Source organism: Nuphar pumila, chromosome 14 (assembly GCF_984573655.1).
Source record: "Nuphar pumila chromosome 14, dmNupPumi1.hap1.1, whole genome shotgun sequence".
NCBI lineage: Eukaryota > Viridiplantae > Streptophyta > Magnoliopsida > Nymphaeales > Nymphaeaceae > Nuphar > Nuphar pumila.
The window spans coordinates 31,623,291-31,695,379 of NC_143262.1; the positions used below are offsets into that span (position 1 = coordinate 31,623,291).

At 40.5% G+C, this 72,089-nt stretch overlaps 1 protein-coding gene across 2 annotated transcripts; it reads right to left on the reverse strand.

Moving 5' to 3' along the window:
* Positions 1–308: 308 nt before the first annotated feature.
* Positions 309–60,614, reverse strand: LOC149816729 (binding partner of ACD11 1-like). Of its 2 annotated transcripts, none has more exons than XM_089987787.1 (5): positions 60,529–60,614; positions 52,773–52,943; positions 52,549–52,624; positions 52,204–52,314; positions 309–888 (listed from the first exon to the last, which is right to left on the reverse strand). In XM_089987787.1, the coding sequence occupies exons 2-5, from the start codon at positions 52,886–52,888 to the stop codon at positions 460–462; spliced, it is 732 nt and encodes a 243-aa protein (XP_089843913.1). In that variant the 5' UTR covers positions 52,889–52,943; positions 60,529–60,614; the 3' UTR covers positions 309–459. The 2 variants fall into 2 exon arrangements, with proteins under 2 accessions (XP_089843913.1, XP_089843911.1); XM_089987785.1 differs by lacking the exon at positions 60,529–60,614 and adding an exon at positions 53,661–53,756.
* Positions 60,615–72,089: the final 11,475 nt, after the last annotated feature.

Consider the following 72,089-nt stretch of genomic DNA (forward strand, 5'->3'; position numbering starts at 1 on the left):
ATGTATAATGCAGACTTTCAATGATATAGATAAACTAAATTATCAATGATCCAACTCTCTCCCTCTGAGGGTAAAGAACTAAACCATCTGCAAATGTGTTTATTGAAGGAAAAAGAAAACACGCAAGACGGTTCAGAGAGCACACTAATATATTGATACTAACATATGCTAGGACACGGGAAGAACAAATCCAGTTAAGGGTCTATACAGATTAGTCACGCCATCAACCTCACTCATTTTCTGGAAAAAAAAAGAAAAGAAAACAACCAAAAGTTAACTAAATAAAACAACCAAAAGTTAACTAAATATTTTTGGAAATTCTCATATTATTATCATTTATTATTATTATAACAAGTGGCCTTGGTCAGTACTCAGTAGGCTCAAGCAGTGAGGAGCCAACTCAGTTTGCTCATGCACGATACAATAAATACATAAAAACCTTTAGGAAGTTTCTGTGGCTCACTTTTTACTGCCATGACTTCCAATATCAGCCACAACGTTAGAAGCCCGAGCAAGAGCATCAGACACCCAAAGAGCACCAGCTGAGAAATAGCTACTGTTAACAACAGCATTAGTGGCAGCTGCCACACCTCTTCCTGTAGCTCCCACTGCTGCTCTGGTAGCTCCAGAAACATGGTACCTCTCATCCACGGACTTGAATGCATCCATTCCTGCATTGATTCTGTCGGTGAGTCCAATTCTCTTGCTCAATTCTGAAACTTTGGCAGTTGCCGTAGCTGAGACTTGATGAGATTCATCGAAAGCCTTTGCCTTGCTCAGTGCATCTTTGCCTAGAACATATCCTTTAGATAACATGGTTTTAACTACTTCTTGTGCCATTGTAACAGCTTCTCGTGGAGTGGTTGTGAAGTAGTTCTCTTGTGCAGCCTACCCAGGTAAGGGAAAAATTAAGAAATGGTACATCTATACTTCCAGATAGAACATTGAATGCATGAAGAATCAATACTATATCAGACAAATTACTTATTCACAAAACCCATGTGGGCCTAATAGAAGCATAGTAACATCAGTTCATTTAGGCATTTACATGCAGCAACTTAACTTCACAAACTTTGTTCACTTTCGCACTTGTGAAAGTCAGCCGACAAGCAGCTGGCTGCTGAATGGACCACAGTTTATAGATCTTATTTGCTTCACCTGATCGTATTTTAATTTAAAGTTCTCTCTTAATAACTTCATGATTTTTTTATGCAACTTCCTGCTCATAACTCACAAGAAATAAGCCTTGTAACAAACTAGACAAGGAACATACAACATAATATGATCTGACCATTTTTTACTGCAAGCTTTCATGCATACACTTTCCACCCTACACAGATCTGAACAGACACTGTTACAATCAGTTTCAAGTCGCACACTCAGATGGTTAGATTGGTGATCCGAGCTTGAAAAGAAACTATTTGGAATAAAAGAGGCAATGCCAACTTTTGATGGTTTTTATTACAAAGATTACTCTTGCATTTCTCTGTTTATTAACAGAAGCTAAAAGGGTTCCATGGTGAACAATTAAACACTGTCAAACTTTGCCAGTAATTTTGATTGAGCCTTTCCACTCTGTTTATTAATTTTGATTGCATTTCTCTGTTTATTAACAAACGCTTGCTTGAGCCTTTCCACTGAATAGTAATTTTGATTTGATATTAGGAGAAGACCACATGCCATGCTATTGAAGTTTCTTTAACCACCAAATCCACCATTTCTTCCTCAACCACATCCAGTGAAACAGTTATCCACCACCCGTTCCTGATTGATGCAGCAGGGCAGGACCCGATTGGGCCCATCGTGCCACTCGATCCACCACACAGGGCAGATGAAGGACCCCGTGAATATGACTCACTTGCAAGGACGGAGCCACGACGCAGGGAGGTACCCCTGCGCACCTACGTCAGGCGTGGTGGAGCTCGCACGCCCCAGAACCAGCTGCAAAGAGATACTGACCCGGGTCGTGGGTCGGATCCAAATCTGGACCCACGACCCAGTCCAGCAAACAGTCTTTAAGAAGCACTGTCTAGGGTTGCGTGAAGGCAGAGAATATTGAAACTCCAACCGTCTTCTATCTTCTGCAGTTTTCCTGTTTTTTCTTTCTGCCTATTGTCTTCTTTTTTTTCATTCTTTAATTGTCATTGAATTCCCTTCTGTTATTGAAATCTTTGCTGAGTTTAATAAAAAGGTCAGCCACTGTTTCACGGTGGCCATTGTTTCACGCCTTCTCCAATACAGCTGCATCAAAGTGGTATCAGAGCCGCACCCTTTCTTCACCAGCGAGATAGCTCTTGAAGCAGGGACCGATCCAGTACGCAGCGAGGAACGTGAGGAGGCTCGCAGCGAGGAACGTGAGGAGGCTCGCAGCGAAGATCAGATGCTGCGTGTGATGGATGTACTTACAAAAATCCAAGAAAATATGCTGCGGATGAGCAGGGATGTTGCCAGTCTATCAAAGAGAATGGATGGTTTCGATGAACGACTGGTGGCCCTTGAAGCATCCGGGCCACAACCCCTAGTCGCAGGCGCAGATCGGGTGGATGGCGTAGCGACAGGCGTGAACCCTGTTCAGTCTTCAATCCGTCTGTCGACCCAACTCCAGCACAGTAATGCTCCTTCGCTCCTAACGGCACCAATGCAGACTCCCAATCCGGGTACTTGCCAGCAACACCAGGGAGCCCCGATGAGCAGCAACCCCCTGGTAACAGTCCCACCGTCCAAACCGCGCCTCCCTGTGTTGGGTTCGCAGGTAGGACCGACCCTGCAGGACCCCAGCCGTGTGCAGGAGACACCTGCTGGGCCCGGCGAGTGGTCGCGCGTGCCTGGGGCTATGCTGCAGGTCGACCCAAGCCTGCAGGGTCCCAGCTTTGCGCTGGGCCCACCTACAGGTCCAGACTCGTGGCAGGGTACCACGCACGATGCGCAGCACTTGAACCTGGGTCGACAGGGCCCCAGCGTCACGCTGGGCCCAATTATAGACCCAGGTTCGTATGTCCGAATCAGGGGAGAGCCATCGCTCCCTCTCGATCCCGCACGGAGAGGCTCCGAGATGGTACCTCTACGAGCGGGAGCGGGCCAGACCCATTTGGAGGGACCTGACATCAGAGGGTCCAACTCGGTTTTTGTTCCAGCAGGGCATAGGCCCGTTTCGTTGGGACCAACCCTTGGGTCCCAGGGAGCGGGTTTGGGGCTAGGCCACCCGTACCCAACCTACCTAGTTGGTTCAGGTGCGCGGGCAACCCCGCACCAAAACCAACCCAATAATTTTGACCTACAAAGTAGATCTCATGCCGACCCTAGCCCATATCGGACCCGGACGGAGCTCCAGTTTGGATTTGAGCCGGGTCAAAACCAGACCCATAATCTCTTGGATCGGGGATCGAGTTCAGACCAAGCCTATTATCCCCAAAACTCGAACCTCGATCCTTCCCATCCATATCTGGGTCCGACGAGTAGTGTAGGAGTGAGCCCGAACCACATCCCATCGGGCGAGTCAACCCATCCATATACCCATCAAGCCCCATACCCATACCCATACCCAAACCCAAACCAACTTGTTTACCCAAACTTGACCCAAAACCCAATACAGTATCCGTCCCAACTCCATACTCCTAACCCACCACCATATCATACCAATTCTACCCGTCCGGAACCAGAACCTCAACCGAACCCTCCCCCGAACCTTGGACTTCCCGTCATTCCAATACCACAATACCGGCCGCAGATGGTGCCCGCCCATGGGCAAACCCGACCGAGGCAATGTCAGCAGGAACCGGCGCGCCCCGACCGCCGACCCCCCATCGGGAGAGGTCGACAGCACCAGCATCCCGGCGAACAATACCGCCATACGGGCAATGAAGCAGCATGGGACGACGACCTTTTCTGGAATGAGCATCCTGCAGGAATAGTGGAGCCGCGACAACAGAGACCACCAGACCACTCCTCCACCTATGGCGTGAAATTGGATCTTCCGGAGTTTGCGGGACGATTCGACGCGGAGCAGTTTTTCGACTGGTCTTATGCAGTGCAGTTCTTCTTCGATTATCACACAGTTGTTGAACATCGCCGTGTCTCGTTAGCTTCTACACGATTGAGAGGCCTAGCACAGACATGGTGGGTGGAGCTACAACGATCAAGGGAGCGGCAGGGATTAGAGCGCGTACAGTCGTGGGAGGAAATGCAAAGACTGATGCAGTCAAAGTTCGTGCCTTCGGATCACGCTGAGCGAGCCTACAAGGAATACCTGACCTTGCGCCAAGGTTCCCGAACTGTAGCCGAGTACACCGCGGAGTTCCATCGTCTTTCCCTGCGTGTGCAGATCGAGGAAACGTCTCGTCAGCAGGTCACGAGGTACATTTCGGGTCTCCGCCCTGCTATCTCTGATGATTTTAGTTGTGTCACAGTCGAAACATTAGATCAAGCCAGCAGTTATGCCATGAACATCGAGGAAAAGCTGAAGCGGAGGCAGGAATATCGGACAACTCGTAATGAGGCCTCCAGCCGACCCAAGCCCAGTTTCCCAACCAGGGGAGCAAGCTCCCCTAGTGATTCAAAACCTATGACAGACCTTAGCAAACCTGACCAGTCAGGTCCAGCTTTCCACACCCGGTCCAAAGCCAAACCTACTGAGTCGATCCTTCGTTGTTTTAGGTGTCAAGAGTTAGGACATGTCGCGTCCAAGTGTCCGACCATGAGCAAGAACACCCATCTGGTTGAAGGGATTGTCGAGTCTGCAAGTGAGAGTGACAGTGATGACAATTCATTAGTTGAGGTTGAGGATGAGAGGGGAGTTATAGAGTTCGACGGCAACGTCGAAAGTTTGTTGTTCATCCGTCATGTGTTGACCACACCCCGAGAATCGGCTCCATCCAAATGGCTAAGGAATAACATTTTTAGGACCCGGTGCAACTGTGAGGGTCACGCTTGTGATGTCATCATTGACACCGGAGCATGTGAGAACATGGTGTCTGAGAGTGTGGTGTCTACCTTGAAACTCAACACCGAAAAGTTGTCCCAACCCTATAAGATGGCCTGGTTCAAGAAAGGAAATGAGGTTCTCATCACTCAGCGTTGCCTAGTCCGGTTTTCCATGGGGGAACACTACCACGATGAGGTGTGGTGTGATGTGGCCCCTATGCATGCGTGTCACATTCTTTTGGGACGTCCCTGGCAGTTTGATCGTCAGACCACTCACGATGGCCGTAAGAACACTTACTCTTTTATCTTTAATGGCCATAAGATCGTCCTTCTACCTATCCGGGAGACAGGTTTCCCCACAGTGGACAAACCTGAGCGAGTCCCCCGACTCGCAGGTCTCTCGTACCGGCTTTTCCTGGACCACTGCCAGGAAGATGGCTATTGTTATGCCCTGGTGGCTAAGCCAGTGATGAGTTTGTCTGTGTCCATTCCCGCGGACGTTGCCCCTCTTCTCGAGGAATTCCGCGACGTTATGCCGGATGACCTCCCTGATGGATTACCTTCAACAAGGGTGGTTCAACATTCCATTGATTTTGTGCCCGGGTCGAGTCTACCCAACCTTCCCGCTTATCGCATGAACCCCTCCGAGCACACTGAGTTGTTAAGACAGGTTCAGGACTTATTGAAAAAAGGTTTTATTCGTGAGAGCGTTAGTCCTTGTGCCGTGCCTGCCTTACTCACTCCTAAGAAAGATGGGTCCATGCGCATGTGTGTCGATAGCCGTGCGATCAATCGCATCACAGTCAAATACCGTTTTCCCATTCCTCGTTTAGATGATATGTTTGATATGTTATCCGGTGCCTCCATTTTCTCTAAAATTGATTTAAAAAGCGGATATCATCAGATTCGTATACGCGAAGGAGACGAGTGGAAAACGGCATTTAAGACACGTGATGGATTGTACGAGTGGTTAGTCATGCCGTTTGGGTTGTCTAATGCCCCCAGTACCTTCATGAACATGATGACCCAAGTCTTGCGTCCGTGTCTTGGGAAGTTTGTTGTCGTCTACTTTGACGACATCCTGGTCTATAGTTCTTCATTGTCTGATCATTTGAGTCACCTGCGTCAAGTCTTAGATATTTTGAGAAAGGAAAAATTGTATGCCAATGCCAAGAAGTGTAAGTTTATGACATCCAGTGTCGTGTTCTTAGGGTTTATTGTGTCTTCCGATGGCGTCAAGGCAGACCCTGCTAAAGTCCGAGCGATTGTCGATTGGCCTACCCCAAAGACTATAGGAGAAATCCGTAGTTTCCACGAGTTAGCCACCTTTTACCAACGTTTCGTGCGAAATTTTAGTACCCTTATGGCCCCCATCACGGAGTGCCTAAAAGGTACTAGCTTTCATTGGACACCAGCGGCTAGCAAAGCCTTTACGATCATCAAGGACAAAATGACCAGTGCTCCTGTCTTAGCCCTCCCAGATTTTAGTGCAGTCTTTGAGGTTGAATGTGATGCCTCTAAAGTGGGGATTGGCGCCGTCTTGAGTCAGAATCGTAGGCCTGTCGCCTTCTTTAGCGAGAAGCTGACTCAGGCCAGGTGCCAATACTCTACTTATGATGTCGAGTTCTATGTCGTTGTACAAGCCCTTCGTTATTGGAGGCATTATCTCATTTATAAGGAATTTGTCTTGTACACGGACCATGAGGCATTGAAGTACCTGAACAGTCAGAAAAAGTTGAGTGCTCGTCATGCCAAGTGGGTCAGCTTCTTGCAGGAGTACACCTTTTCGCTTCGGCATCAATCGGGTACCCTGAACAAGGTGGCTGACGCTCTTAGTAGGAAGAACAACCTTCTGATGACTATGTCGGTGCAGGTCATTGGCTTTGAGCAATGCAAAGAGTTGTACCCTACGGACCCTGATTTTCACAAACTCTGGGAAGGGTGCACCTCTTCAGATCGCAACCTCGACCCCCGTTTTTGTATTCATAATGGTTACCTCTTCCGTGGTAACCAATTATGTGTACCCAATTTCTCCCTTAGACTTCAGTTGATTTCTGAATTACATGAAGGAGGGTTAGCAGGGCATTTCGGGCATGATAAGACGTTCGCTCTATTAGATGAACGATACTTTTGGCCCAAAATGCGAAAAGATGTTGTCAAGTTTATCCAAGGCTGTCATGTGTGTCAAGTGTCCAAGGGTCATCGTCAGAATAGTGGTCTGTACACCCCGTTACCCATTCCTGAACGACCGTGGGAGCATGTATCCATGGATTTTATCGTGGGCCTTCCCCGCACACCACGTCGTTTTGATTCCATTTTAGTAGTTGTTGACCGGTTCTCCAAAATGGCTATCTTTGTTCCGTGCAAGCGCACCACCGATGCCTCTTTAGTCGCCTCATATTAATTCAAGGATGTTGCCCGTTTCCACGGTCTACCTCATACAATCACTTCCGATCGCGACACGCGTTTTATGAGCCACTTTTGGAAATCGTTATGGGCCCTGTTGAAAACTAAGCTTCAGTTCAGTAGTGCATATCATCCCCAGACTGATGGCCAAACCGAAGTCGTGAACCGCACCTTAGGAAATTTGTTACGGAGTCTAGTGGGCGAAAATGTCAAAACTTGGGATCTCGTATTGCCCCAAGCCGAGTTCGCCTATAACAACTCCATTAACCGTTCTACTGGTAAATCTCCGTTCCAAGTAGTGTATGGTCGGTCTCCCACCCATGTCGTTGACCTAGCCCCTGTATCAGATCTCTCAGCTCCAGCTCTGGATGCCTTTGATGTCGTTGAGTATATGTGTGACGTTCACAGACAAGTTCGGGCCAAACTTGTTGAAAGTTATGAGACCTACAAAGCTTTCGTAGATCAGAGTCGTCGTGATGTCCAGTTTGAGGTCGGTCAACTCGTCTGGGTGTATCTGCGTCCAGAGCGTTTTCCTGTAGGCACCTATAGCAAATTAAGTCCTAAGAAGTATGGCCCTTTTAGGATCCTTCAACGATTGGGTTCGAATGCATACCTCCTTGAGCTGCCCGATGATTGGCATATTTCCCCTATTTTCAACGTGGCTGATCTATATGCTTACTGTGGCAACAACAAGTCGACAGAGCCGACTTCTTCCCAACTAGGGGAGAATGATGCAGGGCAGGACCCGATTGGGCCCATCGTGCCACTCGATCCACCACACAGGGCAGATGAAGGACCCCGTGAATATGACTCACTTGCAGGGACGGAGCCATGACGCAGGGAGGTACCCCTGCGCACCTACGTCAGGCGTGGTGGAGCTCGCACGCCCCAGAACCAGCTGCAAAGAGATACTGACCCGGGTCGTGGGTCGGATACAAATCTGGACCCACGACCCGGTCCAGCAAACAGTCTTTAAGAAGCACTGTCTAGGGTTGCGTGAAGGCAGAGAATATTGAAACTCCAGCCGTCTTCTATCTTCTGCAGTTTTCCTGTTTTTTCTTTCTGCCTATTGTCTTCTTTTTTTTATTCTTTAATTGTCATTGAATTCCCTTCTGTTATTAAAATCTTTGCTAAGTTTAATAAAGAGGTCAGACACTGTTTCACGGTGGCCATTGTTTCATGCCTTCTCCAATACAGCTGATCTTCCCTCAAAATTGGAATTACCAGTGTTGTTTGTAAAACGGACATTGTTGTAATGAAACAAACAGAAGAACAAGAACAATGCGCTTAAGCACAAATACAAGTACACTAATGGACAATACAAAAATCAAAGTCAATACACAAGCACCAAAGAGCATACAAGGGATACAAGAGAGCTAAACAAGAGAATATAAAAAATATAAGTATCATTGACTTCATAAAATGCTTAGAAAGCATTAGCATTTACAAAGGGAAAAGCCCCTATTTATAATAAAAAAAGAGAGAGAAGAGGGCAGCCCAACTAGTTGTTGGGCTAGCCCTCAACGGTCATAAATATGACTGTTGGGAATAGTGGTCTGTACACCCCGTTACCCATTCCTGAACGACCGTGGGAGCATGTATCCATGGATTTTATCGTGGGCCTTCCCCGCACACCACGTCGTTTTGATTCCATTTTAGTAGTTGTTGACCGGTTCTCCAAAATGGCTATCTTTGTTCCGTGCAAGCGCACCACCGATGCCTCTTTAGTCGCCTCATATTATTTCAAGGATGTTGCCCGTTTCCACGGTCTACCTCATACAATCACTTCCGATCGCGACACGCGTTTTATGAGCCACTTTTGGAAATCGTTACGGGCCCTGTTGAAAACTAAGCTTCAGTTCAGTAGTGCATATCATCCCTAGACTGATGGCCAAACCGAAGTCGTGAACCGCACCTTAGGAAATTTGTTACGGAGTCTAGTGGGCGAAAATGTCAAAACTTGGGATCTCGTATTGCCCCAAGCCGAGTTCGCCTATAACAACTCCATTAACCGTTCTACTGGTGAATCTCCGTTCCAAGTAGTGTATGGTCGGTCTCCCACCCATGTCGTTGACCTAGCCCATGTATCAGATCTCTCAGCTCCAGCTCCGGATGCCTTTGATGCCGTTGAGTATATGCGTGACGTTCACAGACAAGTTCGGGCCAAACTTGTTGAAAGTTATGAGACCTACAAAGCTTTCGTAGATCAAAGTCGTCGTGATGTCTAGTTCGAGGTCGGTCAACTCGTCTGGGTGTATCTGCGTCCAGAGCGTTTTCATGTAGGCACCTATAGCAAATTAAGTCCTAACAAGTATGGCCCTTTTAGGATCCTTCAGCGATTGGGTTCGTATGCTTACCTCCTTGAGCTGCCCGATGATTGGCATATTTCCCCTATTTTCAACGTGGCTGATCTATATGCTTACTGTGGCAACAACAAGTCGACAGAGCCGACTTCTTCCCAACTAGGGGAGAATGATGCAGGGCAGGACCCGATTGGGCCCATCGTGCCACTCGATCCACCACACAGGGCAGATGAAGGACCCCGTGAATATGACTCACTTGCAGGGACGGAGCCATGACGCAGGGAGGTACCCCTGCGCACCTACGTCAGGCGTGGTGGAGCTCGCACGCCCCAGAACCAACTGCAAAGAGATACTGACCCGGGTCGTGGGTCGGATCCAAATCTGGACCCACGACCCGGTCCAACAAACAGTCTTTAAGAAGCACTGCCTAGGGTTGCGTGAAGGCAGAGAATATTGAAACTCCAGCCGTCTTCTATCTTCTGCAGTTTTCCTGTTTTTTCTTTCTGCCTATTGTCTTCTTTTTTTTATTCTTTAATTGTCATTGAATTCCCTTCTGTTATTAAAATCTTTGCTGAGTTTAATAAAGAGGTCAGACACTGTTTCACGGTGGCCATTGTTTCATGCCTTCTCCAATACAGCTGCATCACTGATCTTCCCTCAAAATTGGAATTACCAGTGTTGTTTGTAAAACGGACATTGTTGTAATGAAACAAACAGAAGAACAAGAACAATGCGCTTAAGCACAAATACAAGTACACTAATGGACAATACAAAAATCAAAGTCAATACACAAGCACCAAAGAGCATACAAGGGATACAAGAGAGCTAAACAAGAGAATATAAAAAATATAAGTATCATTGACTTCATAAAATGCTTAGAAAGCATTAGCATTTACAAAGGGAAAAGCCCCTATTTATAATAAAAAAAGAGAGAGAAGTGGGCAGCCCAACTAGTTGTTGGGCTAGCCCTCAACGGTCATAAATATGACTGTTGGGAATAGTGGTCTGTACACCCCGTTACCCATTCCTGAACGACCGTGGGAGCATGTATCCATGGATTTTATCGTGGGCCTTCCCCGCACACCACGTCGTTTTGATTCCATTTTAGTAGTTGTTGACCGGTTCTCCAAAATGGCTATCTTTGTTCCGTGCAAGCGCACCACCGATGCCTCTTTAGTCGCCTCATATTATTTCAAGGATGTTGCCCGTTTCCACGGTCTACCTCATACAATCACTTCCGATCGCGACACGCGTTTTATGAGCCACTTTTGGAAATCGTTACGGGCCCTGTTGAAAACTAAGCTTCAGTTCAGTAGTGCATATCATCCCCAGACTGATGGCCAAACCGAAGTCGTGAACCGCACCTTAGGAAATTTGTTACGGAGTCTAGTGGGCGAAAATGTCAAAACTTGGGATCTCGTATTGCCCCAAGCCGAGTTCGCCTATAACAACTCCATTAACCGTTCTACTGGTAAATCTCCGTTCCAAGTAGTGTATGGTCGGTCTCCCACCCATGTCGTTGACCTAGCCCCTGTATCAGATCTCTCAGCTCCAGCTCCGGATGCCTTTGATGCCGTTGAGTATATGCGTGACGTTCACAGACAAGTTCGGGCCAAACTTGTTGAAAGTTATGAGACCTAAAAAGCTTTCGTAGATCAAAGTCGTCGTGATGTCTAGTTCGAGGTCGGTCAACTCGTCTGGGTGTATCTGCGTCCAGAGCGTTTTCATGTAGGCACCTATAGCAAATTAAGTCCTAACAAGTATGGCCCTTTTAGGATCCTTCAGCGATTGGGTTCGTATGCTTACCTCCTTGAGCTGCCCGATGATTGGCATATTTCCCCTATTTTCAACGTGGCTGATCTATATGCTTACTGTGACAACAACAAGTCGACAGAGCCGACTTCTTCCCAACTAGGGGAGAATGATGCAGGGCAGGACCCGATTGGGCCCATCGTGCCACTCGATCCACCACACAGGGCAGATGAAGGACCCCGTGAATATGACTCACTTGCAGGGACGGAGCCATGACGCAGGGAGGTACCCCTGCGCACCTACGTCAGGCGTGGTGGAGCTCGCACGCCCCAGAACCAGCTGCAAAGAGATACTGACCCGGGTCGTGGGTCGGATCCAAATCTGGACCCACGACCCGGTCCAGCAAACAGTCTTTAAGAAGCACTGTCTAGGGTTGCGTGAAGGCGGAGAATATTGAAACTCCAGCCGTCTTCTATCTTCTGCAGTTTTCCTGTTTTTTCTTTCTGCCTATTGTCTTCTTTTTTTTATTCTTTAATTGTCATTGAATTCCCTTCTGTTATTAAAATCTTTGCTGAGTTTAATAAAGAGGTCAGACAGTGTTTCACGGTGGCCATTGTGTCACGCCTTCTCCAATACAGCTGCATCACTGATCTTCCCTCAAAATTGGAATTACCAGTGTTGTTTGTAAAACGGACATTGTTGTAATGAAACAAACAGAAGAACAAGAACAATGCGCTTAAGCACAAATACAAGTACACTAATGGACAATACAAAAATCAAAGTCAATACACAAGCACCAAAGAGCATACAAGGGATACAAGAGAGCTAAACAAGAGAATATAAAAAATATAAGTATCATTGACTTCATAAAATGCTTAGAAAGCATTAGAATTTACAAAGGGAAAAGCCCCTATTTATAATAAAAAAAGAGAGAGAAGTGGGCAGCCCAACTAGTTGTTGGGCTAGCCCTCAACGGTCATAAATATGACTGTTGGGAATAGTGGTCTGTACACCCCGTTACCCATTCCTGAACGACCGTGGGAGCATGTATCCATGGATTTTATCGTGGGCCTTCCCCGCACACCACGTCGTTTTGATTCCATTTTAGTAGTTGTTGACCGGTTCTCCAAAATGGCTATCTTTGTTCCGTGCAAGCGCACCACCGATGCCTCTTTAGTCGCCTCATATTATTTCAAGGATGTTGCCCGTTTCCACGGTCTACCTCATACAATCACTTCCGATCGCGACACGCGTTTTATGAGCCACTTTTGGAAATCGTTATGGGCCCTGTTGAAAACTAAGCTTCAGTTCAGTAGTGCATATCATCCCCAGACTGATGGCCAAACCGAAGTCGTGAACCGCACCTTAGGAAATTTGTTACGGAGTCTAGTGGGCGAAAATGTCAAAACTTGGGATCTCGTATTGCCCCAAGCCGAGTTCGCCTATAACAACTCCATTAACCGTTCTACTGGTAAATCTCTGTTCCAAGTAGTGTATGGTCGGTCTCCCACCCATGTCGTTGACCTAGCCCCTGTATCAGATCTCTCAGCTCCAGCTCCGGATGCCTTTGATGCCGTTGAGTATATGTGTGACGTTCACAGACAAGTTCGGGCCAAACTTGTTGAAAGTTATGAGACCTACAAAGCTTTCGTAGATCAAAGTCGTCGTGATGTCTAGTTCGAGGTCGGTCAACTCGTCTGGGTGTATCTGCGTCCAGAGCGTTTTCATGTAGGCACCTATAGCAAATTAAGTCCTAACAAGTATGGCCCTTTTAGGATCCTTCAGCGATTGGGTTCGTATGCTTACCTCCTTGAGCTGCCCGATGATTGGCATATTTCCCCTATTTTCAACGTGGCTGATCTATATGCTTACTGTGGCAACAACAAGTCGACAGAGCTGACTTCTTCCCAACTAGGAGAGAATGATGCAGGGCAGGACCCGATTGGGCCCATCGTGCCACTCGATCCACCACACAGGGCAGATGAAGGACCCCGTGAATATGACTCACTTGCAGGGACGGAGCCATGACGCAGGGAGGTACTCCTGCGCACCTACGTCAGGCGTGGTGGAGCTCGCACGCCCCAGAACCAGCTGCAAAGAGATATTGACCCGGGTCGTGGGTCGGATCCAAATCTGGACCCACGACCCGGTCCAGCAAACAGTCTTTAAGAAGCACTGTCTAGGGTTGCGTGAAGGCAGAGAATATTGAAACTCCAGCCGTCTTCTATCTTCTGCAGTTTTCCTGTTTTTTCTTTCTGCCTATTGTCTTCTTTTTTTTATTCTTTAATTGTCATTGAATTCCCTTCTGTTATTGAAATCTTTGCTGAGTTTAATAAAGAGGTCAGCCATTGTTTCACGGTGGCCATTATTTCACGCCTTCTCCAATACAGCTGCATCACTGATCTTCCCTCAAAATTGGAATTACCAGTGTTGTTTGTAAAACGGACATTGTTGTAATGAAACAAACAGAAGAACAAGAACAATGCGCTTAAGCACAAATACAAGTACACTAATGGACAATACAAAAATCAAAGTCAATACACAAGCACCAAAGAGCATACAAGGGATACAAGAGAGCTAAACAAGAGAATATAAAAAATATAAGTATCATTGACTTCATAAAATGCTTAGAAAGCATTAGCATTTACAAAGGGAAAAGCCCCTATTTATAATAAAAAAAGAGAGAGAAGAGGGCAGCCCAACTAGTTGTTGGGCTAGCCCTCAACGGTCATAAATATGACTGTTGGGAATAGTGGTCTGTACACCCCGTTACCCATTCCTGAACGACCGTGGGAGCATGTATCCATGGATTTTATCGTGGGCCTTCCCCGCACACCACGTCGTTTTGATTCCATTTTAGTAGTTGTTGACCGGTTCTCCAAAATGGCTATCTTTGTTCCGTGCAAGCGCACCACCGATGCCTCTTTAGTCGCCTCATATTATTTCAAGGATGTTGCCCGTTTCCACGGTCTACCTCATACAATCACTTCCGATCGCGACACGCGTTTTATGAGCCACTTTTGGAAATCGTTATGGGCCATGTTGAAAACTAAGCTTCAGTTCAGTAGTGCATATCATCCCCAGACTGATGGCCAAACCGAAGTCGTGAACCGCACCTTAGGAAATTTGTTACGGAGTCTAGTGGGCGAAAATGTCAAAACTTGGGATCTCGTATTGCCCCAAGCCGAGTTCGCCTATAACAACTCCATTAACCGTTCTACTGGTAAATCTCCGTTCCAAGTAGTGTATGGTCGGTCTCCCACCCATGTCGTTGACCTAGCCCCTGTATCAGATCTCTCAGCTCCAGCTCTGGATGCCTTTGATGCCGTTGAGTATATGCGTGACGTTCACAGACAAGTTCGGGCCAAACTTGTTGAAAGTTATGAGACCTACAAAGCTTTCGTAGATCAAAGTCGTCGTGATGTCTAGTTCGAGGTCGGTCAACTCGTCTGGGTGTATCTGCGTCCAGAGCGTTTTCATGTAGGCACCTATAGCAAATTAAGTCCTAACAAGTATGGCCCTTTTAGGATCCTTCAGCGATTGGGTTCGTATGCTTACCTCCTTGAGTTGCCCGATGATTGGCATATTTCCCCTATTTTCAACGTGGCTGATCTATATGCTTACTGTGGCAACAACAAGTCGACAGAGCCGACTTCTTCCCAACTAGGGGAGAATGATGCAGGGCAGGACCCGATTGGGCCCATCGTGCCACTCGATCCACCACACAGGGCAGATGAAGGACCCCGTGAATATGACTCACTTGCAGGGACGGAGCCATGACGCAGGGAGGTACCCCTGCGCACCTACGTCAGGCGTGGTGGAGCTCGCACGCCCCAGAACCAGCTGCAAAGAGATACTGACCCGGGTCGTGGGTCGGATCCAAATCTGGACCCACGACCCGGTCCAGCAAACAGTCTTTAAGAAGCACTGTCTAGGGTTGCGTGAAGGCAGAGAATATTGAAACTCCAGCCGTCTTCTATCTTCTGCAGTTTTCCTGTTTTTTCTTTCTGCCTATTGTCTTCTTTTTTTTATTCTTTAATTGTCATTGAATTCCCTTCTGTTATTAAAATCTTTGCTGAGTTTAATAAAGAGGTCAGCCACTGTTTCACGGTGGCCATTGTTTCACGCCTTCTCCAATACAGCTGCATCACTGATCTTCCCTCAAAATTGGAATTACCAGTGTTGTTTGTAAAACGGACATTGTTGTAATGAAACAAACAGAAGAACAAGAACAATGCGCTTAAGCACAAATACAAGTACACTAATGGACAATACAAAAATCAAAGTCAATACACAAGCACCAAAGAGCATACAAGGGATACAAGAGAGCTAAACAAGAGAATATAAAAAATATAAGTATCATTGACTTCATAAAATGCTTAGAAAGCATTAGCATTTACAAAGGGAAAAGCCCCTATTTCTAATAAAAAAAGAGAGAGAAGAGGGCAGCCCAACTAGTTGTTGGGCTAGCCCTCAACGGTCATAAATATGACTGTTGGGAATAGTGGTCTGTACACCCCGTTACCCATTCCTGAACGACCGTGGGAGCATGTATCCATGGATTTTATCGTGGGCCTTCCCCGCACACCACGTCGTTTTGATTTCATTTTAGTAGTTGTTGACCGGTTCTCCAAAATGGCTATCTTTGTTCCGTGCAAGCGCACCACCGATGCCTCTTTAGTCGCCTCATATTATTTCAAGGATGTTGCCCGTTTCCACGGTCTACCTCATACAATCACTTCTGATCGCGACACTCGTTTTATGAGCCACTTTTGGAAATCGTTATGGGCCCTCTTGAAAACTAAGCTTCAGTTCAGTAGTGCATATCATCCCCAGACTGATGGCCAAACCGAAGTCGTGAACCGCACCTTAGGAAATTTGTTACGGAGTCTAGTGGGCGAAAATGTCAAAACTTGGGATCTCGTATTGCCCCAAGCCGAGTTCGCCTATAACAACTCCATTAACCGTTCTACTGGTAAATTTCCGTTCCAAGTAGTGTATGGTCGGTCTCCCACCCATGTCGTTGACCTAGCCCCTGTATCAGATCTCTCAGCTCCAGCTCCGGATGCCTTTGATGTCGTTGAGTATATGCGTGACGTTCACAAACAAGTTCGGGCCAAACTTGTTGAAAGTTATGAGACCTACAAAGCTTTCGTAGATCAGAGTCGTCGTGATGTCCAGTTCGAGGTCGGTCAACTCGTCTGGGTGTATCTGCGACCAGAGCGTTTTCCTGTAGGCACCTATAGCAAATTAAGTCCTAACAAGTATGGCCCTTTTAGGATCCTTCAGCGATTGGGTTCGAATGCTTACCTCCTTGAGCTGCCCGATGATTGGCATATTTCCCCTATTTTCAACGTGGCTGATCTATATGCTTACTGTGGCAACAACAAGTCGACAGAGCCGACTTCTTCCCAACTAGGGGAGAATGATGCAGGGCAGGACCCGATTGGGCCCATCGTGCCACTCGATCCACCACACAGGGCAGATGAAGGACCCCGTGAATATGACTCACTTGCAGGGACGGAGCCATGACGCAGGGAGGTACCCCTGCGCACCTACGTCAGGCGTGGTGGAGCTCGCACGCCCCAGAACCAGCTGCAAAGAGATACTGACCCAGGTCGTGGGTCGGATCCAAATCTGGACCCACGACCCGGTCCAGCAAACAGTCTTTAAGAAGCACTGTCTAGGGTTGCGTGAAGGCAGAGAATATTGAAACTCCAGCCGTCTTCTATCTTCTGCAGTTTTCCTGTTTTTTCTTTCTGCCTATTGTCTTCTTTTTTTTATTCTTTAATTGTCATTGAATTCCCTTCTGTTATTGAAATCTTTGCTGAGTTTAATAAAGAGGTCAGCCATTGTTTCACGGTGGCCATTGTTTCACGCCTTCTCCAATACAGCTGCATCACTGATCTTCCCTCAAAATTGGAATTACCAGTGTTGTTTGTAAAACGGACATTGTTGTAATGAAACAAACAGAAGAACAAGAACAATGCGCTTAAGCACAAATACAAGTACACTAATGGACAATACAAAAATCAAAGTCAATACACAAGCACCAAAGAGCATACAAGGGATACAAGAGAGCTAAACAAGAGAATATAAAAAATATAAGTATCATTGACTTCATAAAATGCTTAGAAAGCATTAGCATTTACAAAGGGAAAAGCCCCTATTTATAATAAAAAAAGAGAGAGAAGAGGGCAGCCCAACTAGTTGTTGGGCTAGCCCTCAACGGTCATAAATATGACTGTTGGGAGCATCCCAATGACTAGTTGGGCTGCCCCAACAGCCATATTTAATTTAAAAAATACAAAAAAACAAAAAATATATATAAAAAATATAAAACAGTCCCTACTAGGCTGACTCTATTACAATAGTGAAAAGACCAAAAAGCCCTTGATGGGTATTACCTATTACATTATGTTAATACACACATATTTTAACACCCCTTCTCAAACTTACAGTGCAATCACCGAAAGTTTGTTAAGGAGAAAAATAAACCAATGTGCAGGAAGAGCCTTTGTGAATAAATCTGCAAGTTAATACTCTGATGTAACATACAACAACTCGATAGTTTCTCTTAGATATTTGTCACGTACAAAATGACAATCTATCTAAATGTGTTTTGTTGGCTCATGAAAGGTATGGTTGCTCTCAATATAAATTGCACTCTTATTATCACAATATATCTTCGCTGATTTGGAAATGACTACTCCCATGTCTTTGAGAAGATTCCTTAGCCACAAAAGTTTCATTGTTGTCGCAGCCATCAAACGATATTCAGCTTCAGTGGATGACAATGATATTTTATGTTACTTCTTACATCTCTACGAAATTAGATAACCTCCTAAATTACACAAAAATCAATTGTTGAGATTCTATCATTGGGATTTTCTCCCAAATCAACATCATTAGAGGATGAGAATAAGAAAATCCCTATAGTGATCGAATTTTTAATGTATCTGACAATCCTCAACACTGCACTCATATGTACAATTGTTGGGGCATGTTGAAATTGATTGACTACATAAACTACATGAGCTATATCAGGTCTCGTGATGGATAAGTGATGGATCCGATTAACTGTTGATATAGTGTAGGATCTTCAAGTAAAGTTCCAGCTTCGAGTCTCAATTTTGAATTAAGAACCTTAGGAGTTTCCACCTTTTCACTTGAAATTTCAGACTTGGCACAAATATCAGCAACGAGTTTTATTTGTTATAGAACATACCCTTTGGGAGAGTAGGCCACTTCAATACCTAGAAAGTACCTCAAGAATCCCAGATCAGACATATATTTTTTCTTAAATATTTTTTATTTCAATAATTCCTTTTTTGTCATTTCCAGTAATTATCATATCTATGTATAGTAAAAGTATAACAACGTCAATATTTTTATTCTTGACAAAAAAAGTAATATCAATATAACAAGAACGAAAGCCCAAACTAATCATAAAAGTGTTAAATCTGTCATGCCAAGCCTTAGGGGCTTGTTTAAGACCATATAAGGTCTTTCTAAGTTTTAAAATCTTTCATTTTTCAATATCAAATCCTGACGGAGGATCCATGTATACTTCTTCAGAAAATTCTTCATTGAGGAGAGCATTTTTGATATCCAATTGATAAATAGGTCAATTTTGGATGAACGCAATAGCTATTAAGGTTTTAACATTAGTCATCCTAGTTACGAGTGCAAAGGCCTCCCTCATACTCCTGGGCGTATCCTTTCGCAACTAACCTAGCCTTCTATCTTTTTAAGGTTTCATCACATTTAGTTTTAACCAAGGTTGACAGACTAGGAAGCGGGAAACGATACGGGAAGCAAAAGCAAAAAGCGATGCATTTTAAAATGTATAGGAAGCGGGAAGCGAGGAATAAAAAAATATATAAGAATTGAATGAGAATCAAAATGAAACACAAATAAAAACTAAAATAAAAGAGACTAATATTAAATTTCATGATTTTTTAGTGTAAAAATTACATTTTTAGCAAAATCTAAAAATGATGACTACCAATTTAGAGAAAGCACATGGAAGTGAGTGAGAAGAGTTTGAGAAAACACAAAAAAACATGAAAAGTTAAGAGAACATATAAGAAGAATAGATGAAGTGTGTGAAAAACATAGGAGCAGCATGGGGGAATCGAGGTTCTCATCAAGTTTTGGAAGCAACGAGTATCGTGCTTTCAAAACGAGTTTCCGGGAAGCGAGCTTCCCACCTATTGAAGAAGCTTCCGGTAACTCTGGTTTTAACCTTAAATACCCATCTACATCCTATGAATTTCTTTCCTAAAGGTAGGTTTACTATTTCCCAAGTGTGAGCCTTTTGAAGGGTTTCTAATTTTATATTCATGGCTTCAATCTAATTTTTGGCTCCATATTGAAGTAGAGAAGTAAAAGAGAGATAAGGTGGTCAAGAACACGTCTACCACAATCTTCACGAGCACACGATCCCATGATCACCACGAACAAGTTGCTCCAAGGTTCCTCAGCAATGATACCATGTAATGAAACAAGCAAAAGTACAAGAACAATATGCTTAAGCACAAATACAAGTCCACCGAGGGACAATACAAAAATCAAAGTCAATACACAAGCACCAAAGTGCCTAAAAGGGCTACAAGAGAATACAAAAAATATGTGTATTATTGACTGCATTAACATTTACAAAGGGAAAAGCTCCTATTTATAACAAAAAACGAGAGAGAAGGGGGAAGCCCAACTAGTTGTTGGGCTAGCCCCCAATGGACATTATGATCATTGGTAGCAACCCAACAACTATTTAGGCTGCCCTAACAGCCATATTTGATTTAAAAAATATATAAAATAAAAATAAGATATAAAAAATATAAAACAGCCCCTACTAGGCTGACCCTATTACAACAGTGAAAAGACCAAAAAGGCCCTGATGGGCATTACCTATTACATTATGTTAATAAATATATATATGAATATATATATATATATATACTTTAACAATTGTGACCAACACTTTTATTAGAACTAGAACTAGAATTGGGTGCTTTTCTCAAGAAACAATGATTCTTGGTGTAACATGGGGTGTGACTCGATAATAGTAGAATAACGTGGTTTTGCATACATTGAAGTAACAAACGATTTATATGCATGCAATGCGTAACTCTCTAAGTTATAGATTGTTCGATGATGGCGAGTTGATCACATAAACCTCTAATCTTGGCAAGGTGCTCTAAAATAGATTGATTCTCTTTCTTGCAATCTAAGAGTTGTTTCCTTAAGTGCATGACATTTGATTCATAGTTGGTAAACTAGTGACTTGGATTCAGATTGCCTAACCGAGTTAGCGGGTCGACTCAGTAACTCAGACTAGTTAGGACCATGCATTTTCTAGTGTTAAGATATGGATAAAATCAAACTTCATACTGTATAATCATTAAATTTAACACATGATATTGTAAGGAAATGAGAGCCTCCAACGATGTTCACCAAATCACCAAGTGGACACACAAAAGAGCCACAAGAAGGTCCACCAAAACACCAAAGTGAACACATAAAGAGAACCACAAATAGGCTCACTCACAAAACCCACTAAAGGGGCCCACAAAGAATGCTCACAAATGTAAAAAATAATATTTTATTGATGTAGAATTCATGCACGAAGCATTACACAAGAGAGGGATTTCACCTCTATATATACACAAAAATGGGGAGCTCCAAAAGAGTCGTTGGAGAGGTCCAACGATCTCCCAACGACTATTTTTTTACTAGTCAACAAGTGTCGACTGGTTCAACAAGAACAAAAATGTTTAAAATAAACTAACCAAGTTAGGTATGTATATAAATACATATATGTATACATATGTATATGTATATATATATACATAATACTTATGTATTTACACTGTATATATATATATATATTAACACTTCCCCTCAAACTTATGGTTGGATAACCGAAAGTTTGCCTAAGAGAAAGTCAAATCTAAGAGCAACGAGAGGTTTGATAAAGAAATTTGTCAACTGATATTCTGATATAACATAAGGAAGATCGATAGTGCCATGTAGATTCTTCTTTCGTACATAGTGACAATTCATCTCAATATGCTTGGTGCGTTCGTGAAAGGTCCTGTTACTAGCAATGTAGATAGAACTTTTGTTGTCACAACAGAGCCTTGAAGCTCCTTCAATCTGGACGCCTATACCATCCAACAATCTTCTTAACCAGACCACCTCCATAGTGGTTGTAGTTATGGATCGGTATTCTCCTTCAGTAGAAGAGAGATACCTTTTGCTATATCTTACACTGCCATGAAATCAACGATTCACCTAAAAATACACAAAAACCTGTAGTTGAGTGTCGGTTATTAGGATCACTGTTAAAATATATATAATCATGTATATATATATATCACATCATACCCGATAAAAGGTGCTTCTGTAATTCTGCCCAATAGGGGTATTTTAGTCTTTTTACTTTTATTTTATTTTCCTTTTTCTTTTTCTTTTTTCTATTTTTCTTTTTCTTTTTCTTGATTGTAAATGCATTAAATGCATTGCATTGAGGGGCCCAACGAGTCCTTGTTGGGCCTCCCAATGCCCTCTCTCTCTCACTCTTTTCTCACTCACTCACTCCTTTGCTTATAAATAGAGGGGTAATCCCCTATGTAACTTATGGCTTTTTAAGCCTTCATTCAATAAAGATTCTTATATTTTTTATGTGTTGTCTTTTTTGAAGGCTTATTGTGTTGTCCCTTAGTGGACTATTTATATATTCCCCATTGTGGGTTTGTGTTTGTCCATTATTGGACTGTGTGAATGAATTAAGCATTCTTATTATACCTTTTCAGATACTTTCTACCAATCACCTCCCTAATCAGCATCAGTATAAGCAGTTCAATCTAATGATAGAAGTCTTTATGCAGACAAAAAAAGTCCTCAAAAAATAGAAGTCTTAATATATCTAATAATACGCAAAACTGTTGCCGTATGAACAGAAGTAAGAACATGTTGAAATTGGCTTGTGTGAACAACATGCTATATCAGGTCTCGTAATTGAAAGATAAGAAAGTAGCCTGATAAGTTGTCTATACAACATCAGATTTTTCAATGGTTCTCCATCATCAATTCTCATCTTAGTATTTACAACTTTGAGAGTGTCAGCCTTCTTATCACCTGAGATTACAGGTCTGACAACAAATATCTAGAGCAAATTTAGATTAAGTCAATAGATAACCTCTAGAAGAATAGGCTACTTCAATTCCAAGAAAATATTTAAAAAAATCCAAATCAGTCATTTCAAAATATTTTTTGAGAAGGTTTTTAATGTGTTCAACTCTCTTTTTGTCCCCTCCAGTGATAATCATGTCGTCCATATAGAAGAGAAGAATAATCATACCTACATCAGAAACCTTAACAAACAAAGTTGTGTCAATCAAACAAGAATGAAATCTAATATCAAGCATAACTTGACTAAACCTGTCATACCATGCCTTTGGTGGTTGATTAAGACTATAAATTTTATCCAAACGAAGAGCTTTTCCTTTAAGAATAATTATACCAGATGGTGCTTCCATATAAACTTTTTAAGCTAAATTCCCATTAAGAAATGCATTCTTAACGCCCATTTAATATATTGACAATCTTCTCACGGAGGCTAGGGCTACTAAGGTCTTAACTGTGACCATCCTAGCAACTGGGGCAAATGTTTCTTCATAATTTATTTCATACTCTTGGGAATATCCCTTGGCAACTAATCTAGCTTTGTATTTTTCAAGAGTTCCATCACTATTGGTTTAGGTAGTTAGTTTGCAATAAGCAATGTTTTTGTTGTTTCTATAATATCCTATGCTTTCTTTCAGCTAAACCATTTTGTTGTGGAGTGTAAGAGCAATATTTTTGATGTGTAATACCATTTAAATCTAGATAGTCTTTAAGTTCTTTTGATAAAAAAAATTCCCCTGAATCAGTACGAAAGATAGAGATATCATTTTTTAATTTATTTTTAACCAAATTGTGAAACATTTGAAAATATAAGAAAACTTCATATTTGTGTTTAAGAAAATAGATCCAAGTATGTCTAGTAAAGTCATCAACAAAAATTACATAATCCACAAATTCAATCTTAGATATAACAGGTGTTGGGCCTCAAACATCCGAATGTATTAACTCAAGCGATCGAGAAAAAATAAAGGTTCTTTATTGAAATGGTAATCTCTTCATTTTGCCAAGAATACAATCTTCACATGTAAAGTTTTTAAAATTACAAAAGTTTTTCATCTTTAAAAAATATTGAATTTTAGATACATTAGGATGGGCAAGCCTTTTATGCCATAAATCCAAATCTAATTTTTGAACATTACAACAAAAAGTATTCTTGGGTATTTTCAAAAAATCTATATAGTATAAGCCTCCTTCTCTATAGCCTTCCTCAATCAGCTTCCCTGACTGGTGATCCTGCACCCGACAACCATTGGAGAAGAAGGAAAAATTACATCCATGGACAAATAATTGAGAATCAAACAAAAGATTTAAATTTAATTTAGGAATATCTAATTTTAGATTTTTTTTGAATTTTGAGAAATATTTTCAAAAAATTTTATTCCTTTTATCTCAAGAGATGTCTCATCAACAGTAAACACATTTGAACCGTTTGAGTTACGACATTTAAATAACATATCACTATTTGGTGTCATATGAAATGAGGCACCTGAGTCAAGAAGTTAAAGAGATTTACCGGGATTAGAGAAGCAAAAAGAAGAAACTGTAGGTCCAGTTGATAAGGATGATCCTTTGAGTAGAGGTTGAAGAGCCTCCACTAGTTGTGTCAAGGACATATTTTCAATAGATGAGTCTTGAGCAGTTTTTATATCACTTGACTCTTGTGGAGGACCAACCAAGGCAACCTTCTTCCCATAAGGCCTTTTCAATTTAGGACAATAGGTTTTGACATGTCTCGGTTCATGACAATAATAACAAATAACTTTTTTCTTCTCATACTTATTATCTTGTTTTCTATAATGCTCATTGTTTGGCCTTCCATAATGTGGTGGTTTGTAGGTACAAACATAGTTTTTCGGTCTAGATACTAGATACGACTAGAACCGAGTCATTATCACTTTTAGAAATCATATTTTTAAGTCTATTTTTCTCTACACTTAATTCCTCTATAGCGTCTTTAATTGAGGAAACTTTTGCTTGATGAAAAAGAATGAATTTGGTGGATTCAAATTCTGACCTCAATCTATTGATGAATTGGTAAAAATGCTCGGTATCTATTTGATTTTGACGGAGTTCTATATCTTCGGGACAACGTCATTTTGGTTCAAGAAGAGTCAACTCTTCCCAAAGCTTAGATAATTCATTATAGTATTCTCCAATACTCTTGTTCTCTTGAGTCATATTCTCGATTTTGTCTTGCAAATTGCACACATGTGCAATATCTTTAAGAGTACATTCTCTTGAAATAATCTCATGCCTTATTTGCATGTTCAAATTTAGCAAGACTAAAGCACTTTTTAATATCAACACCACTAATAAGTCAATGCATAATCTTGGCATGACCCATTCTTTATTCCTTTTGTTTCCTCTCATAGGTGTCTATTGCCTTGTTTTTTTCACCTCCGTAAGAGGTACTTCTTTCTCACTTTCTACTTTGGTAAGGATTAACTTGGGTTCTGATCGGTCTCATCCACTAGACCCCACAACCCTTTTTCTCATATGAGGTGCTTCGTGAATGAAATCCATGTTACACAATTGAAATCATTGAGTTTGATGCGTTTTATGGTAACATTTTCATTGTCATCCATTGTTACAAGGGCTAAAGAAGATATAACACGAAGAAAAGAATTGAGAAGAGGAAGAAGAAAAAAGAGTAAGGCAAGGTGAAGAGCACGAGTATTGTAACGCCCCGAAATTTAACCCAAATTTTTAGAGAATATATATATATATATATATATTGTTGAGAATAGGTGGTTTCTAGTTTAAGTTCTTTCATATTAGAGGTTTTTTGAAATTTTGTTCTCATAAGGACTTAGATGTAATTTCTCCTTTTAGCCTCTCTCTATTTAATATAGAGAGAAGCCCTAATCAAAGAGTTAACGAGTTTTCTATTCTCCAGTCGTCTCTGTCTCTCTCTCTCTCTCTCTCTCTCTACACACACAAGTGGATGTGCATCGCATCCTCTTCTACATGGTATCAGAGCCCTCGATCTCGGGAGCGTGATCAACAGGGACTGATCTTCATCAACGAATACGACTTCTTAAAATCAGGTTTGGTCTTGTTTGATTATGGAAGATTTGATAACAGATCTGGGATGTTACCCAGATCTGTCGTCAGATCTAAGGAGAAGATGTGGAGCCGTAACCCTTAAGCTCCTCATCTGGATCTCCAGCTGTGGCCTGTTGTTGCCGAGTCCTGTTCCTGCCATGACGTGAGATCTTTCCTGTGTTCGTGAGTTGTCGAGTTGTGTTCCTGCTGTTTGGGAGCAGCAGAAATCTTCATTTCCTGTGTTGCCGTGATTGCTGAGTTCTTTCCTGTGCTGATTGTGTGTGATCAGAATTTTGCTGAGTTCTTTCCTGTGCTGATTACGTGTGATCAGAATTCTGCCGTGATTACAGATTTCTTTTCTGTGTTGATTGCTTGTGATCGAAATATAATTGATCTGTCTAACTGTGCCCTGAAGACTTATTGGAGATGTCGTGCCTTATATGCTTGGAGAACAGCAGGTGTAGTGAATATTTGTTTTGTGACTGCATACTATCATTAGTCGTGATGTGTTTGGGCCAGCAATGTTCGTGATTCCTGAACTTTAGTTGGTTTTTAGTTGGTTGGTTTATTTCAGAATGTGGATTTCAACAGTCATGAGTTATCCTTCTGTCGTGGAAAATAACAGGTGTGATTTCCTGCTGTGTTGAATTTTTTTTTTGTTTGTGGGCTGTTGTTTTTGTGGAAACAGTAGGTGTGATTCCCTGCTGAGTTGAAAATTCCTCTTGAACACTTGATGTTCAAGTGAGGTAATCTGATTTTTATTTGAATCACATCTTCAGTATGGCTGAAACTTCGAAATGTGATTCCAAAATGGAACATATTGAGGAGTATAAGGCTTTTGCCAACCCCTTCTCGTATGGCTCTTCCGTAAGGTTGAATGAAACCAACTATGCCAGGTGGTCCAGAACTTTTATGATGTCGGTATCTGGACATCATCGAAAACATATTTTGTTGGAAGGCGAACCCACTGAGAAATTGGGAAAATATGTTATTTAGGATGAAGATAATGACATAGTTATGTCATGGATCATGAATAGTGTCGAACCCCATATTGCAGATGGATTGGTCTACTATAATACAGACAAACTAATGTGGGACAATCTTCGTGATACATACTCACAAGAAACGAATGTGAGTCGTATCCTGCAAGTCAAACAGGAAATATATAATTTGCAACAGGGAGATCAGACCTTGGCCCAGTACTATGCCTCTGTCAAAGCTGCGTTTGAAAGACTTAATGCTCACAGGCCTCTTTGTTGCTCGAAGCAAAAGGATCATCAAGAACAAACCATGGTTGCTCGTTTTCTTACAAGTCTTTCTTCAGATTTTTCTGTTGCAAAAGTTCAAATGTTGACTGGATCAGATGTTCCCACTCTTGCTGATGCTTACAATCCTCTGAGTAGACTTGCGATCTCTCTGCCACAATCTCAGCCTGTGACTCAGTCATCTGCTCTTGTTGTCTCATCTGGTTATGGGCGTGGAAATATTCAGAATATCAGAGGACGAGGATGTGGACGTGGTATGGGAGGCAGATGAAAGCTTCAATGTACATTCTGTGGAAAATCTGGACATTTAGAAGATCGTTGCTGGGATAAGCATGGTCGGCCAACCTCTTCTTCATCAAAGTCATATACTCCTAAAGCAAATGTTACTACTATCGAGGCAACAAATGTACAAGAGAATATCTCTGCAAATGAAAGTAGTATCACCCTTAGTCGTGCGGAATATGATGAGCTGATAGCTCTTCGACCTTTGAGTTTCACCCCTCCTGTAGCTGGTGTTGCCTATTCAACCGGAAATCATCTTCATCCGACTGATAGTAAGTGGGTTATTGACTCTGGTGTATCCAGACATTTGTGTGGAAATTCACGTGTTTTTTCAAATCTAAAGGATATTAAGGCTCAACTTGGAGTCTCATTAGCCGATGGGAGCTCCTCCCCGGTTGTTGGTCAGGGAAATATTTCTATATCCTCCTCATTACAGTTGAAAAATGCTCTTCATGCTCCAAACTTTCCTCAAAGTTTACTCTCTGTTAGTTGCCTTATAAAAGAACAAAACTGTAGAGTAATATTTGATCCAATGGGTTGTCATTTCCAGGATTTACTGACGGGGAAGATTGGTGGAGGCTATGAAGAAAATGGAATTTACTACCTACATCATCCAATGGGTATTGTTCATGCTGCAGTGGAACATTCATTCAGTCTTGTTCAGTGGCATCGTCGTCTTGGTCATCCTTCATTGTCAAAGCTTCGGTCGGTCTTTCCTCAGATTCCTTCCACCACATCATTTCAGTGTGAAGCATGTCAGTTGGGCAAGCATCATCGAAGTTCGTTCCCTTCGAGTCAGAGTCAGTCTAGTAATAAAGTTTTTGAACTTCTTCATGCAGATGTATGGGGTCCTAGTAAGATTCCTACTAGGACTCAATGTCGTTATTATCTTGTTATTGTTGATGATTTCTCTAAGTTGTCATGGGTTTTTTTAATAAAAGAACGATCTAAAGTTCCAAGTATTATAAAATCCATAATTCTTGAAATAAAAACTCAGTTTGAATCTATTGTCAAGATTGTTTGCACTGATAATGCTCTCGAGTTTAAATCAAAAGGTCTGTTACAATTTTACCAAGATCATGGCATCTAACCCCAAACTTCATGTGCCTATTCATCTCAACAAAATGGGGTGGCTGAGCGAAAACATCGGCACCTGTTTGATGTTGCCAGGACCATTATGATTCAATCCAATGTTCCTGCGTTATACTGGGGTGATGTGATTATCACTGCTTGCTATCTGATCAACCGCATGCCTTCGTCTTCTGTGGGTGATCAAATTCCATTACATATCCTAAAACCTAATGCCCCACTTTTTTCTTTCTCACCAAAAATATTTGGATGTGTTTGTTTTGTACACAAACTTGGCCCTGACCGTGATAAATTAGTTGCTCAAGCTAAAAAATGCATATTTATAGGTTATCCAAAAAATCAAAAGGGCTATCGATGTTATGATCCTATTTCTCGCCGAGAGTATGTCAGTGCGGATGTATCTTTCTTGGAATCCTCTCCATATTACTCTATTTCTAGTTCCCCGCTGCAGGTTGATCCAGCTGAGTCTTTTCCATTACCTATACCTCCTTTTCCTTTGGAATCTGTGCCCTCATTACCGAACCAAACTTCATCCTCTTACAGATTTAATAATCCTCCATTGGTATATGTGCGTAGAGCTCCACTTCCGCAAGAGACTTCATCTTCTTCTTCTCCTGAGGTAAGTTCACTGACAATAGTGATCTTCAGGATGATGATAACAGGCCTATTGCTCTACGAAAGGGGACACGACAATGTACCTTATATCCCATATCTCATTTTGTCTCCCATGCCAAAACTGGACATCAGATGAAGTCTTTTATTTCAGTCTTATCTGCTGAAACTATTCCTCTGAACTATCAACAGGCAGAACTTGATAATCGCTGGAAGCTGGCTATGCAAGAAGAAATGAATGCTTTAGTATCTCAGCATACCTGGGATCTAGTTGATTCCCCAGCAGATGCTGACATTGTTGGATGTAAATGGGTATATACAATAAATTACAAATATGATGGTTTTATTGAAAGGTACAAGGCCATATTAGTAGCGAAAGGGTATACTCAGACATATGGTATTGACTTCTTTGAAACTTTTTCTCTTGTTGCACGGATGGGTATCATCCGTCTTGTTCTCTCAGTAGTTGTTCAGCATGGTTGGAGCTTGTGCCAATTAGATGTGAAAAATGCATTTCTATATGGGGATTTATCTGAGACCGTTTATATGCAACAACCTTCAGGATTCGAGGTTGAGGGGGAGTGTCAGAAGGTGTGTAGATTGAGAAAGACGATTTATGGCTTGAAACAAAGTCCTCGTGCATGGTTTCAAACGTTGTTTGAAGTGATGTCAAGCTTTGGCTTTAATAGATCAGCAGCAGATCATACACTTTTTATAAAGAAAACTAGCTCTGGCATAGTTGTTATGGTGGTATATGTGGATGACATCATTCTTACAGGAGATGATGTGAAAGCTATTGAAGCCACAAAGGCTCATCTTCAAAAACACTTTGTTACAAAAGACCTTGGTTCACTCGGGTATTTTCTGGTTATAGAAGTTGCTAGGAGCCGTGAAGGGATGGTTTTGTCTCAACGGAAGTATGTTCTTGACTTATTAAAGGAAACGGGCATGTTGGGAGCTAAACCAGCAAATATTCCCATGGACCATAAAGTTCAGTTGTTTGAAGAAGGGTCAAAACCAGTTGATAGCAAAAGCTATCGCTCCCTAGTAGGGAAGTTATTATATGTAACTGTGACCAGCCCGAATATTGTTTTAGCAGTAAGCAAAGTTAGCCAGTTTATGGACAAACCAACTGAGGTACACTGGAATGCAGCCATAATGATTCTCAGATATCTAAAATCCTCTCCTGGAAAAGGGTTATTGTTCAGGAAAGGTGGAACTCTAGAGATAGTAGCCTATTCTGATGCTGACTATGCTGGATCTGTAGTAGATAGAAAATTTACCACAGGATTCTGTGTTTTTGGGAGACAACTTGATTCCATGGAGAAGTAAGAAACAAAATATGGTTTCCAGGTCAAGTGCAGAATCAGAATATCGGGCTATGGCCCAAACAGCTTCTTAATTGATGTGGGTTCGCACTGTTCTTCATGATCTCCAGGTGAAGGTTTTCTCTCCAATGACCATGATATGCGATAACAAAGCGACAACATATATAGCAAACAATCCTGTCTTTCATGAGAGAACAAAGCACATTGAAGTTGATTGCCACTATGTAAGAGATATGATTCAAGCTGGTCATATCACTACCAAATACCTAAAGTCAGAAGACCAAGTTGCAGATATGTTTACAAAGCCTCTTGCTAGGCCAAATTTCTCAAAATGTTGTGACAAGCTGAGCATGATTGATATCTATGCGCCAGCTTGAGGGGGAGTGTTGAGAATAGGTGGTTTCTAGTTTAAGTTCTTTCATATTAGAGGTTTTTTGAAATTTTGTTCTCATAAGGACTTAGATGTAATTTCTCCTTTTAGCCTCTCTCTATTTAATATAGAGAGAAGCCCTAATCAAAGAGTTAACGAGTTTTCTATTCTCCAACTCTCTCTCTCTCTCTCTCTACACACACAGGTGGTTGTGCATCGCATCCTCTTCTATATATATATATATATATATATATATATATATATATATATAACAGCGAAAACAACCATTTCATTGGGTTAAGCATTCAGGCACATTACAGGAGTGTTCAAGCAACAACATTTATTTTATTCTAAATAAATAATGACATCAGAGTTTCTAAATAACAGGAATAATAACAAATTGAAATTTAATCTAAGATTGTTCCAGGGATCATGGATCTGACCCGCACCACATTCCAAGGATCCATCTTGGGATGCGTGGGCGGTGGCATGTTTATAATTTATTTTTATTTCTTATGTAAAGTCATACCCTGTACAACACTTATAAATATAAGTAAAAGAGGGAAAACCCTATTGCCGCCGACTTTTCTCTTTTATCTCCTCTCTCCTCTTCTCTCTCTTTACCTCACCTTTAATACTTGCAGGTCGATATTTCTGACATGGTATCAAAGCACAGGTGCGGTGTTAATCATCTAGAAGACTTATAAGGACCAGCACGTGCGTCAAAAGGACGTAGGCTTTATTTCTGTCTTGTTTACCTTAATCAGATTTCTTTATTTTTCATTTTCTTAGTCTGATTTCACGTCATTCTAGTTTCCCTTTTTTATTCTTCTCATTTTCAATATTTCTGGTACGCACGTCTTAACATCCTGTTTCAGTCTGCCGAGTTTTTGTTTTTCTCCCCAAAATATTTCTGATCCTTTCTTTTATTTCTGGTTCGCACGTTACTTTTCTCTATGTAACGTGTGTGCTGATATCATTTTCAGCACACAGCAACATTGCTGTTTCCTTTTCTCTGTGAAACGTGTGTGCTGATATTATTTTCAGCACACAACAACATTGTTGTTTCCTTTTTCTCTGTGTAACGTGTGTGCTGATATTATTTTCAGTACACAGCATTGCTCTTTACTCTTCAATACACTGTTAGAACAGTTTGGCTTCTCATTCTTCATATAATCCATGGATTCCAAGTTGAACCCTAGTTTTCTTACTCACCTCATGACCCACAAGTTATCTCATGATAACTACTTACTTTGGAAACGTAAGATTGTGCCTTTTATTCGCAGTCATGGTCTTTATGGGCATCTAGATGGGCGATCACCCGCTCCACCTACACATATCATGCAAGAAATAACAGGGGAAGATGGGAATGTGAGTCAACTTTGAACCACCAATCCTGCTTATGACACATGGGTACAACGGGATCAGACATTAGTTGCTTACATAACTTCCACACTTTCTGATCGTGTTTTACAAACTATTTCTGATGATCAATCTGCTGCCGAGTTGTGGAATGGACTAGCTCATTCTTTTTCTCAAGTTTCCGAATCTCGGGCTTTGCAACTTAAGTGGCAATTTCAATCCATGCGAAAAGGAAACAAATCTATTACAGAGTTCATGGGGGATGTCAGGGTTATTACAGATTAGTTAGCTGCCATTGGAAGTCCTGTATCAAATAAGGACATGGTACAACAGGTATTAGGTAGCCTTGGACCTGAATATCGCATGTTTTGCACAACACTCCAAGTTGTCTCAGTTCTTCCATGTTTCGATGATCTTCAATCTAAGTTTTTGCAATATGAGGTCAGTTTAAATCAGGAACACGCGTCAGATGATACTCATCCTGTGATGATAGCACATACGCCTATTCAAACAGAAGTTTCTTTTACTCCTCCTCGTCCCAATGGAACAACTATAAACAAAGGAAGATTACTACCTACACCAGGTGGAGGAGGCCTTGGCTCAAGCAGTGTACCACGAGGGAGACGTGTTCCTACTTGTTTTCTATGCAATAAGCGGGGACATGTTAAAGCAAATTGCTGGTACAATCCTCAGAACCGGAACAAAACAGGGAGGCCAGGGCAGAGGGCAACTCAGACGTTTGCACGCACTCCTCAGGGACAAGTTCTTCCACAGGACGTACAAAATATCCTTATGACTACTTTCAATCAGATGAACTTGCGCCAAAATGATGAAGGTATATGGTATATTGATTCAGGGGCAGCAGCACATGTTACTTCTGATGCAGGTAAATTTTCTCACTTGACTCCTTACACTGGAAATGGCACTATAGTCATAGGAGATGAATCTCACCACCCCTCTCTCACACTGGAAATGTCTCCCTTTCTTTGCCTGAATCTCAATTACCCTTTTCAAATGTCTTACTCACACCTGCTATTCAAAAGAATATTCTATCTGTGTCTAAATTAGTTGATGAAACAAATTCTTCCGTTGAATTTACTCCTTCTGTTTATCTTAAGGATCTTCACACCAAGAAGACGCTCGCTAAAGGTGAACGGCACGGGAACATGTACGTCTTTGAAGAATCTCATGTGCCTTTGAAGACGTCGTCTTCCGTAGCCGTGGCTTCTTCAGCTTCTTCCTTTCCAACATTTTTGAGTCAATCCACAGATCATAGTTCTTCATCTAGAGTCTTGAAACTTAATAAGCCAGACTTATGGCATCTTCGTTTGGGTCATTGTAGTCAAGTTTTTCTTGACAAGTTGTCTGCTAAAGGTCTAATACCCGCAGTCAGTTTAGAGTCAAAATGTCAAAGTTGTCATTTATGCAAAAGTCATGTACTTCCTTTTCATAGTATCAATAAAAGAGCAACAAAGCCTTTTGAGATTATATGCTCAGATGTTTGGGGTCCTGCGCCCATTGCCTCTCTTTCTGGATCTCGATACTATGTACTTTTTCTTGATTCTGAAGTTTTCAAGTTGTTAAAACAGTTTCATGCACTAGTCCAAAACCAATTCAATACCAATGTTGTATATTTCCAGTGTAATGGGGGGGAGAATACATATCCCATGATTTTAGTGAATATTTGAAGGAGCATGGCATTACACGTAACATTTCTTGCCCTCATACCCCTTAACAAAATGGAGTAGCTGAGAGAAAACACAGGCATATTGTTGAGACAGTCTTGAGCATGATGCACACTGTGGGTATTCCCTTTTCTCTTTGGACCAAAGCTTTTCATACAGTTGTTTACGTTATCAACAGGTTGCCCATGACCATCCTTGAAGATAATTCTCCGTATTTTGTTCTTTATAATTGTCATCCATCATATGAAGAACTACATCCTTTTGGTTGTGTATGTTATGTTCACATTGATCATTCATTGAGAAATAAGTTTCAAGACAGAGTTGTACAGTGCAAGTTTCTTAGGTATACAGATGACTATAAGGGATACAGGTGTTATGATCCTCATACAGGCAAAATTCGGGTATCTAGAAATGTTGTTTTTGATGATGAAAATTTTGACACTCTGGGTTCGTCTTCCACAGATACACAAGACAGTTATGATCCTTGGCTCAGTGACTCACTTTTATATGACTCGTTGCCTTATGAGAATTCATCTTCATTGACAGACAACGAACCCTATACTTCCGATGTGGAACCGCATATGGAAGACATTCCTCCTACAACAACATCCATACGTTTTTCTGCTCTTGTTTATTCTTGTAGAGCTCATCCAGTCAATGATGAGACTCCTCTACGACGTTCCACTCGGATTAGACATCCTATAGATCGTTGGGTAAGTTATAACAATTTCTCTTTGGATTTTCAAACATTTCTAACAAGAGTGTCCAAAGAAACAGAACCTTCCTCTTTTCATGAGGTACATTCCCGTGCCTAGGTAGAGGCGATGAATGAGGAAATGGAAGCATTACATGAATGCAATACATGGAAAATTGTACCAAGGCCAGATAACAAGAATGTTGTAGGATCCAAATGGGTGTACAAGATCAAGCATAAACCGGATGGCAGTGTTGAGCGCTATAAGGCTCGTCTGGTCGCACGAGGCTTCACACAGCAGTATGGGCAGGACTACGATGAAACGTTCAGCCCAGTAGTAAAATTGGGCACCGTCAGGATTATCATTGCATTGGCATTACAACATGGATGGTCACTCAGTCAACTTGATGTTAAAAATGCTTTTCTACATGGTGAACTAAAGGAAGAAGTTTACATGGAGCAGCCACCTGGTTATAGTATGCATGATTCATCCAATTGGGTATGTAAACTTCGACGCTCTCTTTATGGCTTGAAACAAGCTTCTCGATCTTAGTTTGAGAGTTTTTCCACGGAGATGCAGCATCATGGGTTCACTAAAAGTGTTCTAGATCATTCATTGTTCATATTCAAAAGTGATTCAGCTATTGTTTGGGTACTTATATATGTTGATGACATCATTATTACCGGGAATGATGAGGTTCCCATATCTTGGGTTAAGTCTATGCTGATGGCTAAATTCAAGATGACTTGGGTCCCTTGCGATATTTTTTGGGTGTGGAAGTTGATAGTCGACATGAGACTATTACATTGAGCCAACATAAGTACACCATTGATATTTTACTTGCTACAGGGATGGAGAATTGTAAACCAATTAGCACACCTTGCCTTCTAAATCATAAGCTAAGTGCTAAGGAAGGCACTACTTATCATGATCCTACTTTGTATCGTCGAGTTGTAGGGATGTTATAATACTTAACATTCACTAGGCCTGACATAGCATACTCTGTCAATCAGGCTTCACAGTTTATGCAAGCTCCTACAAATGTACATATGGAAAGAGTAAAAAGGATCCTTCGGTATTTAAAGGGTACGATTGGAGATGGCTTGATGTACACCAAGGACACAGCTTATATGTCAGGGCATCGACTATTCACCTACACAGACGCGGACTGGGCTGGTGATCCTGACGAGCGCAGATCAGTTTCGGGGTATTGCATTCTTATCGGCAATAATATTGTAACATGGAGTAGCAAGAAGCAAAAGGCATTGGTGCGATCTAGTACTGAAGCAGAGTATCGTGCAATGGCAGCAGAAACAGCCGATGTTACATGGGTGAGACATCTACTGCAAGAATTACAAGAACCGATCTCGTCCTCTATGCTTCTTTGCGATAATCAGAGTGCTATTAATATTGCCTTCAATCCCATCCTTCATTGTCGCACGAAGCATATCGAGATCGATCAACACTTTGTTAGGCAAAAGGTGGAAGAAAAAGAAATTGAACCTGCATATGTTCGGTCAGATATGCAAGTTTGCTGACATCTTTACCAAGGGATTATCCACTCATCAGTTTTGGGCACTCAAAGACAAGTTGAGCATGATCAAAGACCATACTCAACTTGAGGGAGGCTGTTAGTTTTGGATCATGGATCCGACCCGCACCACATTCCAAGGATCCATATTGGGATGCGTGGGCGGTGGCATGTTTGTAATTTATTTTTATTTCTTGTGTAAAGTCATACCTTGTACAACACGTATAAATATAAGTAAAAGAGGGAAAACCCTATTGCCGCCGACTTCTCTCTTCTATCTCCTCTCTCATCTTCTCTCTCTCCTCTCTCTTTACCTCACCTTTAATACTTGCAGGTCGATATTTCTGACACCGGGAACATAATAAATCAATATCTCGATCAATGTCTCATCCCGCAACAGCTCATGACATTCTATTCTTCACCTGAAAAATGGTAAATTGATTGAAATTAGACTACAACTGTCCAAGTAGGAAATAATGTAATTTTTCTTGCAAGTAATATCATGTGTCATGTGAGGTGGTTGTCGTGTGTGATTTCCAGCATAAACAAAAATAAGTAAAGGATCTACACTATGACAACAACAGTTTATGAACACTAACTAACATGTAACAACATTAACAGAATTCAAACATCTCATAACCATAAATTCCATTACATGCTAAAAGTAAATGCCCACATGTCAAAAGTAATTGTTTATGTGTACAATTGTAAATTTGTCACTACCTACTTAGATGTGATACCTACGATGATCTAATTCAAATATTTATCTTTAATTATCCCGCGGGTACACGCGGGCCAAGGTTGTAAAATTGTCTACGAAAATACAATACACATACAAGCACAAATACTTTATGAAAGATGTGCACGAAGGCACCCACACAACACTTGAACAAAATACGCACAAAAGCATTAAAGTAGCAAAAATGCGCTAAGGCATGTATTTTATAGAAAAGAGCAAATGCTTGAGACTCTCAAGCTTAAGGAATAACAAGGGGGAACACCCCTATTTATACAAAAGCAAAGGGGTACAAGGGGGGCTCCCAAAGGAGTCGTTGGGAGTCCCCAACGACTCTATTGGGGGGACCCCCAATGCACCTTTATGAAAAGGGAAAAAATAAAAATAGAAAAAAAAGGAAATACAAAAAAATAAAAAGAAATTACAACATATTTCAAGTGGAATATGCGGAAGATGTGAAATTACAAGAATACCCTTTTCGGGTATAAGAAAATAAAATATATATATATATATATTTATATATATAGAGATACGTATACATATATGATATATATGTATATGTATCTCTATATATACAAGTATATATATTTATACTTACAACAATGGTTTTGGAGATACATTTTAACACCCCCCCTCAAACTTACAGTGCGATAACCGCAAGTTTGTTAAGAAGGAAATGAAATCTGGGCGAACAAAGAGCTTGTGTGAAGAAGTCCGCAAGTTGATACTCAGACGTCACGTACGGTAGATCAATGACCTTCTTCAAGTATTCTTCCCTGACATAATGGCAGTCCATCTCTATATGTTTTGTTCGCTCGTGAAAGGTGTGATTCTTGGCAATATAAATTACACGTTTGTTGTCGCAGCATAGTTTTGTTGGTTCTCTGATAAGCACTCTCATATCTTCCAAAAGGCGTCAAATCCATACAATTTCTATGGTAGTGGATGTCATGGCTCTATATTCTACTTCAGTGGATGACAGAGAGACCTTCTGTTGTTTTTTATACCGCCATGAAATCAAAGACTCATAAGAAAACACAAAAGCCAGTGGTGGAGTGACGGTTATTAGGGTCATCTCCCCAATCTGAGTTTGTATAAGCAAGTAATTTTAATTCAGAAGAGGAAGATAGAAATACTCCCTTATTCATTGTTCCCTTTAAATATCTGATGATGCGAAGAACAACACTCATATGAATTGTTGTAGGGGCGTGCTAAAACTAACTGGCGATGTGAATAACACGTGACAAATCAGGTCGAGTAATGCTAAGGTACATTAAAGAGCCTACCAACTGCCTGTAAGGAGTAGGATCGGTTAGAAGAACACCGTCATCATAAGAAAATAAAATATGTATATATATATTTCTATATATATATATATATATTTATATATAGAGAGATACGTATACATATATGATATATATGTATATGTATCTCTATATATACAAGTATATATATTTATACTTACAATAATGGTTTTGGAGATACATTTTAACACCCTCCCTCAAACTTATGGTGCGATAACCGCAAGTTTGTTAAGAAGGAAATGAAATCTAGGCGAACAAAGAGCTTTTGTGAAGAAGTCCGCAAGTTGATACTCAGACGTCACGTACGGTAGATCAATGACCCTTTTCAAGTATTCTTCCCTGACATAATAGCAGTCCATCTCTATATGCTTTGTTCGCTCGTGAAAGGTGTGATTCTTGGCAATATAAATTGCACTTTTGTTGTCGCATCATAGTTTTGTTGGTTCTCTGATAAGCAGTCCCATATCTTCCAAAAGGCGTCAAATCCATACAATTTCTATGGTAGTGGATGCCATGGCTCTATATTCTACTTCAGTGGATGACAGAGAAACCTTCTGTTGCTTTTTACATCGCCATGAAATCAAAGACTCTCCTAAGAAAACACAAAAGTCAGTAGTGGAGTGACAGTTATTAGGGTCACCTCCCCAATCTGAGTCTATATAAGCAAGTAATTTTAATTCAGAAGAGGAAGATAGAAATACTCCCTTATTCACTGTTCCCTTTAAATATCTGATGATGTGAAGAACAACACTCATATGAACTGTTGTAGGGGCGTGCTAAAACTGACTGGCGATGTGAATAGCATGTGACAAATTAGGTCGAGTAATGCTAAGGTACATTAAAGAGCCTACCAACTGCCTGTAAGGAGTAGGATCGGTTAGAAGAACACTGTCATCAATCTTCATTTTTGATCCCACGACTTTAGAAGTTTCGTAGACTTTGTCATCAGAAATCCCTGACCTGTCAATAATCTCACAAGCAAGTTTGGATTGAGATAGGAAGTAACCACGTTGAGAATAGGCAACCTCAATTCCAAGAAAGTATGCCAGAAAACCTAAGTCTGACATCTCAAATTTTAAAGTCAAGACGTACTTAATATCCTTGACTCCTTGAACATCATCACCTGTAATTAACATGTCATCAACATAGAGCAATAGTATCACAATTCCTACATCAGATTTTCTAGTAAACAAAGTAGTATCAGTATAACAGGAGGAAAAACTATTTTTCAGCATTATACTGGTGAATCTATCATACCAGGCTTTGGGGGCCTGTTTCAAACCTTAGAGGGTCTTTCGAAGACGAAGAACTTTATCTTTAGGAATTTTCATGCCTGGTGGAGCATCCCTATAAACTTCTTCATTAAGATCACCATTCAAAAAAGCATTTTTTACATCCATTTGAAAAATGTTCCAATTTTTAATAGATGCAATAGTAATAAGACATCTAACTGTAACCATTCGAGCTATAGGAGCAAAAGTTTCATCATAATCAATTTCATACTCTTGCCCATATCCTTTTGCGATTAAGCGAGCTTTATACCTTTTCAGTGATCCATCGCTCTTAGTCTTAACCTTAAAAACCCATCGACAACCTATAGTTTTCTTTCCTATGGGTAGAGTTTGGAAATCCCAGGTTTCAGCCTTCCTAAGAGCGTTAAGTTCATTTTGCATAGCTTATTGCCATTCTATACATTTTTTAGCTTCTTCAAAATTTCTAGGTTCAAAATAAGAGTGAATAGCACTAAGACAAGCCCTATATCGGGGTGAGAAGGAATCAAATGAGACAAAACGAGTTTGAGGTCTCCTATTCCTTTCAGATCTTCTGTGGTCGAGAGTAGGAACAAACTCACTATATTTGTAAAACCCACGTAAAAAAAAATCAGACCCGGTTCGGGTCTAGACCCGACCCGGACCCGTTCTCGTTAGGATTTTTTAAAACTCGACGCATCTCCCCTGTGCGCCGCACCCCATCTGCGCCGCTCCACTCCCTCGACAGGATAAGGGAAACCCCCTGAGGGTTTCCCCGAATGCCGCCCCTCCCCGAGCTCTTTAAGAGCGTCGCGGGAGGGGAGGATAGAGCCACCGACCCCCTTCTCGTTCCCTACGGGCGACAACCTCGCCGACAACCCCGACCGACACCTCCCTGTCGCCATCCACCTCTCTCCCTCTCTGCGGCGCATCCCAATCGGCACCACCAGTGCTCGCCAGCGCCGACAACCACCCCAATCTGGCGGCCTCTGGCGAGACCCTTCGAAGAAACCCCTCTCTGTCTCCCGTCCCTTTTCTCTCTCGTAGCTGGGTTCTCCAGCAACACTGCGCCCCTTTTTTGCTGAAGATCTCGGACGATAGCCCGACGTCGGTGGTTTCCCCCATGTCGCTCCGCTCCTCTCATCTCCTTGCGAGCTTCGACTGCATCGCAGTCGATCCAGGGTTCCTTTCGGCGAGCTCCCCTCCGGCAAGTTGTTGCCGGCAACCGTGTCATCTCCCTCAGGTAACCCAATCTCTCTCCCCTCTCTCTGGGATCTATCCGGCGACAGCGTCGTTGATCCCCTTGCACCCTCACTTCGACTTGTTTGGTAGGCAGGGGCTTCGACCTCAACCGTCTGTCGCTCCCGTCAGGCAAAGCCATGTGCTTATTTCGATAGGCAGGGGCCTCGGTCCCTGCCATTTGGGGTTTTTATCATGCATGGGCCTCGGCCCATGCCGTGCGTCTTATTCCGGCAGGCAGGGGCCTCGACCCCTGCCGTTTGATGTTTCTAACAAGCAGGGGCCTCGACCCCTGCCATGCACCCCCCTTCCGGCAGTGGGCTTTGCCCCTGCCACTCGCTCTCTGGTAGATAGGCAGGGGCTGAGTCCCTGCCGACTGAGTCCTTTCGGTGGGTCGACATGGGTTGAGCCGCTACTACCTCCTATGATTTCCAGCTATTGGCAGGAGCTAAGCTCTGCAGTTTTCTACCTTCTTGCAGGTGGCAGCAGCCTAGCCTTTGCCCCTGTCTGCGATGTCAGAAGATGGGCGAAGGGTCGGGCCACTACCACCTTCTGTCACCGCCAAGTGCCCTAGCGGACCGACATCCCTTGGCTAATGTCGGGTTGGATCAGGATCACACCCGAGTCCACCAAGCCCTTTCTATTTCTTATTTGAGTTGCTATTTATTTGTTCTTCACAGATTACACGACGGAGCACGCTCGTGTCCTACGGCCCGAGACGTACATTACTACGTACAACAATGTGTGCAACCCTGAAACCCTCAAGGTAGGGGAAAGTTGTGCAAAAAGGGCAGTAAATGAACTGAATTAAGTTGAAATAATTAATAGTCATTCTAGAGATGCCTAATCGTACTTTATTTCCTTCCTGTACTTCTCTGCTTTGCGTATTTACTTGTCTGCACGCTTATTGGTTGAGATATGGTTTTGTACCTCATGTCTTAGTTACACATTTACTTGATTGCTTAGATATTTGACTAATGTATGGTTTTGTACCTCATGTATTATTTGCATATTTACATATTTACTTGCTTGTTTAGATATTTGATCGATGTACAAATTTGTACCTCGTGCATTTTACTTATACATCTTTCGCTCGAGGTGTGATTTTTGCATATCGAGTATTGCTTAGTACTTTGCTATCACGCTATAATGTTCCCATGCTCACAGTTACTGTATACAAGTCGATGCAGCCTTTTATATATCCTATTTTTGTTAATTTACGAAAGATGCGAGTTGAGCTTGTGCGCAACGGTTCCTCTTAAAAGGATTCCTTATACGAATTCAGTTTTCAAATGCACCGTTTTGTAAAAGCAAAAATTTGGAAGTCTTGTAGGTTGCGAAAGTGCAACTAAGTTTTCCAAGACAACACTTTCGAATAGAATGTTTTACAACTATAAATTGATATTTTGATATGATTCAGAAACTCTGAAAAGGGTTACAAATTATCAAGGTTGAAACCTTGCAAAGCAAACTCGAAAGTTTTGGGAATTGCAATATCTCAGGCAAGTCTCTCAAATAGCTGTCTTTAGAGAGCGGAAGCAAGATCCGCGGCGATCCCCTGCATGCGATATTGTCACTTCAAAAGAGTGATTCGAGGCAAATCTCATATTGTGCAAGATGTCATTGTGTTAATATAAATTAAGAGACTTGATTGTATCAAACTGAGTAATTATTGTATCACTTCTCTTATAAAGGATAAATGTTGGGGGTTTCTTTCGAGAAACCGTTTTTCCTTTTATCGTAGTCGTACCTTTTAACAGGTATGGCCGTACCTTTGAACATGTATGTCACATTGGTGTTACGATGATCGGATGAGAGGTTTGGGGTAACCTCGAATCGTGTTTTGGCACCTTATTGTAATCATGTAATGTTGATGATCGCCTAACAGGCAAGAGGCTAGTGAGGGTCTAAAGGACCAAAGCATGACAAATATGAAATTGAGTGATTATACTGTGTACTTTTACAAAGCAGATGTGTTGGGGATTTCATATGAGAAATCCATCCACCTTTCATCGTGATTGTACTTTTGAACAGGTACGTTGCGTATTACGATGAGTAGGATGAGAGGTCCATGTTTACCTCGAACGTGCAATGATGCGTATAACACACATAATGGTGATGGTTTCGCCTTCACAGGCAAGATGCTCGAGTAGGTCGAAAGACCAGAGCATGTAGAACGGGGCAGCGGTTAAGAAACCCCCGACGTGCTCGTTCGACATGGTTCGTCAAAAGAGATGACGAATGGTACAAAACTCCGATGGACAAGTCCTTTAATGACAGTTACGGGCAAAAGACTCGGATTCCCCAGTCAACGGAGTTATGAGAAATGGGCTACAAATGGTAGCTTACAGTTGGATGCATTCACAGACCACCTATGCCTTTGAGGATTTACTCTCTTGGTCACTGGTCATCCTCTTAGGAGCGGACTCAGTCAGTCATCCGGGTTATCTAAAACACATAGCATAATAAACCCCTGGACTGGTCTCGACTGTTTCTACGTTTCGTGCTTTGTGCGTACCCGCCTGGCTAGCTAATATCGAAACATAAGATAAACTATTTACATTATCGAGATATGCATGTTGTGACATGACTTGCTTGTTTAGTTCAGTATTTTACTCGTTGAATTATGCACGCTTATTGTAACGTTACACTAGTTTCTTGTTAGTAATAACTGGTTGCTTGTGCTAGTTAAATGCTTATGATAATAGCACTATGTTAGTTGCAATATGACACCTGTGACATACTTTACTACTTTGTCAAACTGTCCTGGCTTGTCAATGTGACTGCTTACAGTTCGAAATCCATGAACTGTTTATAACTAGGGCTAATGGAGTTGCTTGTCTTATTAATTGCTTACAGCTTGTGATTCAAGTGAATCATCGCAGGCCTAGAGAACCTCGAGCATTGATTTGCTCTTTCTTTATTTACTTTTAAATACATCGTAAAAATCACATCTATTTTTATTGCACTGTTCTATGTTTTTCCATGGCCGGGAGTCCCATGACGGTTCTCACAGGGGTAGATGCGAGCTTTTGCCTTTGTTTTTGCATGCTGAATTGCAAAACTCAATAATTGGTTTTTAATAAAAAGATAATGAATAAGAACAGTGTAATATACGTTCTAGGATCTCCCATCGGAAGAATGAAAATCTTAGAGATTCGGTTTGGGGGGACCACGAGGATACAAAAACTCCGTGTGCATTAATATTTACCCCTGAACCCGATATTGAGATTATTTCTCCTGACCACGGTTTTATAGAGAGTCTGTCACTTTACCTAGGGGTGGTGTGTTCGACACAACTGTTATTTTGGTATACCAAGTGGCACTTGTGGGCATGGAGTGTCCCTGGTGTCCCGACATTAGATGTGGAGGTCTAATATTCCGAAGGTGATTAAGTCGAGGGCTAAGTTTGGAACCCAATAATAAAAAACAACTTCTGTTCTAAGCTACCCTGAGAACCTAACTTGACCTCGGAAAATGGTATATGTTTGGTGTATCCGCGGGCAACGGTAATTAAGAAAGAGAAACTTATATGGTATGCATTTAACAGAGCATGCATATGGAAAGAAAAACTTAATGAAAGATAATAAAGTGTTTATGCATTACACATAAACCATGCATAATCCTGCTATTCATTAGAACATGCATATTCTACCTGTTCCCTAAATTGTTACATGTTGGTGGATGCTTGGTATTTAATTTCTAATGCATGTTAAATGACTTGCTTACTTGAATTATGATTTTTGTTATTAATTAATGTTCTTTCATTCTTAATAAATGCTTAATTGAGTTATGTAAAAGTCATAATTGTGTTCTTCTGAATTATTGCATGAAATCTTATTTGTGTTCTTTAGCTCACTTGTTTCATTAGAAGTACCTGTACTCAGGATTTCGGTTCTAACACCCTACCTCTTTGGCTTCTGAGGGAATTACGAGTGTCACGCACTTGCAAGACATATCACATATGGACAACGTAGATCTTCTTTTATTTTCTTTTTGTTTCGTTTAATTGTTATTGCACTCTGAATTCTTCATTTATGCAATTGTCTCTAGACTTATTACTCATTACTTCAATAAAGGTTTGGTTTGGTATGGATGATAATTGTAAGCTCTATTGTGGTTGGTTGTTTTATCCAATTGGGAGTGAAACGGTAAAGGCCCTGGGTTTCTTAGAAGATTTTCGCAATGGTTTAAAAAAATGCATTTTTAAGGGGTATGAGTTGGGGTCGTTACAGGTTTGGTATCAGAGCCACCACAAAATCTTATATTTTTATTATCTTTTTTAGCATTAAGCTTTTAATTTTGGTAAGTGAGTCATGTCCTAAAGTAAAAGAAAGTTGTGCCTCGTACTCCAGAGCAGTTTTCTTCACTGATAAAGCTATTTAATACTTAAATTAAGCATTGAATCTCTTATGCTTGTTTGTATTCATGATCAATTCTCTTATAGTATACCTTAAGAATCTTAATGTAATTCTATGAAAGAATTTGTTTGGGATCAACCTCAAGGGGGTAGGATCGATAAGGTTCTAATTTTATGCAAAAAAATTATGTGTATTGTAGAAGTCGTATTCACGTAGAGGTGCTTCGTCTTCCACTGTTGCTCCCGCGAACTGGCAAGAGCAGAGAGATTTCATGATGGAAGTCATCCACACCCTGACCGAGACCATGATGGCTCAGGCGACGCAGACTGCACAGGCGATGCAGGTTGTACAGGCGGCACAAGCTGCGCAGGCGACATAGACTGCGCAGGCAATTGCACGTGATCCGCCTGTTGAGGTTGTTCCGAACGCAGGAGGAGTTTCCTTCGAGAGGTTCCTGAAGTTAGACCCGATGACTTTTGTGGGCAAGGCCGACCCAAAGGCAGAGAGCTGGGTCGAGAAGATGGAGCGGGCGTTCGACGTCCTACCTGTCCCCGAGGACAGGAAGACACCATTTGGCACGTACTGTCTGAAGGACAATGCCAAGAAGTGGTGGGATACCCTGCGAATGATGAAGTTCGCTGACATGGGCGAGATTCCATGGGCAGTTCAGAGAGGAATTTTTGAACGCATACTTTCCCTCTTACGTTAAGGAGCAAATGCAGCAAAAGTTCCTCGACTTGACTCGGGGGACCATGAGTCTGGTGGACTACACCACTAGATTCTAGAGCCTCGAAAGGTATTGTCCGAACCTCTTCAAGAATGAGAAGGCGAGGGCGATGAAGTATGTACGCGGGTTGAAGGATGGACTGCAGACTCTAGTGCTGATGAGTCGACCTACTACCTTGGTCGATGCGATCGAGTTAGCCACAATCCTGACAGAGGACTGGGAGAGGTCCAAGACCACATTTCAGAGGGGAGGTGGCAACGGAGGTGGTTCTTCGGGCGGGACGAGGAAGAACCCACCTGCAGACGGGAAGGTGCATGGCGACAAGAAGCAGCGGACCCGTGATGGGCGGCAGCGGACCCGTGATGGGCGGCAGCAAGGTCGACCCCAGCAACAGAGCAGCAGAGAAAGGCCCCGCCAGTGTGCCTGCCGCAAGTGCGGCAAGAGCCATCCACTAAGTTTTTGCCCGATGTTCAAGGGGGTCTGCTATCAGTGCCAGCAACCAGGGCACATTGCTCCATTATGCCCGAACAAGCCAGCGGCTCAGAGACGACAGCAACCACCGCAACAACAGAGACCTCAGCAACAACAAGGTCAACATAGGACCAATGGACGAGTCTACGCGGCTACAACAGCTACTCAGGGTGATCAGACCGACCTGATAGAAAGTATCTTCTTAGTCGTTGATCACTTTGCACGTGTAATGTTTGATTCGGGAGTGACCCATAGTTTTATTTTTGCTTCGTTTGCAAAATTGCTCGAACTGGTAACTTCTAGCCTTGAAAAGGCTCTTGATGTGATGTCACCTATGGGTGCATCCTCTTCGTGCGAGAAGTATTTTCCGACAGTTTGCATTGTGATTGAGGGGCATGAACTGTCTGCTGACTTGGTCATACTAGATATGATATTTTATGATGTCATTCTGGGTATGGACTGATTATCTAGACATAATACTACCCTTCAGTGTCGGGGCAAGAAAGTTATCTTGGAGCGTCCTGATTTGTCGGCGTTGTCTTTTTATTCGACCGGAACGGCAAGCGAGGTGAAGATTGTGTCTGTATTAAAGATCGCCAACTACCACAAGAAGGGTTGCATAGTGTTCTTGGTTAGTGTGTCCGCTCAGGACAATCAAGTGACACCCTTGGAACAGTTAGACGTTATCCGTGAGTTCCCGAATGTCTTTCTCGAGGATTTGTCGAGTTTGCCACTGCATCGAGAGATTGAGTTCTCGATCGAGTTAGTGCCTGGTATAACACCAGTTTCTCGAGCTCCGTATCGTATGACACCTGCTGAGCTCGTGGAGCTGAAGAAGCAATTGCAGGAGCTTCTTGACAAAGGTTTTATCAGGCCGAGTGTATCCTCTTGGGGTGTGTCGGTACTCTTTGTCAAGAAGAAGGATGAGTCAATGCGACTTTGTATCGACTAATGTATGCTAAACCAAGTGACGGTGAAGAACAATTACACATTACCTAGGATCGATGATTTGTTCAATCAACTGAGGAAGGCAAAGGTGTTCTCGAAGATCGACCTTCGTTCTAGGTACCATCGATTGAGAATCAAGAAGAAGGATATTCCGACGATAGCATTTAGGTTCAGGTATGGGCATTACGAGTTTCTGGTGATGTCTTTTGGACTCACCAATGCCCCTGCAGCGTTTATAGAGCTGATGAATCGGGTTTTCAGTTTATGGCTGGATTTGTTTGTCATCGTGTTCATCGATGACATTCTTATCTACTCGGAGAGTGTGAAAGAGCACCGAGAGCATTTACAGATCGTATTACAAACACTGAGAGAACATCAACTCTATGCTAAGTTCTCAAAGTGTGAGTTCTGGATTGATAGGGTGTTGTTTCTCAGTCACGTGATATCCGAGAGGGGCGTGGTGGTTGATCCAGCCAAGGTAGAGGTTGTTTTATCATAGAAGCAGTCGAAGACGGTGACTGACATAAGGAGTTTCTTAGGATTGGCGGGCTTCTACCATCGATTTATTCAAGACTTATCGCGTATAGCTGCCCCTATGACTCGATTGTTGCAAAAAGGAGTAAAGTTCAAGTGGTCACCTCGATGTGAGGATAGTTTCCAGGAGTTGAAAAAAAGGCTGACTTCGACAACCGTTTTGACTTTGCTTTCTGGGACGGGTGATTTCGCTGTATACAATGATGCTTCAGGGACCGGACTGGGTTGTGTCCTTATGCAGCACGAAAAGGTCATAACGTATGCTTCTCGACAGCTGAAGGTACATGAGAAGAATTATCCCACGCATGACTTCGCATTGAAGATTTGGCGGCAATGGTCTTCGCATTGAAGATTTGGCGCCACTACCTTTATGGGGAACAATTCGAGGTTATGTCCGATCACAAGAGCCTCAAGTATATATTCATGCAGCGTGATTTAAATTTGAGGCAACATAGGTGGTTAGAGTTCCTAAAGAACTACGACTTCTCCATCGCTTACCATCTTGGTAAGGCGAATATGGTGGCGAATGCGCTTAGTAGAAAGGCGTCGATCACAACAGCTAGCATGATTGAACGCAGTTAGGATCTGGTCGAGGAGTTCGTCAAATGGGAGCCGTTTACGGACGACTACAGACGCATCCTTTGTGCTGGGTGCAGGCGTGACCAGAGATCATAGATCGGATCGAGGAACCTCAGTCAGCCGATCTGAACTTTAAGAAGTTATGCGAGAGTGCCCAAAAGCCAGAGGCATAGTTTTGCCGAGAGGAGGACGAAACCATCATATTCGGAGACAGATGGTGGGTTCCGAATGCGTTGCGGGAGGAGCTGATGAATGAAGCTCACAAGTCTAGATATTTCGTTCACCCTAGTTCCACCAAGATGTTTAAAGATCTTTAGAGGACCTACTGGTGGAATGGGATGAAGCGGGACATTGCGGAGTTCGTATCTCGGTGTCTCACCTGTCAACAGGTGAAGATCGAGCACCAGAGACCTGGCGGACTTCTGCAGCCACTCGAGATTCTAGAGTGGAAGTGAGACGATATCTCGATGGATTTCATCGTAGGGTTGCCTAAGACCCGACGACAGTGAGATGCCATTTGGGTGATAGTGGATCGTTTGAAGAAGAGTGTCCATTTTCTCTCGATTAGAATCAGTCAGAGTTTGGAGAGCTTGGCCGATCTCTATGTGGATGAGATTGTTACACTTCACGGGGTGTCGCGTTCGATTGTGTCAAATTGAGATCCGTGTTTCACGTCTCGATTCTGGCACCAGCTTCAGAAGGCTTTAGGCACTACATTGAAGTTTAGTACCGCATTTCACCCACAGACGGATGAGCAGACAGAGCGTACAATCCAGACGCTCGAGGATATGTTGAGAGCGTGTGTTTTGGATTGGACAGGCGATTAGGACAAACATGTGAAGCTTGCAGAGTTTTTGTAGAATAACAGTTTTCATACCAGTATTGGCGTGGCCTATATAAAGCTTTGCACGGCCGACCATGTAGATCCCCTGTGTGCTGGGATGAGGTTGGAGTGAGAGCAGTGGAGTCTCCAGAGATCATCCAGCATTATGTTGACTAGGTGCGTTTAATTTAGCAAAGATTGATTGCAGCGCAGAGCAGGCAGAAGAGCTATGCCGATTAGCGGCGCAGGAAGTTCAGTTTTGATGTAGGCGATCATGTGTTTGTTCGGATCTCGCATACAATGAGTGTCTTTAGGTTTGGGAAGAAGGGGAAGTTGAGTCCTCGGTATGTTGGAACCTTCGAGGTTCTTAGACGCATTGAAGAGATCGCATACCGAGTAACACTCCAACCTCAGTTTTCGCAGATCCACGATGTTTTTCATGTCTCGATGTTAAGAAAGTATGTACCTGACCCCTCGCATGTGATTCACTACGAGGTGATCAAGGTACATCCTGACTTGACGATGGAGGAAAGGCCAGTGGAGATTGTGGATCGTCAAGAAAAGACGTTGTGTAATATGACGATTTCGTTCGTGAAAGTGCGTTGACAGCATCACGGGCTGGATGAGTGCACTTAGGAACCTGAGGCGGATATGCGTCAACACTACCTACATTTATTCGATAGGTTCTAATTTCGAAGATGAAATTCTTTTAAGGGGGTAGAGATGTAATATCGCGTATTTTGGTACTTAGTCATTTTATAATTTTGACGAAAATTTGGCTAAGTCTGGGAGAAAAAGTCGTTGAGGCTCAATTTTTAGACTGAAGTCTTTGAGTCTGGGCTTGACCCAGGTCCCAACGACAAGGTCGTAACGAGCCAATCGAAGCGAGATAAAGAGTTTTAATTTCAACCTTTAAATTCAAGCGAAATTCTAGTTATTTTTCAGTGAAATCCAAAATTTGGTATTTGTGTAATATATCGTTGGATGTGTCTAGAAATTCTGAGCGCAGTGATATTTTACTTTTCTGAATTCGAGTACCGGTTGGCCCGAAAATCGTGTTTTTCTAAAAATTGAGCAGTTTATCAAAATGGATCCAGAGTTGGATCGGATTGGATCCAAGGGCTAGGATCTGAATTTTTATGGATTTGGGTTCTATTTAGGTCCTACTTAAATCTGGATTGGATCGAGGTCTTGATCCATTTTTGTTTTGAGTATGGGTTTGGATCTGGATCCAGAGCCAAATCCAAGCCCAACGTTTTTCTAACTTTAAATTCAGTATAAAGCCTTAATTTGGGTTTTATTATGGTTAAGAAGCCTTTAGGGTTAATTTGGTTATTTTTGAAAGTTTTTAGATACTTTTAATTAATTAATATTAATTAATTAATTAATATGAATTCCGAATTTTGGTTTCGGGCAGAGTGGGACTCCTTAAAAGAGCCCTTATACTTACTTAAAGAGAGTTTTAAAAGTTTTGAAAAGTTAGAAAAACTACCAAATGTGAAAAAGTCAACATTTGGTAGAGTTTAAAAAAAACTTGGAAACAATAGAGAGAGAGAGCCGGAGAAAAGGGGGGCAGGGGGGGCACCCCCTCTCCCAAGCATTACTTAAAAAAAAGGAGAGAGAGAGAGAGGGAAAGAGAAAGAGAAAGAGGGAAAAAAGGAGAGAAAGAGAGAGGAAGAAAAGAGGATTCTTCTTCTCCAACAACACCTTTTTCACCATTGTTTTTCTCTATTTTTCGATTCTTATCAAAGGTACGGGTCTCCTCTTTTGATTCTAAGTGAGAAATCGAATGTCGGTTGGATTTGATACAATATTTTGGTTGAAAGATTTATGGGAAAACCATGGAGGTGCATGTTTTCTTTTGAATCCAACTTGTGTGTTAAGCTACCATGAAAACCTAACTTGACCTCGAAAAATGGTACTTATTTGGTGTATCCGCGGGCAACGGTAATTAAGAAAAAGGAACTTATATGGTATACATTTAATAGGGAAAAGAAAACTTAATGAAAGATAATAAAGTGTTCATGCATTACACATAAACCATGCATAATCCTGCTAAGCATCAGAACATGTATATTCTACCTGTTTCCTAAATTGTTTTATGTTGGTGGATGCTTGATATTTAATTTCTAATGCATGTTAAATGACTTGCTTACTTGAATTGTGATTCATGTTATTAATTAATGTTCTTTCATGCTTAATAAATGCTCCATGTTGCATGAATGCTTAATTGAGTTATGTAAAAATCATAATTGTATTTCTCTAAACTATTGCGTGAAATCTTATCTTTATTCTTTAGCTCACTTGTTTCATTAAAAGTACATGTGCTCAGGATTTCGGTTCTGACACCCTACTTCTATGGTTTTTCGCAGCCGCAGGTGATCAGTGAAGCGACTGGCTTCTGGAGAAGTTACGGGTGTCACGTACATGCTAGACAGATCACAGATGGACAGCGTGGTTCTTCTTTTATTTTCTTTTAGTTTCGTTTAGTTGTTATTGCACTCTGAATTCTTCATTTATGCAATTGTCTCTAGACTTATTACTCATTATTTCAATAAAGGTTTGGTTTTGTTTGGTTTGGTATAGATGATAATTGTAAGCTCTATTATGGTGGGTTGTTTTATCCAATTGGGAGTGGAACGGTAAAGGCCTTGGGTTTCTGGAAAGATTTTGACAATGATTTAAAAAAAAATCTACATTTTTAAGAGGTATGAGTTGGGGTCGTTACAGATAGGATAGAGTGAAGAGAAGGACATGCCAAAAACTACAAAGAAAGAGGCCAAAGAAAATACCCAATAGGGTGCCTCATAATCTTATTTATAGATGAGATTTTACTTGGCTTACATAGCTTATATTTTGCTATACAGCGACTTTTCCTCTACCCAACAGTACATTAATATTCACTGCTATATGTCCTTTACTAATGATCATGCACAAGATACTAAGAATGTTCATTGAACATAACATCTGAATATTTTTCAATGTTCCAAAGTTATTATGCATACCTTAATAATTAGTTAGGAATTGATATCTCTATTTTTCAGCTTAATATATCTCCCTTGATTTGATTTAAATGTAGCACATGTATAATCAAGGCATTTAACTTTACAAGTTGTTATAGTCTACAATCAGTACCTCAAAGAGACACATCTGACACAAATTTCTCTAACAGAACAGAAAATCAACTTGAAACTGAAGATTGTGAATTGCTACCTATCACTGACAAGACATCCAGTTAAACACAAATGAAATAAAATCATAATACAGCATGATATAAAATTATGGACATATTCTCAGATACTAAATTTAACACTTCACAATCCCACGGTATTAGTTGACTTAACAATGGCATGAAAAAAGGAAAATACGAACTGAAAATATATAATAAAGTACCGTTGAGCTTGTGCCTTCCTCATGATTCCAAGTATATCCACCCCATAGAGTAGATTCATCATAATGACCCCAACGACCAATACACACCCGTTGATCTACAATTGTAGCACCCTGTAAATATTCATGTTTAGTTCATGACTGTGCCACAGGAGGAGAAAGTGAAAGAGAGCAACTTCCTCAGATTGTGTAGTTCTAACAAGTAGCTAAAGTTTTCTATCAGGAATGCTAGGTATACCATGTAACCATGCATTTTAACTTCATTGTTTGATGAGACTTTAATCACATGAATATGAAGCCAAATTTTCAACTTCACTATTCAGTGCCCTAAACCCAATAAGAACTCACATTTAGTAGGACTGCCATCTCCATGGCATGAGAATCTTTGAAAGTAACATAACTGGTACATGCGAGGTCTCCATGTCTGTCAAAATAGAAAACAAAACAATGCAACTAAACCCATCCACTTTAATCAATAGGAAAATAACATTAGTTACACACACAACAAAGCATGTGCATGCATGCACAGACACCTAAAAAAACACTCAGAGAACGCAAGAGGGTTGCAATACCTGATGATCTCAACATGTTCAATTTTACCACACAATGCGAAGAAATCACAAACAGCCTTTTCAGTAGCCTCAGGGGACAGATTAGTAACTTCTACTGTATAACCATCAGCACTCATCCTGCTGCAGGACTGGTAAACTATTGGTATAGGGCCTCAGTTCAGCTGATTATTACTATTCAAGGAAAAAGATAAAGAATTATTAGCTTACCCAATAAAAGGGTAGAAAAACAAAAAAGAAACACAAGTTCTCTATTTTTTTTCAAAGGAGATGTGATGGCCAGTACTCCTAAGATGATCCCATCATCACACTGTTGCCATACCAGCTTCCCCAATATATGGGAAATGAGTGCACATCTGGAGCACAATGACAACCACTGGATTGTGCTAAACTGCCAGCAATATTTTGTTGTGATGTTCATATCGAGGAGTGGTTAGTAAGATGCTAAACAACTAGTTTTAAAGCACAATGAAGACAGTGAATATATAAAGTTTCTAAACAACCACGGTCAAAGTAGAATTTAGAAACAATGACCCAAACAAAGAAGGTGAATAGTGGAAAGTGGCCCTGTAATTCTTACTTACTTTGAACACAGTTCCCAAGCCCAAAAGTAGTTTTAACCAAATACCTCAATGTGTCACATATTTTACATATGATCTTGAGCTGATGATTTTCACACAATATATCCCTGAAGCTACAGGTGCAAATAAGTGCCACAGAGAGCATAAGTAGGTTTAAATTTTCTCTAGACATGCTAAAGTCATGTTTTTTGCAACAACAAAATATGATCTAAACAACATTTGCATGAAACCTAGAAGCTACGGGCCTTCATGGATTTTAGATTTTCTGCTACCAGCAGTGGTCACCATGCATTAAGAGAATCATTGATACCTCCAAAATCCAGAGCTTCCTGGATTTTTGGCCTTCTCAAGTGAGACCAATGTTGTGAAAAGTGTTGTGGCGTAGCGTAGCCCCCCCACCAAAAACTGAAGAGAGACGTAAGGCGTAAGCCTCAAAAATTTTTTTCTTTAACTTTAAAACAACCTTTAAAATATATAAATAAATAATAGAAATGCTTTATTGATAAAGTAACAATCAATAAGAAACATAAAATTGCAAATAAATAAAAAAATTAACATTTTTTCTTCTTCTACAGAAAATTGCAAATATAAATAGTTTTCTTTATTTTTTTCTTTCTTTCTATCTCTCTCTCTTTTATTTTCTTTCTTTTTTTATTTCTTTCTTCCGTTCTTTCCTTTCCTTTCCTTTCCTTTCCTTTCTTTATTTATTTCTTTCTTTTTCTTTCTTTTTCTTTCTTTTTCTTTCTTTTTCTTTCTTTTTCTTTCTTTTCTTTCTTTTTTTTCTTTTTTTTTCTTTTTTTTTCTTTGTTGAGGGCCTCACCTCAAGGCAAGGCGTGCTATTTGCACCTTGAGGCGCGTTTTTGATAACTATGAGTGGGACTTTCAAGCATCAACGAAATTCCACACATTTGAGGGAACCAAAATTAACTTAATAGCTTCTCAGATCATGAGAACAGGATACATCTCAACAACTTCGGAATTTCTAACAAAAGCATTGAGTGATGCTCATACCATCAAGTTTGAAACATTGCCAAAGTTAAGGAACTTATTGTCATTTCAAGATACAGGTGTTACCAACCCCATGGAGAAACATGTGAGAGAGGAGCCTACTATGCTAGCTTGGTTCATAGAGGCTCAATGGGGGTTGATTAGGCCTTGTATTGGGATTGTGTCAGATACTTGTAAAGGGTTTGGGTCATATATACATGGCAGACAATAGCCTAAGTGGGGAAGGGCATAATTGTCATTGTGTGTGAGCTATGGAGCTTATAAATAGGCCCATTCCCCCTCACTTGTATCATCCATTGTTGAATCTAAGAAGACTCTTGAGTCTCTTTGACCTCTTTCTAGTCCTTACAGATAGGATTACCTCTACTTAGGCAACTAGCAAGAGATCAGCTCATACACTAGTTATTTATCCTAGTGTGTGGGATTTCCACCCTTCACCATCACTTTCCCACCCCTTCCTCTCCATTTTCCCTACCTAAGGATGGTCTAGTATCAACAGGAAGCATAGTCACAAATATCGGTCTTAGCTATATATCTCAAGAAGGCGAATCTTGCGATAATATAAGTTTTTCTGTTAAATCTCAGGAAAAAATCAGCACTTAAAAAATGTTAAAAATACAAAAATCGCATAAATGAGTAAGAAAAGAATTTATTCAGATAATAAATTTTTTGTAGAAATGTAAATAAATACATAAAAAATATGAAATATAAAAAATATAAAAGAAAAAAGGGGAAAACATATTAAAATATAGAAAAAATATATAAAGTAAAAGTGATTATAAATATCATGATATTACCGTGAAAATATCATGATATTACCATGACAATATCACAATAATATTGATATTAGTTCAAATCAGTGTTGTAAAAAGCTCACTTCTAGGCGTAAAAAGCATGTGTAACGCCCCAAAATCCCAAACTTGTAATCTTTTAAGAAAAATTTAGATGCTTTGCAATCAATCCTTTTTCAAAATTTAAAATGGCAGTTCAGCGAAAAAATAGTGTTTGAAATAACAAGTCAACGGACCTTGCGTGCATTACAGAAACTTTCCTTTACATAATAAATTTGTATACATTGAAATAAATAAATTACGTAAGCAATGCTCGGTGTATGAAACTGTACATCGCGCTAAATAATTTGCGTAAGCGATGCACGATGTACGAAACCGTACACCAGCTAAATAAATTGTGTAAACAGGAGCCTGTGTATATTACAGCGCAGTGACAAAGTAAATGACATAATTTAAATGGATAAGAATACGCAAAATTGCGTTGTTAAAAGCATATATATATATATAAGTTAGAAGTATTTCGTCATTTGTCCTCGTATGCAACTTTTTCTACCTCAAAGATGGTTTGACTCGCTGACGATTCCGAGAGTAGGTTCTTAAAGGCTTGTGCCTTGGTAAGTGTGTCTTGCCTGTTACGTCGATGTAATGCGCAAAAAGGTATTGTATTGTGCTGCGAAAAGAATGATATTAAAACCTTATCCAGACAATAATTGTGTCGCAGGGGTCAAACCCGAATCCAGTTTGAACCGGCAAAACCGAACTCGGTACAAGCAATCAAATTGATATTTGGTGTGCACGAATGGGCCTGGGGTACTGGACCAACCTGGGTTGTGCTCGATGATAGTCGAGTTTTGCTCAACTCGACAATGCTTGAGACATCAGCAGTACTACGAGCTGTTGTTGTTCGAGCACAGTAAAAGGAGGAAAAAAAAGAAACAGAGAGAAGCCGGCAGCCAGGCCACTGCCGGAAGCAGTGGCCGCCGCAGCTAGTGGTCTGCATCAGGAGGCGAGCAGTCAGTCCACTGTCGGAGGCAGTGGCTGCCGTGGCCGACTGACAGAAAGGGGGAAAACAAAGGGACAGGCGTGGTGGCGCTTGTCTTCCAACCAAACATGCAGGGAAGCAGGGACAGAGGGCTTGATCGTTACGCCGAGCTAGATCTCCCCCCCCCCAAACAAAATAGGATCGAGTCTAGGCTCGGTCCTTCAACGGAGGGAACTGACCGAGCCCAACTCGGTAGAAAGGTCCAGGCAGGAGGGCAATGCCCTCTTGACTCCTACAAGAAAAATGAGACAGGCAGGAGGGTTGCACCCTCCTGTCTGCGAAATCTAAACAGGCAGGAGGGTCACACCCTCTTGTCGGAAGAACAAAACAAGGAGGTAGGTGGCGGTTCTAGCCGCCGCACTTGGTCGGTCAGTGGAAGAAAAGAGGAGAGGGTGCTCGACACCCTCCCTCCTGTCGAGCCAGAGCCACCACCGCTGGTGGCTCTAGTTTGTTGATGACAAAAATAAAGAAAAAAAATAGGGAAGAAAAGGGGGGGGGGAGGGGGACACCTGATTGGTGCCGCCACTTTTGAAAAAAGAAGGGAAGAGCGACACTCGAGTGGTGCCATGCTTTCGACAGGGCAGCACCACCGAGAGAAAGAGGGAAAGATCTGAGAGAGAGAGAGACTTATAGGGAGAGATGGGACAGGAGTCGGGGGCTCCGATAAGGAAAAGTCCCGGCGAGGGAGACTTCAGGGGTGTCGATTTGCTCAGAGGTGAGCAAGGGCTCCGGCGAGAGGAAGAGGGAGACGAAGGGGAAGGAGGGAAACAGAGAGGCGGGAGGGGGTGTCGGGTTGCTCAGAGCTGAGCAGGGGATCCGACGAGGAGAGATCCCAGTAGGGGGGGGGGGGGGGGGGGGGTTGGGGTGAGAGAAAGTCGAGGAGAGGGATGAGAGGCGAGAGGGTTTGGGGTCTGGGTTGTGTTTTAAAAAGAACCCCCCCCCCCCGCCCCTCGGGGGTTTAAATAGGCTAATCAGGGGAGGGGGGTTGTGACCCGGATCCGATCGGATCTAACCTGGATCCAAACAATTTTTTTTTTTAGAAAAACTTGGGTCTTACAGCGCGCCTCGAAGCGAGGGGCAGATATGTATGCCTTGAGGTGCACATAGAAAGCACAATAGGGGTTGAGGCGTGCTTTTGGCTTAAGGCACACCTCAAACATGAGGCACACATGGTCAAAATGAGGTCAAAGGCCCCATTTGATCTTTTTAAGTCATTACTCATTAGAAAAACAAAAAAGACGTTAAATGGAATGGGGTTTTGATTGAGTAGGGCAAACCCATCTTCCCCTTTTTCCTCCTCCACCTCCCTTCAACTGGCAGCAACCTTCCGACGACCTGGCAGCAACCTTCTGGCACTTCACATGGTACTCTCTCTCTCTCTCCTTCTTCTTTCAGTTTTTTCCTTCTTTTCTTTATGTCTTTTTTTTTTTGAGAGAAAATTTCTTTTCTTTATTTTACTTTTCTTCTTCCTCAGTTTTTTTCCATCTTCTACTTTTTTTCTTTCTTCTTATTCTTTTCTTTTTTCCCTTCTTCTTTTCTTTTTTCTTTTCATTTCGTTTTTAATCTTTCTTTCTTCTTTTTCTTCTTCTTTGTTCCTTCTTCTTCTTCTTCTTCCTTCTTACCCTTTGTTCTTCTTTTCTTTTCTTTTTTGAGAGAAAACTTCTTTTCTTTATTTCATTCTTCTTCCTCAGTTTTTTTCGATCTTCACCTTCTTTCAGTTTTTTTCGATCTTCACCATCTTTCTTTCATTCTTCTTATTCTTTTCTTTTTTTCCCCTTTCTTCTTCTTTTACTGTTTTCTTTTCTTTTCATTTTTAATCTTTCTTTCTTCTTTTTCTTCTTCGCTATTTTTGTCGTTTATCTTTCTTCTTTCTTTTTCTTCTTTTCTTTTTCTTCTTCTTTGTTCCTTCCTCTTCTTTCATGCACTCTGTTCTTCTTCTTTTCTTTATTTCACTCTTCATTTTTTTTCCATCTTCTCCTTTCTTTCTTCTTTTTTTTCCTTTTCTTCTTTTTTCTTTTTTTTCATTTTTAATATTTCCTTCTTTTTCTTCTTCACTATTCCTGTCATCTAGTTGTTGGTATTCTATCGGTTTTACTTGACAATTCACACATTTATTTCTTTATGTTGTATTTATATTAATTGTCTCTTGTTCCTTAGTTAAATAATCGCATCTTCTTTGTTGGATAAGTTAAATTATTGCGTTGTAGTCATTGCTTGAAATTCAGTTTATAATTTAGTTTAGATTCTTACCTTCATATCCAATTATTTATTAATAGTACATAAATGATGCATTTTAATTTTGTTTTTTTATTTGATCAATTTTTTAATATTTTTTGTGAAGCTTACGCTTTACACCTCGCTATGCCTCAATGCTATTCACAACATTGGTTCAAAGTTTGAAAATATCACGATACTTTACCTTTTAAATCATTTTTCCAAAAAAAAAATATAAAGCTCACATTTTTCAAAATACCGGCGATATCTGTGACTATGGTCTACACTAAACAAAACAAAGATTTCAGTTTGCATGTTTTTTTAGGACTGATTTGCTACGGAAATAATCCTTGTAACAGTTGCTAGTCATCATACATATGATGGTGTGTACATGGACAATAGTTATAACTGGTAGGTAGGCCATGGGCACATACAAACTAAACCACCCCCATATAGAGCCTCATCCACATTTTAGTTGGATGCTAACTAGGCTATTGTATATCACTTTCTGTCACTATCTCTATGAATTTAAAAATGTATGGAAGAACATTATTGGCAGTGGCAGGTACACCAGCTTGTCCAGCACTTTGTATACTTTGGCACACATGAAACGTTCATTATCTACAACAACCACATTTGTGCCTTGAAATAATCTGACAGTCATATTCATCAAGTCACAATATGGTGGTTAGTTGGTGTACAAGGGCTTTGCCTTCCTGGCTAGGGGCAAACATGGTTTGTTGTCTAACATAGGATCACCATCGTTCAAAACCCATGGGTGACATCCCCTGTCAGAAGATCGAAGCTGGGTGTACTCCCTGGTGGGCAGGGGGAAAGGTTTTTCCAAATGGAGCCTGCCAATGTGCAGTCCATGATAAGGGATTTTCTATTGGCGTAGCCAAAACAAAACCATAGTGGTTAGTTGCATATCAATATCCTACATATTTAGCAAAAATGAAATTCAATATGGCAATACCGTAGAAGAGGGCATTTCACACAAAACAACACTATGTTAAAAAAGTCCAATTTCACAATGGCATAAATTTAAAGATGGGAAATCTCGTATATGCAAGGGTGGGCTTATCTTTGGTGCTATCAAGACTACCATACTGTCTAGTTAGGCCCATTGATTTTCTAATTTTGCATTGGGATGTTTTGTGGATCTGACTGCTCAGATATGATCCCCACATGTTTTTAGCCAAGAACATGTATTAAATTAGTAGGGCTGATGATTATACAGGTTTAAAGCAATTTAGAAATCTAAATATCAATGGACCGCAATATGTCAAAAACTCCCAATAAGAAAAAATAAAAAATTTCCATAAAAAAGAAAAGATCCAAAGCATGTTTATTAGTGAACAAACCACGGTAAACACGTCTCCCATTGTTTGTTTACTAAAGAATACCTGAAACTATGACTCGCTATTAAACAGTTCTATCCATTGTGCCAAAGATAAGCCCACTTGATTTTGCAATTCTAAAAGTTCTAATAATGAGTTAAACCTTATTTAACATTATCATCAGAAATCCATCAGCACTAAAATATAGGTGAGCATGTCCCAACCAAGCCATGTGCTCAACTCATCCGAGCTAAGTCCAAAACTACGAAATGATAAAGCCTGTCTGCCTGTGTAATATAGCTCACCGCCGACATTCCCAATCATGTTCCACTCATGCGGCCAACTTGAGTGAGCTCAATTGCCAGTGAATTAGACAGGAATAGTGCTAATTCCTCCAGCAAGCACAAAAAAATAACAAAATTGTCGCTTAATCCCCTCAAATTCTGTCCAATAAAAATGATGGAACCCGCAATTCGAGTAGCGAGAGATCTGACACAGAGAGAGGGGGCGTGATTACCAACCAAGCCCCAGGTAAAAAGTAGGGGAACCGAAGGCAGAAAAATACCCAGGGCATCGAATTGCCAAGGAAAAAAGAAGGGGAATCCTGAAACACCCAAAATTCCAGAAGGGCAATCAGAAGTATTTTGTTAAGGGGGAACAGTGACCAACTTTGATGAACATATTAGACGCAAACCAGGAGAATGAAAAGGGAGATCTTGCACATAAAAGATATATAACTAACAAATGAAAATAAAACAGCCACCATGAATAAATCCTACGTACCTCAATTGCTCTCTGAGAGTGAAAAAGAGAGAGAGAGTGAGAGAGAGAGAGAGAGGAAAGAATACATAAAGTGCTTATATTCTTTCTTTCACTCACGATGGGCAGTTGGTAGCATTCGAACTCAGGCAAAGTAATGGTGCAAACGGATCGGATAGGTCCGGACCATGAATGTTGTTAGTTTAGATCCAAATTTGAAGCATTAAGTCTGAATCTGGATCCAGAATCATACAGGATTCGATTATTAGAGTTGATGACGGATCTAAATTTTGTTAAACATGTAGTTGGAATCAAGTATTTATAAATGGAACGGATAACATCTAAATTATAAAAAAAAATCTTATTAAACAAGACAAAATCCAATCCAAATTCACATCTGGATCTTATTGTAAGACTCTCTCTCTCTCTCTCTCTATTGCAGCACACACACACCGCACATCCGGAATCTGTTGTGTTGGGGCCCGTATGAGTTGCGTCTGGGATGGATCCAACGATTCCAACCCAAATGAACATTAATTAACCACAGACTTGGATCGCATCCAGTTGTCCAATTTTGCATAATCAAGGGACAACCAGGATGCAGTCGAAGATGATCTTTGGCAGAGTCATATAATGTGAGATTAATTGATTAAATCAGCGAAAACGATGATCAAACTTAAAATTTTAGAAATACTATGATGAATCCGGATGAGGATTCTACTCATCTGTTAGGAGCAACTAGTTAACAGTGAACATCTACAGGTTAAAGGGACGTCACGAGTTAGAAGCCCATGGGTATGCATCCCTTGCCTGCCTTGAGGTCAAAGTTGCATCTACTCGCCGATGGGCAGCAAGGGGATCTTAGGGCTTTTAACACTTTTTTTTTTTATATTTACTTGGAGAAACTGCCCCCAAGATTAGAGACCTAGCAGCTCTACACTTATGATCACTGTCCTGACAGCATAAAATTTAGTGGGCTTACCCCTTGGCCCCATGGAGTCTCCACGTTTGGGCAGCGGGGGGTGATACCCATGCAATTTGAACCTAGACCGCCTGCCTAGCAGCCTAGGCCGCATCCCATTAGGCTGAACCCCTTTGGGGCTACACCAATAAACTTGCAAGTGAAATGTAGAAAGCAAATAATAAAATGGTGAATTCGGGTTAAACTCTAAAAATCAAAATATAAAATTAACCCTTTCATGCCCTGTTTAGCAGTTTCTAGTCGTGCAAATCCTTTTAGCTTAATTTTTGCCTCTTCTCTGGAAAAAGATTGAACATAACTCCTTCCTTCTTTTCATGCTTTCTATTGCTTGGTTCTTTTTTTCTGGTTCTTTGGTTTAGCTTTTGACAATTACTTTCACATCTTAGCTAAAGGTCTCATGTTCAAATCCTTTCAGAGGCTACCTCTTGACATGCTACCCTAAGATGCTGCTGAAAGGGGAAGTTATTAGGCATCCTACCATTTGTGTGAATCTATAAACAAGTCATTTTCATTTGTATTTAGTTTAAATAACTTTTGACCTGTTTGGTTAACTTATTTTTATTTATTCAGTTTGCATTTCATTAAAAAATGAAAAGAAACGACCGTTGATTTAAAAAAAAAAAGTAAATTTATTTTTTTCTGCTTTATTCTGTATTGAAATTGAACCCTCTTTACTCTTAGGATGCAAACATGTTGAATCCCGAATAGCTAAATACATGAGATGTCGGTTCCCGATTGGGTCAGCAACAACCAAAAATTGCAAAACCTCCATCCTGATCCGACTCATTTGCGGTCTACTCCCATCATCTAGTACCTTCTTATCTACCCCTTTTTTTTTTCTTCTGCTACTGTGGTTTGTCTTTTTGGTTGTAACCAAGGATATCTGGTGGGTCCCACAACTAACCTCAAAATATTCATGCCAGGCCCTTGAATAAGTGTTTCTATTTGGTTTTAATTAAGTTTAATATTTTTTTTTTATTTGGGTTTTGTGCTTAAACATCATCAACATTATAAGAAATGACACCCAACTTTTCTTCTTTTTTGTTTTTTGGTAGGCAACCTTGTGGATAACTCCTAGAAGTCGAATCCTCCTCCATTATTGCAGTGTAACGTAGCCATGCAGCTAGCTCATTTAAGAATAAGAAATGACAACCAACCTGAAGCTTGAACAACACGATGTACGGCTGTGACCATCCAACGAAAGAACATTTACACAATGGACCTTCAAGTCTTGTTCATTGTTGCCAGTACCATTGCGATTCGCGAATCGGCCTATTCAGGCAGATTCGTATTGTATTGCAACGGGCTGATTGGGCTTGTTTTTTAATAATTTAAAAATTGTTTTAAACACTTTTAATATTTTAGTATTTGAAATATTATTTTAATATTGTATTAACACATATCATCCGCTGGTTAAAAATTGGCTGATTCAGCTTGATTTGGTTAAGCGGCCAATTCTTTGAATCGTTCTAGAAATCGAATCATGTTCGATTCTGACTTTGACAGCTAGGGATGACAGTGGAGGGGGGGGGAGATGGGCCCCGCCCTGCCTCACCCCGCTTGGACTGGGACTGGAGATGGAGGGCATGAAACGGGGATAGCGGTTAAAATCAAAACCCATGCAGAGATGACGGCAAGGATGAAGGGAAAAATTTTGAGACGGGATGGAGGTGGAGACCTTGTCCCTCACATCTGCCTCGGTCCACTGCCATCCCTATTGACATTGTTGGTCTTGTTCACTTCTTTTTTTTGGGGTAAGTTGTAAGATAACCTGGTTGAATTTTTTTTTAGAGAGAAACACAGTTTCAATATCCAAATAATTAAAGGGATTTTTTTTAAGCAAGCAGGGAGACAATCTGGTGGGATTTGAACCAGGGGTGAGAACCCTCAAGTATGCTAATCTAACCTTATCATCTAGTTATCTGTGGATACTGTAGATAAATGGCATTGATGAACATTTGGATGACACTTCGAACACAGAACACTCATTTTCTAAAATGATCAATGTAACGACCCCAACTCGTACCCCTGAAAAAGTGTGATTTTTTTTAAATCAATTGCTAAAAGTTTCTCAGAAACCCGAGGCCTTTACAGTTTCATTTCACATCCAAAAAACCACAATGAATCTTACACCCATCTTTCAAACCAAACCCAAACTGAATCAACTTTATTAATTCAAAAATCAAATAGTCTGAGACAAGTGCAAAATAAAAAAATCAGAGTAAGTGAAGGAGTAGAGTCACATTGTCCCTAAGTGATCTGTTCAGCAGTCGTAATGCACTCGTAGCTCTCCTAGAAGTGAGTTCCATCACTGGGCGTCAGAGGCTACATGATATAAAAATATGGGTGTCGAAACCAAAGATTCTGCGTACAAATTCCTCTAATAAAACAAATAAGCCTAAGAAATATATATAAGATTCATGCAATAATTTAAAAGAATACAATTATGACAATTTCATAATTTAAGAAATCATCTAAGCAAAAAGAAATAAGTGCTAAACAAAAGAGAACAACTAATATCAATATGGAACATTAAATATGTATTAAATACATGTTATCATGTAATAGAGAGCACATATTATACAGTCATTCATACAACACAAGTAAGGGAACAAGTAAATACGCATGATCTAATGCATAACAAAAAAATGTATGATGTCAGTGTATATGCATGAATAATTTATTATCTTTAACAAGTTCTCTTATTATATGTATGTCTCTATTAGGATACACACAATTTAAGTTCCTCTTTTTATTACCGTTGCTCACGGATACACCAAACAGGTAAAAATTTCTGAGGTCAAGTAGGGTTCTTAGGGTAACTTAGCACATAAGTTGTATTTTATTACTGGGTTCCAAACTTAGCTCTCGACCGAATCAACCTTCGGAATATTAGACCTCCACATCTAATGTTGGGACACTAAGGACCTCTATATCCAATAGTGATACTTTATTGGTATACCAAAACAACAACTGTGTCTACACACCACCTCTAGGTAAAGTGGCAAACTCTCCCTAAAATCGTGGCCAGGAGAAAAAACCTCAATATCGGGTTCAGGAATGACAATAATACATACAAAGTTTTTGTATCCTCGTGGTTTTCTCAAAACTGAAACTCTAAGAATCTCATTCTAATGACGAAATATCTCAGAACGTATATTACATTATTTTTTTATCTTATTATTAATGCCCATTCATTTATACCAATTTAACCATGTGCATGAACAATAATATTCATATGCATGCACTTGAGTTTGCATCATCATGTTAAATGTATTCTTTCATTCAATACACATATGCATGCCCAATGCATGCTTTCATTCATACATCCAACATGTGAACACTCATGCATCTATTACATGCAAAACATATCATTTCAAGTTATAATAGGTAGAGGTAATATGCATGATTAACTTGTAATTACATGTACTCAAACCATATGTCAGCAACCATGATAGGGCATATGATACATTAAGCACTTAGGTCATTAACGGGTAACTCATACATGCATTTGCATATTCAAAACGTAAGCATGGTAAGCATAAAAAATAACTAAGTGATGATGCACCCTTAACATAAGATAATTATATATTTATATTGTTTTTTTTTTGTCAAAAACTACTTATCTGAGCCACTAATCGGCTAGGTTTAGCAGACACAGCTGGCATGGCAAGCCAAGCCAACTAAACCCAGTTCAAATGACCTGACAGGCCAGCCAACATGTGGAACAGGTCTGGTCAAGGTTGGCAAGCCGAGCCGAGCTCGATTGGTCTGCCGAACAGACCAACTTGTGGCCCTCCTGCTGAGACTCACAATATTTTTTTTTAGAAAAACAAAAAAAAAACAAATCCTGCCTAATCGAGCCCACTCAACTGGGCTTCAGAAAAACCCTGACAGACCGAGCCAGCTGGTCTAATTCAGCTGGGTCGGCTGCCTTGAGAGGTCGTGGCCAATCTACCTCACAGGTATGCATGTATATGCATACTTAAAATCCATCAAGAATGAATATAAAATTTTTATTAAATAAACCTGTATATCCAGATTCACTAACCAGTGAGGATACTTATGCAAAATCACCTTCAAATATGCATATATAGACAAGTTTGCTTGCAGTCTATATGTGCACATGTTGGGTTTTACACTCAGTTTCACATGAATTGTGAATATAATTAATCGTCATAGAGCATGCCACTAAACCAACTATTTTATCACAAACCCATGTAAAAACACCTTAGTTCACTTATGCATGAATACACATACCTTCATCAGTTATGCAGGCATATAAAATTTTACAATCTACATATGCTAACCTATGCATGTTTACATTCACATAGACTTGGTATGCAATGATATAAAAATTTCAGAAACAGGTATGCTGGCATGACAAAACCTATATTCAAACATGCACCCAATCTCAACATACTTGTGCTGACATTTCTTTTTTTTTTTTTTGATAGGTGCATGCCCAGCCGAGTCACTCGGCGGGGCCTTGCGGCTCGACAGGCCTAGCAAGCCAAGCTAGGTCGGCTGGATTGAGTCCATCCATACCTGACAGGTCAGTCAAGGCACGACCAGGTCTGGCTAGACTTTGCCAGCTGAGCCAAGCTCGATTGGTCTGCCAGCTGAACCAAGCTCGACTGTTCTGCCGACTAGACCTCCAAAAGCCCAAAATTTGTCTTTATAAATATATATATATATATATATATATATATATATATATATATATATTTGAAAACAAAGCATGCATACCATACGTAGGTGAATAGGAAGTATCATAATATATTCAGCTCTCTGCACACCTGCATTCACAAGCATCAAGGCTCACATACTCATACTTACACATAGTTATATTTACATATGATTCCAAAAACAAATAGAAACCACATGCATGTTCAGAAATATAACATGAACATTTAGCTTATATGAACATGCTTATTCAAGCACACATGAATATTCCGATTTGTGTAAGTTCATACGCTAATAACCCACCATTATCCAGACTTTAACAAAGAATGCATGCGTACAAAATATTTTATTGTGTGCTTGCATGCATCCAATGATCCATAACATGGATCATCCATGGGAATCAATATTCATCCAAAAGCAAGCTCTAAATAATGCTTTTATTACAATTAAAAAATTCTATTTTAGCATATAAAAAATTTATTCCTTTGAAAAGGTGAAAAGAATCAAAACACATACATGGAAGATGACCCATGAATCCTCATCCATGCATGGTGGAGTAAACATGTAGATTTATTCTTTTACCATGGATTTCCACCAAAGTATTACATATAAATCCAATCAGTATTCGATTTCTTACTTGATTCAAGAGAGGCACCTTTTACCGTAGATCGAAGAAAGAGCAAGAAAATGATGAAAAATCGTTGAATGGCCGGAGAAGAAGGCTCCTCCTTCTTCTTCTTCCTCTCTTTTCCTCTCATTTTTCTTTTTTCCTTTCTCTTTTTTTTTTGATCTTTAATAGGGTGAGAGGGAGGTGATGCCCTCTCCTTCTCCAGCCCTTTCTAGATGGGGGGCTGGAAATGGGGAGTTTCCTCATTTGAGGATTCCCCCTCTCCCTTTCCAAAAAATTTTCAACTTTCTTATGTTTGACTTTTCAAAGTTTCTAATTTTTAAAAAGTCTTTCTCAAACCTTTCTTTCCCTTCACAGGTAGATTTAAGGACTCTTTTAAGAAGCCCTAAACAACCTTAAAATAAAAATTTGGAATTAAATAGATCTAATTAATTAATTAGTTAGTATTAAATAATTAATTATTATCTAGAGGTTTCCAAAAATAACTAAATTAACTTGGGAGACTTCTTAACCATAATTAACTTTAATTTAAAGTTTTTTATTAAAGTTAAAGCTAGAAAAATATTGGACATGAGTTTGGATCTGGATCCAGATCCAAGATCTAAACCCATTTCCAAAAATCGAAATAAATTTTGGACTGGATCAAATCGAGATTAATATGGGTCTTGGATAGAGTTCAGATCCATACTAATTTGGATCAAATCTATCGGATCCAATCCGATCTAAATCCGGATTTGAACCGACAAACTGCTATTTTTTTTGGAAAAACGTGATTTTTGGGCCAATCGAAACTCGAATTTAGAAAAGTAACATATTGTTGCACTCAGCATTTTGAGACGCATCCAACGACATATTACATAAATATCAAATTTCGAATCTCGCCTAAAAATAACTCAAATTTTGCTTAAATTTAAATGTAAAAAATAAAACTCTTTCCTACATTTTGAATAGCTCGCTTAGACCTAGTTGATGAGACTTGAGCCAAGCCCAAACTAAAAAACATTGGTCTAATAACGAAGTTCAAACAAATTTTCTTCTATACTTAACCAAATTTTTGAAAAATCTCAAAACAACTAAGTATAAAAATATGCAATATTACAATCTAACTTTTGGTTCTTCTTTGATTTTCCTTAGGCAAGTTGTGCCTGTGGTCTTAGGGATCACCACCCATGAGATTCGAACCCGAAACCCTTGGTTATGATAATGCGACCTCACTGTCCAACTATCTCATTTCATCATTTTGATTCCTATTTTCGTATAATCAGCCAAACATATGGAGCACTCCTTTATGAAACTGATCAAACTTTTATTTCTCTTTTTTCTCCCCAGGCGCAAGCTGTGGTTCTAGTGATAAGCCTTCATGAGATTAGAATGTGACCCTTGGTTATTATAGTGAGATCTCACTATCTAGTTATCTTATTCCATCATTTTTATTTCTATCTTTATATAGACAAATACCAAGTTTTTTTTAATAACAATAAGTACATAGGTACATCCCTCGACTAAGATGGACTCTCCAAGTGTGAAGCGAGTCAATCCTCGGTATAGAAAAGCAAGTGCGGCCATGGCTATCGAGAGACGGTTGGTCTGTCGACTTCCCCACCTTCTCAGAAGCTAAACTATTTTGACATCCACATAATTTTGTCTGTCTGGGAAGAAAGTGAGTCCTATAGTGCACAAAACCATCGCATGTTGAATTCTCTCTCGAGCCATTCTGAATAGCAAGCTGACTTCTGCGAATGCCCCGTACTATCGGTAGATCTCGATCAGGCTCACATATTCATTTCTATTTTCTTTAATCAGTGGTCAAGACTTACACCATGTCATGCGAGCTAAAACATCTTTGGGATCTAAACCCTTGACATTGATCAAAAATTGCTATTCCAATAGCTCTCCAGGCTGATCGGCTGGCTCGGGTAATCTCATGATCTCTGAAAACTCATCCATCAGCAGAGTCATCTCGCCCCATGGGAACCAGAATGTGCAAGTGCGCGGGTTCCACCGCTCTGCTAGTGCATGGATCAAATTTCCGTTGACTGTCAACTTTCCCACTGCATATGCCAGTTCCAACCCGCAATTGCTCAAGTGGTCCGGAAACATACGGGAGAAGTTCTTGAACCAAGTATAGTACCACCAGGGAAAAAAGGGTCCGATGTTGAGAGCTCGATGCTCGGAAAGACCTTGTTGCACCTCGTAGGAGATGTGACCCTCAGGAAAGACAGAGTTGAGCTGACTGGATGCCATTGGACTGAAAGATAAGAAGATTGGAATTAGACTTAGGAAAAATACAAGAATTTTGAAAATTACAGGCAGGATAAAGTGAAATGCTGGAAATTCAAAGTCCAGAGGAATGGAAGAATGAAAAATCACCTGGAGTTTTGAAGAAAAAGTGGATAATTTGAAAAAATCATCTAGGGTTTTTGAGAAAAAGGAGATATTTCACAAAAGATGGAAAATGAGGTATTTTGGAAAATTATCCAGTATTTTGGAAAATTTGAGGAAAATATATAAAAATAAAAAGGGAAATGATTACAACACATTTAATCACATTCTGCATAAAACAATTCTGAACATACAACACTCCCTAAAAAGCTGACGCTAAAGGCATCAATTTTGAAAGAGCTTTAGGACCTTAATCCTGACTCTAGGCTCAGATTAGCTGTGTCCAGTCCAGTTATGCCGATATACTCGGGTCGAGACCCAAAGTACGTGGCATATGATATTCAACTCTGGTTCTAGGCTTGTGTTTTCCAAACAACCTTGAGAGCCTGCCGATATACGTTGGACTATGGCCCTTGGTACATGGCAGGGGGCACTAGCCCAAATGAGTGACCCAGTTGTGAGGCTCTGTCCCGAACTATGGTTCTGGAAGAGAGCCTAGCAACGTGAACACCGGGTAGACATAGGTGGGGTGTTTTTTTAAAAAATAATCACATGCAGACAAACAAAGGGCTCTAAAATCCTAAAGCGATAGATTTTTGAAATTTTTGAAGAAGCAAACATTGTTCTCGAGCAAATCCTAGATTGAAGAGGGTTATATTAGACCTAAGTCTATGTGAGCATGAAAATTTCTTCTCAATTTGGTTTTACAAAACCATACGTAGTCTACATGCAATCCATGTCAGCTGGGTTCAAGTCTAGGCTCCTAGGTTCACATGACATCATAAAGTAAAACTGACATTCCATAGAACATGATTTTGATAATTGAGCTAAGTCAAAGCACATAGTTGATCAAACGAAGATAGGTCCCATCACGGTCGCCAAACCTGTTATCGTCGCAAAATTTTCCCCCTCCCTCTGCAAGAGAGAGAAACGATTCTGCAAGTCAAACTCGACCAAAGTTTTTGAAAATGGTTTTGAAAATTACTCGCCGTCGTTTTTTAAAATTTGCAGAAAAATTCTGTGGAACAAGATCCACCTGTTGGTACGAGGTTCAATCGTTCCTAGCGCCTTTACCAGGGGTAATCGAACCAAGGATCAATTGTGTGCTTTAACTTGACTCAAATATCTAAATTATGCTCTATTTTTCCTAAAATGCACAGAGAATCAGGCATGTGCTATGGATTTTTGAAAAGATGCAAGTTTGAGAAATATGATGTTTGTTTGGAAAATTGAGATGTATTTGGAAAATGACTAGAAAAGTGCTTAAAAATGGAATTTCTGGGAAAATCATTGAATTTCATTGGAATTCAGAAATTGTATTAGAAAATGACTTTTGAAGGTAAAATTGATTCTCGGGAAAACTTGAACTTTGTGAAAATCGATTTTAAGATTTGGATTTCTTTTCTAAGGAAATCGATTCCTAAAATGGATTTGAGAATTTTGGGAAAATCAAGAAGTTTATTGGAAAATGACTTTTGAAATGGAAAATGGATTCTTAGGAAAAACAAATCTTTGAGAAAATCGACTTTTGTAATTTTGGATTTGAGATGAAAATTAATTTCTGAAGGAGATTTGAGAATTGTAAGAAACCAATTTCAGAAATAATTCAAGGATTTTGAGAAAATCGATTTCTGAAAAACTTAGGATTTTAAATTTTGAGAAAGTTGAAACATTGGAAAATCATGATTTGAACTTAGAAAATACTTGGAATCTTAATTGAAAATCCAGAGTTTTGTGAAAATCAATTCCTGAGAAAGACTTGGAAGATTTTGAGAAAACCGATTTCTCTGAAATAGAATTGGGAAATGAGTTTGAAAATGATGCAAATTGAATAAATGAATATGAATTTGAAATATATTTCTTTAAGGAATTGGGAAAATCCTTTTGAAATTTTGAGAAATGCAGTGCATTTTTTAAATTAGCCTAAGAGTGTAGGCTGAATGTGGCTAATACGAAGATCACAAATCTTGGTTTTCTTTGTATTCTAACTATGGCCATAAATACGAATCCCACCAAGTTTGTAAACTCCCTAAGAGCTTGTGCATGCACCATTTGTGTCAACCATAGTGGATTTAAAAAAATGTGCATGAATGATGCATCAGATATTGAAATTTGCAGAAATTAAACTATATGCAATGCAGTCCTATTCTATGCAGAAAATGTAACTCTTTTTTCAAATATTACGTCCGTATATTACATTAAATTGAAATAAAAGAAAATAAAAGTCTTCTTCCTGGATATTCCTGCAAAACAAAAAAACATGTTACCACAAAAATGTAGGTTTATCTGAATTTATCTGAAAATATTAGAAATTATTGGATATTATTCAGATATAAACCCAAATTCATACCCCCTTTGATATAAACATGAGAAATGAGTAATCAAATTCAAAAATAAACTTGGAAATTTGAAATTAGAGTAAAAATAACCAAAATACCCCTAGTGACCTTGAAATCAGGGTTTTCTAAAAGAATTTTTATAAAATTTGAAAATCAAATGAAATATATTTAAACACAATATGATGATATGCATGGAAATCTAGAAAATTAAAGATTGGAATTTCGAAATTGAGGTCAAAATGATCGAAATGCCCCTCATAACAAGACTATGGCCTTGAAACCAGGGTTTTCTAAAATAAATTTTGCAAACAGTTGAAATATGAAATGCAAATGATATTAAAATTAACCCTAATATGATATGATATGCTTATTCACATGATAAAAACCCTAAAATGACAAAAATATCACAAATTTCTGAATTTGACTTGATTTTCGCCTCTGAATTTAAAAGTAAATTAACACATAAGGTAAATGAACTTGGAATTGAGCCAAATTTGGCATGGAAACCTAGACTAACCATGAAAATAGAATGAAGCACGAAAATCTATATTTTTGACATTTTTTTAAT

Coding starts and splice junctions, on each gene's coding strand:
- LOC149816729 (XM_089987787.1), bottom strand. CDS start 52,888: ATGAGTGCTGATGGTTATACAGTAGAAGTTACTAATCTGTCCCCTGAG. Junction 52,625..52,772: donor GAACATGTTGAGATCATCAG/GTATTGCAACCC, acceptor CTATTTTGACAG/ACATGGAGACCTCGCATGTA. Junction 889..52,203: donor AGGAAGGCACAAGCTCAACG/GTACTTTATTAT, acceptor TTACCTGGGTAG/GCTGCACAAGAGAACTACTT.